General features: G+C 34.6%; 5 protein-coding genes across 5 annotated transcripts; 3 read left to right on the top strand and 2 right to left on the bottom strand.

Annotated features, from left to right (window-relative positions):
- Window positions 1-133: 133 nt before the first annotated feature.
- Window positions 134-523, bottom strand: LOC110020276. The gene has a single exon (XM_020718326.1). The coding sequence runs from the start codon at window positions 521-523 to the stop codon at window positions 134-136; it is 390 nt and encodes a 129-aa protein (XP_020573985.1).
- An 11,692-nt stretch (window positions 524-12,215) lies between these two features.
- On the top strand, window positions 12,216-14,055 carry LOC110018030 (AT-hook motif nuclear-localized protein 29-like). Its single transcript, XM_020715244.1, is given in 3 exon segments — window positions 12,216-12,516; window positions 12,633-13,559; window positions 13,562-14,055. Coding segments are annotated over 2 exon segments (885 nt in total). The 5' UTR covers window positions 12,216-12,516; window positions 12,633-12,877; the 3' UTR covers window positions 13,765-14,055.
- Window positions 14,056-26,646: 12,591 nt separating this feature from the next.
- LOC110039595 (thioredoxin reductase NTRB-like) lies at window positions 26,647-43,016 on the bottom strand. Its single transcript, XM_020744720.1, has 2 exons — window positions 41,990-43,016; window positions 26,647-26,966 (listed from the first exon to the last, which is right to left on the bottom strand). The coding sequence occupies exons 1-2, from the start codon at window positions 43,008-43,010 to the stop codon at window positions 26,893-26,895; spliced, it is 1,095 nt and encodes a 364-aa protein (XP_020600379.1). The 5' UTR covers window positions 43,011-43,016; the 3' UTR covers window positions 26,647-26,892.
- Window positions 43,017-54,111: 11,095 nt separating this feature from the next.
- On the top strand, window positions 54,112-55,305 carry LOC110038659. Its single transcript, XM_020743559.1, has 2 exons — window positions 54,112-55,150; window positions 55,290-55,305. Exon 1 carries the CDS (start codon window positions 54,150-54,152, stop codon window positions 55,134-55,136), a length of 987 nt encoding a protein of 328 aa, XP_020599218.1. The 5' UTR covers window positions 54,112-54,149; the 3' UTR covers window positions 55,137-55,150; window positions 55,290-55,305.
- LOC110038668 (2-oxoglutarate-dependent dioxygenase DAO-like) lies at window positions 55,161-70,419 on the top strand. Its single transcript, XM_020743566.1, has 4 exons — window positions 55,161-55,464; window positions 60,223-60,580; window positions 61,761-62,076; window positions 70,032-70,419. The coding sequence occupies exons 2-4, from the start codon at window positions 60,243-60,245 to the stop codon at window positions 70,293-70,295; spliced, it is 918 nt and encodes a 305-aa protein (XP_020599225.1). The 5' UTR covers window positions 55,161-55,464; window positions 60,223-60,242; the 3' UTR covers window positions 70,296-70,419.
- Window positions 70,420-70,784: the final 365 nt, after the last annotated feature.

Genomic DNA, 70,784 nt, shown 5'->3' with positions numbered 1-70,784 from the left:
AAAGTTAGCATATATGTGGCTGTTGTTGGTGATGGCGACGATGATCAAAGAGGAGGGCACTGGTGGCAGTGGATGGCAGTGGTGATGGCGGTGGAGATCGGTGGAGGAGGTCATAGAAGATGGTGGTCAATGATCAAAGGTGGTGGTAGGAGGTGAAAGTTATGGCGGTGGCTGCAGATGGTGATGGCGGTGATGATCGAAGAGGAGGCCATTGGTGGCAGTGGTTGGCAATGATGATGATGGCGGTGACCGTTGGAGGAGGCCATAGAAGACGGTGGTCAATGATCAAAGGTGGTGGTAGGAGGTGAAAGCTATGGCAGTGGTCGCTGATGGTGATGGTGGCGACGATCAACGAGGAGGTCACTGGTGGTAGTGGTTGGGTGATGGCGGCGGTGACTGATGGAGGCCATGGAAGACGGTGGTCAGTGATCAAAGGCGGTGGTAGGAGATAACAATGACAGTGGCCAGAGGCAGCGATTGCATGTAGCTGCAGGTAGAGGTCAGCAGAGGTGGAGCCCGACATGTTAGTCGATGGCTTCTTTCAGATGGTATGACATGGAATTGATCTAGTAGATAGCATGCGACCACGACAGTTAGGAATTTGGATAGTGGGCAACCATGTCCGCGATCCACTGTAAGCATGATCAAACAGCGAGAGAAGGAAGCGATCTGATGGACTGCAAACAACCACAACAACAATCCATAGGCCAAAACAGAATTAGATAGTTTTTAGGTTTCTTTTCTTTTTCTAGTCATTTTAGCCTATAAATAGGATAAAAAGAAAAAAAAAGTATTGAAGTTTTCCAGTTGCGCATCTGGGGGAAGGGGGGATTCTTTGTGGAGAAAATTTGGAGTTTCACCACCATGTATTCTGGAATTAATTCTTATTAGAGAGATGTTGGAGTTTCCCTGCACCTCACTCTAGAGGGAATTCTTCATGAATATAAATTAGAGTTTCCTTGCGGCACATTCTGGAAGGGATTCGTCGCGAAGAAAAATTAGAGTTTCCTCCTTGTGCATTTGGGAGGGCGTTCTTTGGGGAGAAAAGTTAAGAGTCTCCTCATCGAGCATTTAAGATGAGATTCTTCATTTAGAAAAAAAAAATTAGAGTCTCCATACTATTCATTCTGGGAGGAATTCATTTATGAAGAAAAATTGTAGTCTCCCCGTTGTGCATTCCTATGTGATTCCTTGTGGGAAAAAAATGGATTTTCTTTGCAACACATTCTTGAGCGGATTCTTCATGGTGAGAAGTTGGAGTTTCTTTGATATTCATTCTGAAAGGAATTCTTCATGAAAAAAATTAAAGCTTTCCCACAACATATTTTAGAGGAGATTCTTTGTGGAGAAAAGTTAGAGTCTCCCCCCCAATGCATTCTGGAGGGGATTCTTCATGAAGAAAAATTGAAAAGTTACCGTTGTTGTGCAATCTGGAGGAGATTTTTCACACTTCTAAGATACTAATATCTGAACAATCTCATCCCTCTGAAAATTAGAAGAAGTATCAAAGTTTTGAGTAGGTGATGTCCACACTATTTGAAGATGGGTTGACCCTTTCTTCAAGGGCATGGAGCACTGATTTTGCAAAGATCACACATATTTTTGGCAAGCAAAAGAATGATAACTTCTCAATTAAAACACATACACTTTGTAGGATTTTTAAGAAATGATGTTGGTTTTAAAGAAGAGAACATGAATTTGCAATCCTTTTGATGATGGGGAGGATGTTATGTAGATCGATGTATTTTCTCCTACTAACTTGTTGAAGCTTTTGCACTAGTGTGTTTTGATTTTTATAAATTTTTAATCACTTGATTTAATATTTGTACATTACGATAGTGTGTTTGTTCGTACATAATCCTTTTGCGTGATATTATGGTCTTACATTTGTCTGTACATCTCTAGATGCAGCAAAAAAAATGTCGCTCTTAAGGTTATTTGTGCATTTCTTCTGAACTGTGGTTGTCCCTTTTCTAAGATGTTTTCGTCCTACTTTTATGTTGTTGTTGCCAAAATTATGGAATGTTGTCGTCTAACTTCTGCTTGATCTTGCCCAACTTCTAGGCTATCATTGGGCCCCTTCTTGGGTGTTGTTGATGCTTTTGTCTCCTCATTAAGGGCACAACAACATCGAAGTCTTCTGAGATTTATATCTTATGAGATTTTTTTTGGCTTTCCAAATACGTAGAAGTCTGATATCAAAGTTAGCATATATTCATTATATAAAGAAAGATTATATACCTTTTGAGACTTATGCCTTTTGAGGTTTGTGCCTTTTGTGGCTTGAGCCTTATGAGACTATTGATGTACTTGTAGCTTATGAGGCTTACAGTCTTCTGAGATTTTTGACATACATTTCCTTTCTAAGGCTTGTAACATCATGAGATTTTTGTGTGGATATCTTGCCAACCACTTGCTCTCGTGAAGTATTTTTAATGAGGATGTTGTCCACTACAAGCTTCTCATCTATGTATGCCTCCTGGGCTCATCTTCCTGGAGATGGGTGGAGACCTTGTCTACCACCTGGCCTCAAGAGATTATTCTAGTGAGAAGTGTATCCATTACTAGTGTTCCATTGAGAGATGCCTCCTGGGCTTGTCTTCTAGTGGATTGGTAGAGACCTTGTCTATCACTACCATTAATGGGTCTTCATAGTGAGCAGTGTATCCATGATTAGCTTCCTATGGAGACTTGCATCTTAAGCTCATCTTTTAGAGTTATTGGTGGATACCTTGTCTTCCGCTAAGATTGTTTGACCTTACTAAGGCTGCTAGTGAAAGTGCTTCTACTTAAAAATTGTAGCCTTTAAAGGAAGAAATAATTGAGAATCAACCAAAATTTTTTTACCTTTACAAGGTTGTTAGTTAAAGCTTATTCTTGACTACCATAGCCTGTGAAGGAAGAGGTTGAATCAAGTCCCGTGGCATCGATTAAGCACATAATTTGGTTTTCAAAAATATTATGTGTTCCATGAGAGTGAGGCATAAGTTTAAATTGATTGTATTTTTTATTTAAAATATGATAACAACCATACTCAAGAATGATGTTTGACAACTTCCTAGTTGTTGCTTTTGAATAGTCATTCCCCAACGGGGACATTTTAGACACGAGTTGTAAAGTAGCCCATATTTGAATTCTCAAGGAGATCAACTTTCTGACCCAGTTCAAGAAGACCTCCTGTACGCTGAGGGGTGTTAAGAAATCACTCTTCGTGATGAAGGTTGCCCATCCATCTATAAGTGATTCTCAAAGACTTGACGTTTGAATGAGACGTAGGATGACAATCATGCCTGAAAGGTTAATGTGAACAATCTTTTGAGACTGCAGAGGAGGTTACCCCAACCTAGAAGTAGTTTTCATAGACCGGATGTCTGAATGGAAAGTGGAAAAACTACCCCATTATAGTCGTGCCATAGACATTGAAGTGCAGAACCTTTCAAAACTAAAGTGAAGCCCCCTCCTCCCCCCCACCCCCCCCCCCCCCCCCCCCCCCAACAGACACACACACATCAGATAATGCTTCAGAGGTACAAAGGAGGTTCCTTTGCTAGTTAGATGATATATACCATTAGGAAACAAAAAATATGCTTGGAATTGCGGGCTTGTAGATTGTGTTGAATGTGACTTTGTTTCCGCAGAGACTGTAGTTGGGAACTCCATGAGCTGTGGACCATGTAGGCTGTCATGGTGGGCTGTATGGAGAGAGCTTCAAGAGTTCGGAGAAAGTCACCATATCCTGAGTATGACAGTTGTAAGTAGTTATTGCAGGGTGCATTGTCATATCATCTTTAAGAGACATCCTTGCACCATATTAAGGGTGTACCGTTACACCGTGTTTGAGGTACATCGTTATACCGTTTTTAGGGTGCATTGTTATATTATATGTGGGGTGTGTGTTTCACCAACTTTGGGGCATTATTACACCATTTTCAGGGTACGTTGCTCCGTACGATGCTTCATTTAGGGGTGTAAGCGAGCCAAACAAGAGCGAGTCCGGGCTCAGCTCACGTTCGGCTTGTTAAACAACACCAGTGTTCATGTTCGACTCGTTTATTTTTCGAACACAAAAAGTTGTTCATGTATGACTCATTTTCTTCACGAGTCGAACACGAGTTGTTTGCGAATAAAGAATCATTTTGATATCTTTAGTCATAGGATGTTAAGAGTAGGGGGGAGATTTAAATCTTTTTCTTTATCTTAAAAATCCATTTAAATATAGTTTAATTTATTTTCCATTTTTAATTAATAATTTTAATTGATTATAAATCTTTATAGCCTTGTAGACAATTAAACTATTTGAAAAATATTATCCATCAATTATAATATATATATATATAATTTAATTATTTCGAGTCAAAACAAGCCGAACATGAACGAATAAATATTTATTCGTGTTCAACTCTTTATATATCGAGCGCAAAAAAATGATTTATGTTCGGCTCGTTTGCTCAACGAACAAATCGAACATGAGCTTATTAACTAGCCAAACATGAATTATTTGTGAATAACAAGTCATTATGACAGCCCTAGCTTCATTACTCTACAAGGTTGATCAGTACTCCACATTGTTCTATGTTACCCCACATCGTACACTGTTGTGTGAATCATGATTCTGTAGAGGGCTTCATTGGGATGTGCAGGGGAAGACGACGGTGGTCGGTAGTTGGAGAAATGGGTAACATTTGTGGGACCTTTGATGTGGAACATTGACTTCAACTCCTACTCCAAGTCCCAGACTTCCTCTCATTCAATTTCAAGCCAAACTCTTCATTCATAAATGGGATATACTCTATTTATAGAGTATGGGAGAGGTTTCTCTGCAAATAAGGACCATTCCATTCGACGACCCAAAGAGATTTCTTTGATGGGATAATATTTTGTGGAGATTTAAGTGCCTTCAAAATGTCAAAATTGGGTGATCTTATGTTTGTTAGATTCGTATCATCGAGACACTCGATTCAATTATAAGTTTGTCAGATTTGGAATCCTTTTGGCTTTCCAATTGGGCACTAAAAACTTTCAAAAATGACTTAATTGCTCGATTTGGGCTTGATTTGACTTGAATTGATCCAACTTTGGTGTCATTGTGTTCATCTCGTCACTCCGATTAGTTGCCTATAAATTAATCAAAAATAGGAGTTTTAATATTTCTTGCTAAAATTTTTTTTTCAGAGCCATGCTAATTATCAATTATTATTAAACAATGTAGACTATATATATATATATATATATAGTCTACATTGCAGTCACCATGTCGTTATTATGCCTACCCCGTTGGAACAATGATTGTTCGGGCTCCTCATTTACTATTTTATGCTCTCTCTTTTTTTGTTTGTTTGTTTATAATTAAAAAAATATAAAGTGGTTGCGCATGACACAATTTAGCGGCTAGATTCATTTTACATACTTTATTATGAATTTAAAAAATAGTTCCAACTAAAACTTTTTTAATATTTATATATGCTCACATTAAAATAAAAATAGCATATTTGATGCCTCTTTACTTGAATTCACTAATTTATGTTCCATCCATCTCGTGACCCCCTGCCATTGCTATTTCTTTAATCTGTGGCGCCGGATGTGTTAATTAATATAAACAAAATCCTAATTGCGGTAACGACGAAGATATTAATGAATGTAGACACATAAACCAAAATTGTGAATTATGAGAAATTATATTTTGGAAATCTGAGTAGAAAATTTTCAAAATATACGATCTAAAATGTACGTAGTATAAAAATAAGTTCTCTAGAACGTCCCTCAGATACATTACAAGACACGACAAGTTACATTGGATGGTTATATTAAACCACATCAATAGTTAATTCGATTGGATTCATAAAAAATTTGGGTCCACCTCAAGCTAAGATATATATATATTTATATATATATTTATATCCTGATATAAAAAATATAAATTTGATTAAAATTTATTATAAGATTAATGATATATATGAAAGTACATAAATAATTGGTTGTCATGGGCCATTACCTGGTCAAACGAGCCCTCTTAATCAACATGATATGAAATGGACTTCTCAGGGCAGCTGAGGCGAATTTTCCTTCAAAAGACACGACCCACACACTTCGCTTTTCAGATAATTCACGGAGATTATTTCACTGAACTAGCTCGAATAATTGACTTGTTGAGGCGACCCACCGACTAAATTTTCTTCGACGAGATGCTGAAGTATCGGTTGTCACATCTCAGTAAGCGAAGTTAACCGCTTATGTGAGTTCACTGAGTTCGCCTAGCTAAAATTCCTCAGAATTGACAAATTGACGAAGTAATGATCATCTTTAAAGGATCAATATATGTCTATGTGCATTTATGAGTCGTAGGACACCCACATTGCCATTTTTCTCTGGTACATTATGTGTAGACCTCGTACTGTACTGTGGTAAGTTCATCTCTCTATCTCTCTCTCTCTCTCTCTATTATGGGACGAGGTTCAGGAGGAAGTTATTTGCAGCCATGTAAATAGATGGACTATCCCATCTTCAAGAGGATCCTCCCCTCCTTAGTCATCACTTTTTCATCATCTCCTTCAACCTCTTACAGGAGTAAAGTAATCAGACTTGGGGAGCACATATCCATTTATTTCCCTCCTTCGCACCGTCCTTACACAAGTCTCCCACGATTGTGTGTGAGCAAGAATGATATGGGACCCTAAGTCCTAAAATAATTCAACATTCTAAAAGTTGCGGTGAGCGTTGAATTCATACTCAAACCTAGCTAGCAGACCTTGAGCACGTTGGTCAGTAAAGAAAAGTGATGGATTGCACCATGAAGTTTGTGATGCATCATATCAACTAACAAAAAGAATAAATGATGATGGTAATACAAGAGATAAGGCAAGAAACATCCAAGACTTGCTCCAAGACCATTGTCAGGATGTACACGAGATCGTCGGGATCAATGGCCCATAAACAGAAGCTACTAAGGACAAGGGTGAGAAGAGTTCAAAATTTGAAACTATAAGAAGAAGATTATGATGAGCAATTATACATTACAGAAGAAGAATCTCCTGACTCTCTTGAAGAAGAATCTTCTAACTCCTCAGAAGATGAGATAGAAGAAAAGAGGTGGAAGAAGAAGTAGAATTCATCAGAGAATGCTTTCCACTAGAGATCTTAGAAGCTAAAGCACCATGAAAGTTCATGATTCCATCTTTGGAGTCCTGCAGAGGAAGAACTAATCAAGTTGATTATGTAGCTTTATTTGAGTCAAATGTGTGATTGTTATCTACAAGTGATGCCTTGAGTGTCATTTATTTATTATGACTCTGAAAAAATTATCCATGTGATGGTTCAACAACATCACTACATGAGTTATTACTTCTTTTGATAAAGTTAAGTGGATGTTCGTAACCCATTTTGTTGAAGCCCATAAGTCGTAGAAGAACTCTCAGACGTTTCTAAAGATCAAACTGAAGCATTCAGAGATCCTTATAAATTTCATTATCAGATTTATGCAAGATGCTTGATGTAAGGGATCTTGAGCATGTAGTTGCTTATGCAGCGTTTCCTCAAGGCCTATGCGAGGGCTCATTAAGAGACACTCTTGATCTTCAAAATCATAAATATTCAGATGAACTTCTTGAGTTAGTCAACGTTATCATTTGAATAATATTTTCCTTACCGAGCTCCTACAAAACTCAAGGGCTGAAGGGAGGATTTAGAAGAAAACATCCCAGAGATCACAAGTAGTGAAGAGATCAATTTTCCCAAAGAGATTCCTGAAACCTCCTTAGAAGGAAAATTTTTCAGTCAAAGTCAGGATTCCTTGACTAGAAGATGATTGAGAGGAGGATGGAAAGAAAATAGGAACCACCCCAATTCATTATGTTAGAAATTACTCCACCTGACAATATCCTTAAAGCCCATTCAAAATAAAGATTTCTTCATAAAACCTAGCCAATGCTAGCGATAAGTCTCCTAAGTGATCCAAACACATATCGTGCAAATCATAGGATCATGGGTACAATACAAAGAAGTTATTGACATCTTAGGAGTCTGATTAAAGAGCTGGTCTGAGTAGTTGTTTGATACACCAAAATAATATGTTGTTTTAAGTATATATTTTATGCTTATTTTTTTGTGATATTACACTTTAAAAAAGGGTATTTTTATATTTTTGTTGCAGATATATCAATTTTAGGCATTTTGAGCAAAATTAGCAAAAATGACGAGATTTGGAGCCAAAATGGTGAATTTTTTAATTCTGACGCAATATGCGCCAGATTGGTGCATGATGCTCCATATTGGCATCAGATGCACCAAAACCCATAACAACGCGATGTCCAACAAACTGGCGCATGAAGCTTCAGATTGGAGCTAGAGGCGTCAGAAATGACTTTTTGCTGATTAATGCGGTTCAAGACAAATTTGCATGAATTTTCAAAGGGACACTTGTTCTAAACACCCATTGGAGTAATTCAATGCATCTAGACACTTTGAAAGGTTTCTTATGAAGGGATATGTCTCTTGGATCAATGAACATGTCATTTGAATTTAAAATAGTTGACTTTTGGATAGAATTTTGGAGGGAATTTTGAATTCTTTTTGGAGGGAGGCAGCCTTTGATAAAAGAGAGCGAAGTCTAGTGCTTGAGAGGGAGTTGGAGTGGCGTGAAGTGGCTTCAATGAGAGTTAGAGATAGAGAGAGAGAGAAAGTCAAGAGCTTGGAGATTTTCTTCAAGGATAGTAAGAGGAGAGGGAAGATAAGAGAATTTTTTTTTATTACACTTCTAAGAGAGAATTAAGAATACTTGTAAAGAGAGAAAGACTTAGAAAGACTTAGAGAGAACTTCTAGATTTGCTTAGGAAGGATTGTGAGATAAGTTGTGTCTTTTATTTCTTTTATTTTGTAAACTTGTTTTTATATATGAAATCTGTACTTTGTCGTATCCTTCTCATGAATTCTGAGTAGTCTTCTTTATCCTTCTCCCTACTTTGAGATATGGTTTTGTGAAGAATTGATTTTGTTTTATATGATTTTTAATGTCAATAATTTATGATAATTTGAAATCTGATTTTCATTTACTTTTCGATCTAGTCAATTGAATTGTTAAAATGTGTTGAGAAACATATGTTCTAAAAGAGTTATGATTTCTACAACAATGAAAAAATCACATTTGATTTCAGGGGAGATAATTTATCCATAGAGTTGGGTGCAAATAAATAGGGAAATATACTTTGTTGGATGCAAAATTGGAGATTTTAAGGTGATAGATTAAAATCCCCAATTTGATCCAGATGATTGAAAACTGATGTGAGATTATTAGCCCTCAAGTAAAGGAGTAGTGAGAGCTATGGAGTGGCAATCGGTATCCTCCCAGCCTAATCACGGAATTAGCGACCAAGTTTTATATTAGTCAATGTTTTTTTATGCACTCGAAAGAGGGTAAAGAATATGATTTCTCCTAGTTGGCACAAAATAATTTTTATAAATATTTTCAAATGATTTTTAATATTTGTACATTCCATATATTCATTGTAAAGGGGAATTATGTTTTCTTAAATTTGAACTTTTCTTCACAAAAACTTATTTTAATTTTCGTAAGTTTGCTTTTGAAAGTTTAGCATTTAGTTTAGTTAACTTTGTCTTTCAACTGTATTTTAATTAGCATTCACTTGTTACTTAATATTCAAACTTAGTACTTTACTTTTTGTAGTTTTAAAACTTATACTTTACATTATAATCTTAAGAACTTATTTATAGGCATTTCCAATTTCCCTGTGGGATTGATATCTAGGACTTCATTAGAGCCTTTTATTACTTGAGTAATATGTATGCTTGCGTTATTTTTAAAGGGGATTTGACAGTGAAGATTTTTAAAAGATAAAACTATTTTAACTGATGTTATTTTGTTGAGATTAATTTGCATATATGATATTATTTCTGTCGTGTGTATTTTGAAATATTGAAAAATATTTACAAAATTAACACACTAAATCCATCAGCATCAAGTTTTTGGCGCCATTGACAGAAAAGTAACGAAAAATATTAGTAAATTATTTTATAATTTATAGTATTTTTATTTTTAAAACTAAAAAAAACTAAAAAAGTGTTTGTAGTTTAGTTTGAATATTTTCTTATTTAAGTGTGTTTGCTTATATTAAATTACTTGTTGTGTTTGTTTATGCGTAAGTGTCAGATCTGAAAAATTTAGTACCTTACGATTTTAAGTTAGAAAGAACAATTAGAAAATTTTGAAGACAACAAAAAGATATAGACCATATTAGCAAAATAACTTGCAATTTAAGTAATAATGGAAATGAAAATGAACATTATCAGAGAACTTTAAGAGATTATGTTAATCCTACAATAGATGAAATTCATTTGAGTATACAAAACCCTGTTAGAGTTGTCAATTCATTTGAGTTTAAATCTGTTGTTATCTAAATGGTGCAAAACAACTAGTTTGGGGGAACACCAACTGAAGATCCTAATTTACACCTTGCTAGTTTTCTAAAATTGTGTGCTACTTTTTAAATATAGAGTGTCAAATGATGTCGTCAGACTTATACTTTTTTTCTTTTCACTAAGGGATAAAGCTAAGATGTGGTTCAACTCGTTAGCACTTGAATCTATCATAACTTGAGAAGATTTATCACAAAAAAAAGATTTATCACAAAATTAACACACTAAATCCTTCAAAAACTGCTAAACTTAGAAATGATATTACATATTTTTGTCAGTTTGAAGGGGAATCCATTTATCAAGCCTGAAAAAGATTTAAAGGTCTCATTATAAAGTGTTTACACCATGCGTTGTCAGATTGGTTAATAATTCAAATTTTTTATAATGGATTGGTTGGATATCTTAGATCTTAATTGGCGCTGTTGCTGGTGGATCGTTAATGTTAAAACCATTCGATGAAGCATATTTTTTAATTGAAGAGATGACTACTAATAATTTTCAATAGCCCTCTGAAAGGGTAAATCCAAAAAGAATAGTCAGTATTCATGATTCTGATGCAATTTCTATGTTAACTGCACAAATAGTTGTTATATCGAAGAAAATAGATCAATAGCCGGTATTCATTATAGTTATACAATATGTGTAATCATAGCTTTACTAAACTATTCAATTATAAAATAGTTTAGAATTTATGTATATAAATATTTTATGTATTATTAATATTAAGTTTAAATTTATATTATTATAACCAATATTAACTACACTAAAAAATTAATAACAAATATTAGCAGATTAATTATATCTATGACAATTTTGTCGTAAACAACATTATTGCACAGCGACAGAATAGACATTTATCCAGAAACAATAACAAATCAGCTTTCCAAAAGTACAAATCAAATAGATAACTAACTTATCAGAAACAATTTATCTAAATTAACTGTTTTACGAACGTATTATCAATAATATGTAGCTCTAAACAAACCATTAGTCCAACAACACATGCATAACAAAGCCAAATTCATGTAATATGAGTTATATGAAGTCAAAATTGCCTCGATATATTTTTCTAATATTTAAATAAAATCATATTCTATGTCTGTATCCTATCTTATCTTATCGAATGATGCTAATATACCGGCGTCGGAGTCCATGCGTGAACAAAAAGTACTCGTTTTTCGAAATGTCAGGCGGCCCTGTCATTGCTACGAAACCTGCTCTTTTTTTTTTTCCTTCCAGTGCAGAAGAATAGCTGCCATTGAAATTTGTACTTCTGCAAATTGTGCCCGAGTGATTGAAAAAAAAATTACATTTTTAAATATAAATATAAAAAAACTATATTAATTTTTTTTAGGGAACTAATTTATAATATCTTTATTTCATTTAAAATTTTATAAAAGGCAAAATGACATTCGTGCCCACCTTGTATATATATATATATATGTGTGTATGTATGTATATAAAGAATTAGCCAAAAAAATTAAGCAAAATTACGATCGCTATTGTTCCATTCTAAAATAGAATAATTCTTCGACATTTAGGAAGGGTTCAAATAAAATTAAATTAAAAAATAGTGGCTTGCGATTGATAAAATAAAATGGAGGTCGTCTTCAACCATTAAAAAAATCAATAAAATCAACGAACAAGCATTACTTATTTGTTGCCTTGTATGTTATTATTATTATCTAACGAACATAGCATAAAAATATAATATGATAGTCTATATAATTATCACAAAAGATAATATAAATGGACTTTAAAATTCACACATATAAATATAATTTTCGACCCTCTTTTTTTGTCACACCCACCATTTTATTCCCTTCATCGCCTTGCGCTGATCTCCTCCGATTAGCCTTGTCTCTTTCCTCACGCTCGATTGCTCTTTCATCACTTCATACACCTACTCTCTCTCTCTCTCTCTCTCTCTCTCTACTGTAAGGTCTCCTAAAAAGGTTACAAGAAGGTACCTAGAGGGGAAAGGAAGGTGACAGAGAGCTCGATCTGGTTGCAGCAAGATGAAGCATGGCCTGTTTCTTCTGTGAAAATTTAGATCTTTTTGACCCGCAGAAGGAAAAAAACCAAGACGAAGTAAAAAAACACTTCCTTTTTTCCTTCTATTTTGCTTCATTTCCTTTCATAAAAGAGCAATCTTGAAGATCACTCATTGATTTCATCTACTCATTTCTTTCTGTCTCTCTCTGCAGTAGCGGTTTCGCAGTAGCGAGAAGGAAAAAGATTGCCTGTTGAAGGAATCGAAGGAAGGAAGAGCGAATGATTCACCGTCCTACCAAGTAAATAAAGGAAGCATCTTTTCTTCTACTATCATCATTTCCTTTCATAAAAGAGCAATTTTGGAGATCACCCATTCATTTCATCCTCGTTCAACTCGCGACAACAAAAGAGGAAAAAAAATCTTCTTTTTTTTCTTCGCCGGAGAAGAAGAAGAAAGATGGCAACCAAATGGTGGGAGCGCGTTGATGTTCCGGGGATAACTGGGATTGAATCCACAGGTGGAACCAGTGGCCCCGGAGGCGCTCACCACCACCTTCTCCGTTCATCTCAGCCGCCACCTACTCTAGATCTACAAAAACTATCTCCAGAACAGAGTCCCAAACACGAAACACCCGCCGCTGCACCTCCCAGCGAAGATCAGCTTCCGTTGAGCACCGGAAGCACGAAGCGGCCACGCGGCCGGCCACCGGGGTCAAAGAACAAGGAAAAGCCGCCGATCATCGTCACACGCGACAGCCCGAACGCGCTGCGTTCTCACGTGCTAGAGATCGCTGGCGGGGCTGACGTGGCGGAGAGTTTAGCTGACTACGCTCGGCGGCGCGGAAGGGGAATCTGCGTTTTGAGCGGTGGTGGAGCGGTGGTCAACGTGGCTCTCCGGCAGCCGGGTGGGGCTCCGGCGGCGGTTTTAAGGGGAAGGTTTGAGATATTGTCGTTAACAGGGACAGTGTTACCTCCGCCTGCTCCACCGGGATCTGGGGGGCTGACCGTGTTTTTAGCCGGCGGGCAGGGGCAGGTAGTGGGAGGCAGTGTGGTGGGGCCCTTGATGGCGGTGGGACCGGTGGTTTTGATGGTGGCTTCGTTTTCTAATGCTGTGTATGAAAGGTTACCGTTAGAAGCAGAGGACGAGGCGGCGCCGCCGCCGCCTGCGGCGACATCGCCGTCGTCGGGGGGGACGAGCGGGGAAGGGCGTCGGGAGTGACGAGCGGTGAAGGTGGAGGAGGCGGAGGGGTTCCTTTTTATAATTTGGGGAGTTATCAGATTGGAGGAGGAGAGGGGTATATGTGGGGCGGAGAGGGAAGCGGTGGAGCAAGACCTCCATTTTGATTAATTTACTTTCTACTTTTCATTTCATCATCTTCTTCTTCTTCTTCTTCTTCTGGTTCTTCGTACAATCATATGTGATCTTCAAAGTAAGGTTCTGCTTCAAGATTAAAATGGTTTATTCGGATTAGAACATTTGTGGAACCGGAGAGGCCTAGCTTTTTGTTTCAAGTTTGTCGTAAATCCATTTTCGGCTATATATTATACTGATCATCTTATATAATTTTTGTCCTTTTTGCTTGGTGAAGATTACATGATTTGTGGATGTATTGATTGTTATGTCTTGTAATTCGATATAAATGTCTTCATACGAAGAAAAATATTGTATATTTTGAACTGTATTTAGTTTAGGATATTATAATATAAGTTCAGTTTTCTTCATATATTTTCTTTGCTTTTGAACAAAAGAAGGATTGTCTAAAATTAAGTGACATGATTCTGGTTATGGTTGAAGAAGGAAGAAGCTGATGAGTGCAGGTGCAGTCCATGCATGAAGAATGAAATGGTACGAGAGAGAATTCAAAGGTGAGAGTTCATGTTTATGATTATTCAAAATTCATTCATTGCTGGTAGTTTTATTATGATGGGCAGTTCTGATTAAGGCAAAGATGAGAGTTAAGATTGGTTTTGCTTTTTAATTGTTTGTTGTTTGTTGAGTTATATTTTTGTCTTCTTAATCTTTATGATTCAGTGCAGTAAATATTTTATAAAGTTAAATTTGTTGAGGTTGGTTATGATGATAAAATGCATCAATAAACCAAATAGGTGTCTTGGTTTTTTTTTCCAATTGATTTTCTATTAAGCTTGCATAAAAGTGCATGTGCCAATTAATGAGTGATCATATTATTTTTAAATTGATTTCTAAGCCATAATGTCTTTTTTTTTTCTTACCCAAAATAAATTTAAGAAAGATTCACATACATACCGCTTAATTCTTATGCATTTACTATTTAAACACCTTAAACTTAATTAATTAATTAATTATTAATTAATTTATTTATTTAATTATAGATATATTATATATATATATATATATATATGAATATTTGGGTGGTATAAATTTTAAAGTTTTTAGTTGTTGGATATGTAAACACATAAGTATTGGCTGCTATGAATGTTGACAGTCTTAGAACTTACTGCTTTTTTCATATATATATATATATATATATATATATATATATAATTTGCTTGAATTGAAGTACATAGAACCCAGAATGAAGTGCTTCATTTCTTACTTTTTGGCAGTAAACTCAAAAGAGCCTGTCTGCTGCTTTTGCCATACTAGAATTAAAACCCAGCACCAGTTTTTTTTTTTGGGAAGAATATTGACCCGGGGAATCTTTGCAAAAATCTATTCCAGACATATATTGCACTCATTCAATGTATGAAGTCTTATTTTTATTTTAATATTATTCGAATAATTTATGGGTATTCATTATATGACTTCAAATTTATAACATTGTGATGTGAGCAAAAAAAATGTCATCATTAATGGTACTAGTAAAGCTTTATAAACTTTTTATAGTACTATGGTATCTAATATGAAATTTATAACATTTTTATTTTATTATCATCAAGAGTACTATTAGGATTAGTTATGAGAAAGTTTTAAATAATATTAAAAAAAACAAATTTTTTATATTAAATTAAAAATATCATTAAAATTTGGGTGTTAGTCATGTAGAAAAATAGTAGGTATGATGTGTGATGACAATAATACATGATATCGAATGATTATGTTGCGATGAATAGAGCTTCTTTGTAAACTAGTGTAAGAAGGTTGTCACTAAGTGAGAGCTAACAGAAGGTGTTATTGAGAGCAAGATGCATATTTAGGCTTTAGTTTGATAAAGGTAGAAGGCAGACAACTTCACGCTTGTTTTCTTATGTGATGAGGCAAGAATAATATTCTCACTCATGGGGTTAAAGAACTCATTCATCAATGACTTGGAAAAAAATGTTTTTTTTTTTTTTCGTGTCGTGATGATAGTGGCGGAATCAGCGGAATCATTCTATTTGATGAAAGTTCAATGAATGATTCGAGTGATTATTGTTGAGACATTTATTATTTTTGGCTATATATAGTGAAAAATGAGGGATGTGGGGTTTTTATGAAGGGATGAGATTTCCCTAAAGTGGAATTTTAGGCTAATGAACTTTTGATTCAAAGTTGTGCTTGATGAGGGCGAGTTCAAGTGAGATCGCATTGTTGGAAGAGTCGTCCGTGAGTCTCATAAAGGAAAAAGAATTTCTCATACTATGATTTTTCTATGCAAAGCAAATGGTCCTTTTGAGATTGTCCTGAGGTCCCTTCATAAGCATATTGATTTGGTTATTGAGATGAGATAATCAATAACTAGATCAAGAAGAATCTGGTTTATCTATTTTTAAGAATTTAAATATGGTGTTCTACTGTAATTATAATAAGCATTCTGCTTGTTTGTCATATTTGATGTAAGTTAGTAATAATGATGCAATAGGTCAGCGGTTGTTTCATACAAATGATGGTAGTTAATGTGCACAATAAAAACATTGAACTTAAAAAATAATATTTATATTTTAATTCCTAGTGAGGTTTAATGCATGCTTGCATAAAAAGAAATTTGTTTCACACAAAATTAAAAGTGGGATAAACAATGAAGTTTCTAAACATATCAAATAATCTCCAATTAAAATTACAAATGTTAGTATTTTCATATGATAAAAAAAAGATTAGAATACAATGTAATAATATTGACTATTGAATATTCTTATGAGGAGTTGACAATGATGAAAAAGATGTGTTAGTTAATGATGCAACCAAAGTGCAACAATTAGCATAGAGCTTGGAATGTTGATAGACAGTGAGTGGTTGGGAAATGAAAAGCCTTAACAAACGAGCAAAGTCGGTGAAGTGATGATGGTTGGCTTTATAAGTTGGTTGTTTGTTAAAAACGATCTAATATCACCAATTGCTCGAAAATAAGTCTTTCATAGGGTTTGCAAAATGTCAAGATGATTTGATATTCATATATTTCCTATTAAAATGCTTGTGAAGTGCTGGCTAGCATTTTATGTAGCATTGAATGCAGATTCAAACTTATTGAGATTCCAGAAGAGGAGGGAAAATTTGGATCAATATTTAAATTTGCTTGAATTTATGTGTTTTTTAATCTCGTTGGGTTCATCTTATCAAAACTCATGGTTTCAATTAGTCCATTATTGAATATTTTAAAAAACTTCTTAAATTAATTTCAATGACTTTGAATTCAATTTTGAGTTTTTTTTTTCAAAAATAAAAAGTGAATATTTATATTTAATTGAATTAGCCTTACCACTCATATCAATAATGTATATGGAAAAAGTGCCAACATGAATCTCAAGGAGATTTGACACATAAATAGGGCAAGACATGCTAAAGGAGGGCGCACCGATAAAAGACTCGGAAACCCAATTGTCAAATCAAAAGCTAGATCAAGATTAACCAAGGCAATCAGGCTGCTCAAACATGAGCGATTCGACCAGAAAAGAAGTTTAGGGGAATGCAAATCATTCGCCACGATAAAACCAACCAAAGGAAAAAAAACTAACCCGTTGGGACCTACAATTCTATCGAAGGAATCCAATATCTTCCCTGAACATATGAAGAATCAGTGAGACGAGTCTCAGCCTTTCATCAAGACCACTTCATCTATGAGTGACAACCTATTGGATTACAATAATTTACCATCTGCCCAATAACACAGCTCTGCTCTGTCAATGGGAGCTCTTTATCTGGGATCGAGGATTGGTAACAAAATTTGAACAACAGATCGGCTCAACTTAGTCGACCATGTGAATCTCATTGACCCCTTGTCAGTAAAAGATTAACCAACCGATAGCTTCAAGCTTAGCAGACCGACAGTCTTTCCTGTACCATGTCTACCAGCGAGCATCTCTAGCTTAGTCGGCTGGCAGCACAAATCAAGGGTTTGCCAGCCTAGCCAGGTGATCCTTAGAGCTTACAGTCTTTGGGCCCACATATGTAAAATACCCATACTACCCCTGTTGAATCCAAAAAATATCATTCGGGTCACATCCAAGGGATAGAGCATTGGTCAAATGAGAGAACTGAGGGAAAACAGAAAGGAAGAGTGAGAGAGAATAAGAGTAAACAATAAATAGTACTAATTTTCTTTGAATAGATTTTGTAATCCTTTCTGAAGAAATGATGTCCCTATTTATAAGTTATAAGGAATACCTAGTAAATTGCATGTCTGCCCTCATTTAATCTGAACATTACATGTGATTTATGAGTAATTACATATTTATGTGGATGTAGCCGGTTATAATATCTTTTAACCACGACAATCGCTGTTGGATTCATTTCATGTTTGTAATAATTACTGGCACTATTTCATATTTGTAACTATTCGACTTGGTCGCTTCGTCATCACTCCGTTGGCAGGAAATCCTTCGATTAGATTCCACGAGGGAACCATTCGGAGAGATCCTTTATCCTTAGGAATGGTTTATTCCATCAGGAAGATGGGCATTAAATTAATCTGATGTGCAGCCTTACTTCATACGAGATATCTTCATAGAAAGTCGAAAGGGAGTATTGTTGAGCGGCCGTTGATTTGTCGTAGGCTCAAGTATGGAGGAGTACCTTCACTCGGGTTTACTCTCATTCCATCGGCCCATAATCCAATCGATCGAAATGATGCTTGATGACTCAATCTTTCAACAGTGATGATGCATTCTTTTGATATCTTCTTTACATAATTCATTAGATCTTCTCAAGATTTGTGTCCTCAAATTTTCGACATACAACGCCGTATAGTACTCACTAAAACGATGGAATAAATATAACTTCAAATATCATACCTCCTTCAATTATAAATAGGAGATCATTCTATGAATAAACAATTACACATCTCTAAAATTAATGTTCATGCATTTCTCCTTCTCTCTCTCATGTCTTATACTCTATTTCTTGAGTGTGATTGACAGACAAAGCAGAATTCAACAAACAATAATCAAAATACTATTATAAAAATATAACAACAAAAAGAATACTTCGAGATAAGGAAAAGATGTTTTAAATTACTTCAATGAAAAAAGAATTTGTGACAATACTAAAACGGTGCTGGGTTTTGCGTCCAGCTCTATAAAATTCTTATTTGCAGTCATGCTAAAAATAATATGGGGCGATATAATAATCCTTAACCATCTTTTCTTTAAAATATATAAATATAAGGTTTGTCAGCTCCAACAATGTCGACAAAGCCACTGCGGGGTGCGCAGCAGCAGCCAAAACTTTTAAACAATTTCCATATTTACATCATAAACTAAATTTTATATCAATTTATGCTCTTTAAAATATTATGTAAAATTAAAAGCTGGGACCCCACTACATAGAATAAGCTTTGTTCCTTTTTTTCCTTTAATAAAGGTTATTAGCAAAGCCTTTGTGACCCCTAGCTATTAAAATTCATCCCTTATCCTCATCATCCCTACTTACTTTCTCCATTTATAAGTATTTTTTTTTTATTGTAAAAAAATTTAAATAAAAAATCAATAATTGCATGGCCTCTGCGTAGAATAGATATTATAATATTTTCTATAAAAAAATTATAATCATTTTGTCCCTTAATATTTATTATTAATAGTAATTCATGTAAGAAATAGTTAATTATCATTTGCCCATTAGAGATTTAATTAACTATTGTTTACTAGGGGTGTAAGTCAAGCCAACATGTGAGTTGGCCCGAGCTGAGCTTGACCTCAGCTTGCTTAGGCTTGTGAAATAAGCTCGATGAGCTAACAAGCCAAGCACTTGACTTATTAGCTCGTAAGCCAGCTCGTTTAAAAAAATATTAATATAAATTATACTCAAAATATGTTAAATTAAAAAAACTAACTAAAGTCTTAAAAATAGTTAAATAATAATACTTAGGTCTTATATTAAGAGATTTTTTATTATTTATCTACCACTTCTCATTCTATTTATAATTTTTTTATAACACTACCTTAAATTAATATTTTTTTCTCTCTTTTTATGATAAGAAAGTTGGACTCGTGGACTTGAGCTCGAGCTCTAACTTGAACTCCATAAAATTAATCAAGCCTAAGCTCAAATAAAAGTTGGCTTGAGCTCTACTAAACTCGTTTACACCCCTATTGTATAGCCTTCTAAAACTAAACAAAAATATCAAATTATTTCTATATAATTAAGTTTTTTTTTTCATCAACATCTAATTAAATAATTAATGTTTAAAAAACTTTAATTATTTAGATTTCATTTTTTTTTATATTTAATTAATTCTATGTTAAATTTATGATTAAATCTATTTAAAATGTCCTATCAAACACATCCTAAACCTTATTCTTAAATCATTTTGCTTGTTTGTATGTACAAACACAATAAATAGTTAGAGTCAGTAGAGCTGCTTTATTGCTGAAAACAGCCAATCTATCCAAATCACTTTTAATCATTGAGCTCTACGAATCTAAATAAGGATTTGTGAAATAATACAAGCACTAAATTTTTTGTGATATTGAAAAAGTTTCCCAAAATGAACTAAAAATAATGCGCTCATACACCTTTGGCAGAGCACATTGTGACTGCGACTTAGGGCCCGTTTGAGGCAACTTATTTGTGCGGTGACATTTTGAAAACAAACCTGGCCTGTTTGGGTAGCTTATGCGTTTTGAAAACGCTGAAAACGATTTCACACCGCACCTATCTGTGACAGCTTTCTGGCAGCAGTCTGACTTTTCCAAAAAAAAATAAAAATTTGTAATAGTCACCACACCTAACTTATCAGCAGATTATTTTTAATCAACTTATTAGCAAATTATTCAATAAGCTGCAGCTACCCCAAACAGACCCTTAGCCCGTGTCATCATGTACGATTTGATTCAATTTTTATTTGTTTTAGAGTTCTTTTGATAATGTTTTACATTCCAATGAGTTTCATTATAAAATTAAAATCGGTCAAATAATATGATGGTTGAATAAATCATCCTACCAAATGCTTGTTCGAAGCATATTGGAAATTTGGTTATTTTGGAAATTATCATTTTCGAAACAGCAGTGTGTTTATGGTTGCAAGGCCAAAGACGTGGAGATCTCGTGTTCTGCAATATCTGTGGCAACTTGTGAAGATAAGGATCGATGGACCAAATAAGGGCTAAGGATTTAGCCGCTGTTCTCTACAATGCAAATGAGCGGTGCCTTGTCCTCAAACGGAGCCTTAGTCCAAACTTTATAGCTTTCGACGCTGCCATTTTTGGGTTTCTATATGAAAAAAAAAAAAAATGATAATTAAAATTATCATCCTATTATTAATATATTTTGTGCTCTAATCTTAGATTGTTATATATATATAATTCTTCGTACACATTAACCAATCAAATTCATATCAACTTCATCATTTGTTTTTTTTTTAATTATTATTATAAAATAATAAAAACTTTCATTTCTCGATGGTCATTCATATAATTAAATAATCTTATCTGATCTCTAGACGAAATCCTTCCACAAATCACCATTTAATAAATTTTATGGGCTTTTACATACACATCACACAATTCTTTTGTATTTACATATTTGACATCTAAAATCTCATATTTACATACTTAGCACTCAAAACATCAAATTAAAGTATAATAAGGAATTTTCATGTTCAAAAGTTAGTTTGACCCTGCACATAGAAAGTTGTATACAATTCATAAATACAAGAATATAGGCATCTCAAAGAGGAAAGCTTCAAAGTTCAGAAGTTCAATCAAAAAATTAATTGGATGATTGAAAAAATATTATAAATTATTTTAACTTAATTTAAATGATGTAATAATAGCAATAATAATATTTTATATATTTAATAAATAATATTGAATATTTTGAAGATGACATTAAATACAAATTTTGGGATATATATTAATCTGAATATATATATATATATATATATATAATTTTTTTTTAGAATAGCTAGTTCATACAATATTTGGACTGATTCAACCACTGATTCTATGAAAGAGATATTTTAAAACGAGTTTAAATAGGATGTTTTGATAATAAATAAATAAATAAATATGTATATAGAGAGAGAGAATAGTTGTCATTCATAATTAGAGAGAGAAAATGATTGGATACCAATAAGATTCTCTCCTTGCTTCCTTCTCTTTATTATTATTATTATTATTATTATTATTATTATTATTATAAATTAATATTTATTATGTGTAATAAATATGTAATATTTACTAAAAATTTGATACTCCTTTTCCTACCAAAGACTTTATATATATGTGTGTGTGTGTGTGTTTGTGGGTGTGGGTGTGTTTGTGGTGTAAAGAGAGAGAGTAGTTGTCATTCATAATTAGAGAGAAAATGATTGGATCTCAATAAGATTCTGTCCTTACACAATTCTCTTTATTATTATTATAAATTGATATTTATTATGTGTAATAACTATGTAATATTTACTAGAAATTTGAAACTCATTTTCCCACACACACACACACACACGTACACACACACACACACACGTACATACATATTGATTCTACCAAGTCAATATGTATAAACTCTTTTTCCTACCAAGTCAATAAGAATCTCTCCTCACTCCCTTACCTTTATTACTATTATTATTATTATAAATTGATATTTACTAGAAATTTAAAAGTCCTTTTCCTACCAATGACTTGGAGCAAGAGTAGTATAGATATTAGTACCAACATTTTGAAAAAAACCTATTTTATTTTGAAACATGGCCTCCAATTAGTCCTTGAAAGCAGAGATATAATTGGCGGAAGCCATGCTATTATTGTTGTTTAGGAAGCGAGATATGGGGTTGGTAGGAGTCAAATCATCCTCACTAAGATGAATCAAAAAATTTAAATTCGAGGCAATTACATTCATACCATACAATTCTTATGAATTTTTATGTAACACTAAAATTTTATATTTAAATACATGATGATTAAATCCTTAAAAAATATAGTACCAATGCAAAAATTTAAGATGTTAAAAGTGTGGTAAATATAAATATGAAAGGGGCATTTACATATACACTGCCCAATTCTTATGTATTTATAAATGTAACACCTAAACTTTGCTTTCAATATTTATAGTGTTCGAATCTTTCATATCACATTAAATATACCACCATTTTAATATGCAGAAAGTAAAATACACCTTTCAAGCTTAGATAAGGTGGTATGTAAAATATTTTGGTGTAAGATATGTAAATACAAAGAAATGGAGTGTTATGCATGCAAATCAACCTTAGTAGAATAAATCAGGGGCTGCATAGTTTGAGATCTTATTCATGATAAAGTTGATAATAATAAGAGAGAGAGAGAGAGAGAGTGCGTGTAAAGCATCATCAAGAATTTTTTACAATCGGGCAAGAATTTTTATGCATTTTGAGCAAAAATCATTCAAATTCAAATTTAAGATCATTCAGTGCTCGATTTCAATAAGTTTATAGCCAAATTGAGGGTTTCGACAAAACAAACCAAATAACGCTGAAAGTGATCCAATCTGAGTTCGAATAAGCCCAGTAAAACACTTGGAATACTATCAAATATTTTAGGGCATCAATTTGAAGGCTAAATAATATCAAAATTTGGTCTACTTATAATCAAATCGAGAGTCCAGATGGGAGTAATCCAGCGATCTCAAGAATTACAAGACAAAACAAACCAAATAACGCTTTCCCTATTTTCTTGGAACCGCAGAATTACAAAACGTTAAAGAGGCCCAAAATTATTGCTGGTTGCTACACTAATTATAAATTTATAACCCTAATAAAATTAATTAATAGGATTTAAAGAGTGTGGGGCATTCAAACGAAAGATTCTAAAAGTGACCGCATATCATTATTATAATAACACTAATATAATAAGGCTAAAAAGGCAGACACCTACATTATTTCTAAGCTAATGATGATATTGGTGATAATTCATAATCAGAGCCTCAAATGTTTTTTATATGTTAATCTTCGCACGCCCTAAGTATACGCACTAACTTCATTTAGAGGTGTAACTAAGCAAAGCCGACTCGTAAGTTAGTCCAGACACGACTTGATAAGTGATTTTTGAGTTGAGCACGATGAGTTAGCAACACAAGCTCAAATCTGTCTCGACTAAACTCAATAACTCGTGTCGGCTCATTTAAAAAATATATATTTATATTAAAAGAATACTTAAATATATTAAATTTTAAAATTTTATCTCTAAATTATTAAAAAATATTTAAAAATAATATTTTATACTGTATATTCATTTTTTTTATTATTTATCATTATAGGTATTCATCTTAACTGTCATTTTATTATAATACTAATTAAAATTAAACTCATAAATTTAAGGTTGAATTTGAGCTTGCCATCAAACTCGGTTGATAAATAACATTTTAACAGCCACTAACTTCATTGAATTTGAGCTTGTCATCTTGTATTTATATCTGTGGGATAAATAGTTTTTACTCTTCCTAAAATTTTTCTGTGTAACATTTATTTGTCTCTTACATTTTTGTTTGTCTTAGAAAATTATTTTACGCTAAATTTTAATATTTATTTATTATTGAGAATTTTCCAGTATGATACGATATATATATCATATTGATGCGTGCTAGAAAATTCGCGGCGGTAGAGTAACGGATTATCGTCTTAGCGTTGTACGAGAACTCAACACATACACAGATGAAAGAGAAACAACAGTGACGATTCCAAAAGTTTTTACGTGGAAAACCCGTAAAGGGAAAAACCACGGGGTCTGGCCCAGTTGTGAAAATTTTTTATTAATTGATGATTACAGAAATCTCTTGTCTCACAGACAAGAAAGGGTAGCTATATTTTTCAAGTTATAACGCCGACTAACAGCATATGGTTGGTGGTGATCGATGGTGGTTAGCGAGAGTCATTGACGGTCGGTGGTGGTTGATGACGGTAGGCGGTGGTCGACAACTGTTGACGATAGTCGACGGTGGTTGGAGATGGTTGATCGCTTTCGGCAGATGTTGACGACACAACGGTTGTCGATAGCGGTTGACAACGATCGGCGGTGGTCGACGATGGTTAGCGATGATGCTGAGCTGCAGCTCCTCCTCAAGATCTAAGACTCTCTCTATGCTTAAGATCCCCATCATGAGAGGAGCAGGGCTCTATTTATAGAGTTTTGGGTGCAATTAATGCAAGAATATGAATCATTTTCATCGAACGGTCTGAATAGCTTCCCTCAGTAAGATGTTGTTTAATAGACATTTGGATGTCTTAATGATGTTAGAATTGAGTACTATTGGACTCATTAGATTCATCTCATCAAGACGCTCGACTTGACTATAAACTTGTCAAATTTAGCATCCGTTTGACATTCCAAATGTGTCTATAATTCTTCGAAGAGTGGTTTAATGACTTGATTTGGGTTTGATCTGACTCGAATTGGGCTAACTTTGATATTATTAGATGTCATCGAGCCGGACAGTTTGACTATAAGTTTGCTGAAATCGGTGCTATGGATGGCTATTAATTCAAGTTTGAATGTTTTTAATCAAAATATTATCTTGAGATCTGTGTCATGCCTAGAGATTCATGTCGGATGATAAAAATTTTGTTGGTGACGTATTATATTTATATATATATATATATATATATATATATAGCTTTCCCAATTGTCTTGGAACCGCAGAATTACAGAACTTTTAATAGGCCCACAATTATTGCTGGTTGCTACACTAATTATAATTTTAAAACTCTAATAAAATGAATAGGATTCATGGAATGTCAAACATTCAAACGAAAGATTCCTAAAACTGACCGCACATCATTATTATAATAACACTAATATAATAAGGCTAAAAAGGCAAACACCTACATTATTTCCATGCTAATGATGTTATTGGTGATAATTCAAAATCACCATCTCAAATGTCTTTTTATATGTTAATCTTTACACGCCCTAAATATAATCTCTAAGCAAGATAGCAACACAACCTCAAATCAGTCTCGACTAAACTCATTAACTCGTGTCGGCTCATTTTTTTTTAAAAAATACTTTTAATATATTAAAATTTAAAATTTTATCTTTAAATTATTAAAAAAATTTACGATAATATTTTATTTTGTATATTAAATAGTTTTTTTAGCATTTGTCATTATAATTATTCATCTTAATTATCATTTTATTATAATATTAATTTAAATTAAACTCAAATTTAAGCTTGAGATCAAACTTAACACCCCCTAACTTCATTGCATTAACATTGAGAGAGTAATGAACAATAAATGGCGATGCTTAGAATTCTGTAACAAACCATCAACATCGCTTGATTTTGTTGGGGCCAGCATTTAATCTCCCCTGCACAAGTATAGAAATAATACTCTGAGACCTGACTGCTTAAACCCTGCTACCCTTGAAGCATTTGCTACATTTCTCTAATGATCACATTATATATTCTTGCTTGTGGCTACAATATTATACAAATAAATATATTCTTTCACAATTAAATAACATAAATAAATACTAACAATTTAATTCACTGAAATAAAAAATTAAAAAAAAAATGCATTAAATTTAGATACATGTTACTATTAAATTACAATTTTATTAATATTAAATATACAATTAAATAAATTTTAATTAAACCTATTTTATTAAAATAATATATTATATATGCATAGACAATTTAACAAATTACTTATTAAATGACAACCACAAACTACTGTCTTCATAAACATTAATAAACGAGTTTAAGAAAAATGTTCAAATTTATTTATTTACTAATTTGAACAAACAAGAACAAATATAACCGAGCAAAGTTCAAATTATTCATCAAATGCATCGCATAACAACACATTCAAATTATTCAGAACTAAAATGTAAGACTTTGGTAAAATAACAACCCATTCAGATCATTTAGCAAATATAAAAAGTCACTTGGTCTTCCATTGAATAGATAAATCAGAATACACTATCAAATACATGATATCAATTGGCTAAAAATTATTTTCGGATGATTTTAACAACACTTTATCATAGCTAATCCTAAAATACATTGGAACGGAGTTTATTTTTGTTAAGGTTCCATTGCTGCTTATCTGATTGACTGAACAGACTCTCTGAGTCATCTGCGGTGACAACCGCCACATGCAAATATGATACCTATCCATCAGCCTTTCCCTCTTGTGCGCCAACCTCCTGCAGGTAATGTTCAGCATCCAAAGCAGCCATACAGCCTGCAATATTTTTCATGGTATAATGTACAAATTTTTTTAAAAAAAAAATTTTAGGCCATAATAAACATGTTAATTAAGATGAAGAAAATATTATATGAGATGGGCATAAATATTGTAGTGTGCTTATGAAAGGAAGCTCATCAGATAGCAGCAACAACAGCAAGTCTTTATCCCACTAAGTGGGGTCGGCTATATGAATCCTTTTTTGGCCCATTGTGTCCTATTGAGGGTCATATTTTCATTTAATTCTAACATATTAAGAACATTTTTTATATAATATGCCCGAGTCTTTAAGGTCTACCTCTATCTTTCTTAACATAAGTGAAATCTAAAATATTTATTCTCCTAACAGGATCATCAGATGGTCGGCGTTTATTATGACCAAATCATCTAAAGACGACTCTCTCTAATCTTGTCCACCACTAGAGCTACACCAACCCTATCATGGATATATTCATTTCGCATTTTCTCTCTAAGTGTCAAGCCACTCATCCACCTAAGCATGCTCATCTCAACAACATTCAACTTTGTTTCATGCTTCTCTTTTAAAGGACAATATTCTGTGGCATAGAGCATTGCAGGTCTCAATACCATCTTATAAAATTTTCCTTTCAATCTAAGCGGTACTTTTCTATCACAAAATAGGCCAGATGCATTCCTCCACTTCAACCAACCAACTTGAATTTTACTAATAACATCTCCATCTATATCACTGTCACTTTGAACAATAGATCTGAGATACCTAAAACAATCAAATCTTCTAATGATTTGATCACCCATAGTTACAACTCTGCCACTAGAGCTGCTACTAAAAAAATAACATTCCATGTATTCAGTTTTAGATCAACTCACACAAAGGCCTTAACACTCCAATGTAGACCTCCATAATTCAAGTTTTTCCTGAACTTTTTCTCTAGACTTATCCTCAAGAAGGATATCATCAGTGAAAAACATACACTAAGGTACACCCTTCTTTAAATGTTTCTGTAAATGTCCAGTAAGACCAACCATAACTAAAGCAAAGAGATTTGGGCTTAGTATATTATAAAGATCACTAAAAATTAAATTTTTAATGTCACAAATTATTTTCTTAGACTTCTTACAAACCACCTTATATTTTTTCCAGTTCTCTAAGCTTTTACGTTCAAACTATTTTTTATAACATAATTTCTTATATTCTATCTTCTCCAATTACATTTTTTATAACTCGTTTAATAGTATTTGTTCATTTATCCCACATAAAATTTGCTTCTTCATGAAAATCTCAAATATTTAAATCTTGAAATTTACTCATAAAATAATTTTATTTGTCTTTTAAGTGCCCTCATCTAATTTTATGATAATATTTTCTTATATTTATTATCTTACAACTCTTCATCTTAAAATCTAGAACTAATAATCGGTGTTGAGTGTTTAAACTTTCACTTAGAATTACCTTACAATATTTACACTCTAGAGGATCTCTTTTCTCACGAGAAAATAATAAATTTGTGTTTTATTAAATCCATTCTTATAAGAAATAATATGTTTATCATTTTTCTTAAATAAAGTATTAATAATAACAAAATCATAAGCTAAAATAAAATTTAATATAGTACCACTTTCTTTATTAATCACTTCAAAATCATAACCACCATGAATATTTTTAAAATCTTCTGTCACTCTACCAACATGCTCATTTAAATCTCCTCCGATAAAAATTCTATCTTCAAGATGTATAATTTATATTAAATCTTCTATGTAATTCCAAAGTTTTTCTTTTAAACATATATGTAAACCTACTTAAGAAACATAAGCAATTATAACATTAAAATTTTAATATCAATAATAATCATTATGACTATAATTTTATCTCCAATTCTATTAATTTTGTCAACATTATCTTTCAAACTCTTATCTATAATTATACCTATAACATTTCTAGTGACTCCTACCAAAATACGAAAGTTTAAAACCTAAGCAATCAATCTCCTTGGCCTTTTCTCCAACTCAATTAGTTTCTTGAACACATAGGATGTTTATCTTCCTATGAACCATAATATCAACAAATTTCATTAATTTACCTGTGAGAGTACCTATATTCATAAATATTATCCTAATATTAGTTTCATGGAGTAACTTCTTTACTCGCATCCATTTATAATGTGGGAACTCTTACTTATTTGGCTCTACAGCCGGGCGTCGGTGTAACGGCCCTTGCACACTTCACATTTCAGGACATATAATGCGTCGCTTCCAGGAGATGCCCTAACATTTACACAAAGATTTAAATGATTCATGTCATGATTTTTCGACAAATTTTACGCTGGTTGTCGACTACCTAACGCAATTTCCCATCTGAGGATCAAGACCCGACAATGACAGTGTTGAACCTCATCAGACATCAAACATCTAATCCAAAATAATTCAAAAAGAATAATTGGAAAGATTCAAAACATTATCATAAATCAGTGTCAAAATTAAGGCTTAGCTAATCTTTCTAAACTGCATGGGGACAGGTTTAGGTCGACCGACAGCGGGTTTAGAATTTTGGTATTAGAGAAAAAAAAATATCTGGGGAATACTTAGTAATATAAACATAACATAACTATTATGAAATTTTATTTTATCCTAAAATCCCCCCCAAAAAAAAAAGTCAAATAGACTAAAAATCTAAAAACTTTAAATTAAACAAAATTAAATCACTTCATTCAACATTCAAAAAGTTAATCACAATTTCACAAAACTTTAACCAAGAATCTATCAAATTAAGAATTATAAATTGTAGCTTGTAAGTTTTTGACACATCAAATGCTTTCTAATAACAGAATCCAAATCAACAATTTGGCGTATAAATATCAGTAGAATTGCACAAAAACTCATCCTCCCTTTGTAACACAACTTATTTATGATAATTCTCATAGCCATTACAATAATACTTAATTAGAAAGCCCACAATACTTTTCAACATTGAATTGTTTTTTTGCAAAACATGGATAATTCTTCCATATACTCCTTAATTCGATTATTCATAACTTGCAACCACGAATCAATTAAAGCTATAAAGGCCTCCACATAAACACAGTGATATGATATCTTGGTGTGAGACAAAGCTCTACCTCCAATATAATGAGCACTCGTATAAGAAATATCTATCTCATATTTTCTCTTTTTGATAATTAAAAAAAAATCCATCTTTCCTTAAGTACTAAAGAATTGACTTTGTCAGTCCATACAAGACGTTGCAATAGAAATATTATTAACAAAGCAACAGGTCATCAGTTATGTCTATAATTTCCTTTATAAGATAGAAGATCAAAATGAACTCAAATTGCATGAGCACATCATATGCTCCATCAAGTTTACCATGTTGAGCAAAAGAATTTTCATCAATAATGATATTATATAGAACTGAAAAAGAAAAAAGGAATCAAACTCAGAATAAATTTAGAGTGAACTCCATGAAATGTCCCTAGCAATTTAAAGTGAACAAATTTGACTTTTTCTCTCATCAAGACGTTGAGACAGTTAAGCTAGGCATGATAAAATGGGGCATTTACTTACCATCAAATTCCTATGTATTTACATATCTAACAGGTAAACATTAATTTTTACATTTATACCACATTAAAAATTACAACTATTTTAACTTTTAAAAAGTGAAATACACCTTTTCAATCAAAGAAAATGCGGCATGCATGTAAAAATTGACGTTTGGGTCTTAGATACGTAAATACAAAAGAATTAAGTGGTAAGTAGTAAATATTTAATAACTTCCTTGTGCATGGTTTTCTTTCATAACTTTCTTTCATGACCTAAATCATTAAACAATGAACACATTTTAACCTTTGCAATCCTAAAAATGTAATATGAAAGATAATAAACCCCTTTAGACTTGGAAAATACTCTTGGATTTGTACCAAAAAGAAAGAAATTAACAACAATTTGTATCAACAATATTTGCCCAATATGGAGGAATAAGTTGGTACAACCCTTTCTTGTTATAAGCAAACTTCATCTTGTTAGTTCACTGAACATTTCCACATTGATTTCTAGCAAAGACTATATTTATCATAGTAGCTAATCGGTTTAACACATTTGATGATTAGTCAGATATATTGATTGAGACGGATATTTCTCAAATTATTTTCCAGTATCATGTTTGACATTATATAATCATGTGGTCAGATATATATGATCATGTGGTCACACTCTAACATGTATTAAATCCTTCATATGCGATACTAGGAAAGTACCCTTGAAATATGCAAGGGGCTAACGTGAAAGATAAGTTTTTAGGGTAATTGAAGACTCATTTCTTTCTTGTAGACAAATATGAAAGTTTGCCTATGAGAGCTTATTGGCTTGTCTTGAGAACTTTTTTTATGCCACGCCCCCTTTTTAAACTTTTAGGATTTCTTTATATATCATGTATTTGTTTTTTAAAATATATTTTTCACTAAAAAAATATAACTTATGTCCCCTCCAAATTTAAATAGTTAATTTGTGTCCACGTTAAGAAAAATTTATGGCCCCGTCGCTAAATGAATCAACCTATTTTATGGGGATTTTTTTTGTTTTATAAAATAAAATAAAATGATAAAAAAGATGTACTTGTTTACTTAACTTTTATTTTTTATAACTTTTAAAAATAAATTACTCAGTTAAAAAAATACTAAAATAATATCAAGTGTTCTTGATATTTTTAAAAGATAATTCGGCATTATCATGAACTTCACGGGTCTTACTTTAGAGCTTCTAGAGGGCTTCGATCGATTGAGATTTCTTCAAAGGATACGCCCTATGTTGATTCCCATAGTTCCTAGCCCCCCAAATCAAACAACCATTTTCCCAGTCATCATCACCTAAGGTGATAACAAAAAGTAGGGAGATAGTGTCAGTCATGACATGGCGTAAAGGAAAAGAGAATAACGGATGAATCATACTATGAAGAAGTTGGTCAAACTCATGGGGTTCGGGTTCTAGTAAATAGAAGCAATGATTTGGTATATAGACAAAGCAACAAAGAAGAAAAGGTTGACCACGAACAAATTGTTCTTAAGGCAGAATTATTTAACTTCTTCGCCCAAATGATATAGCATAAATCTCCATGCAAGTTTTGACGATAATACCACACATGTGGCCTCTAAAGTCTAAAATAAAAAATCATCAACCACTGTTCCTATCTAAGTTGAAAGTTACATCAAGAATATAACTGGCATATTTAGAAGAAAATGGTATTCAAAGCATTCAATATCATCATTTTCATAAGCCTTGTGCCAACAATATGAGGCGACTTTTATGAATCCTTTAGTTTGTTCCGAAAGAATGATACAATTTCTATCCAAGTAATGAGGTTACCTCAAAAAAAATTAAATAAATAAATAGAATTTATGAAGTTACCACAAGCCTACTCTCTTTTCCTTCATGATCCTTTTACATTAATTTTATATACCTACCAAATGGTTGGTTTTTCTATATTTCATTCTACAATTCCAACTAAACAAAGTTTACTTTCAAATCATCTTAATTCTAATAATTGCTACTCCAACCATCTCAAAAATATAATCACTACACAATTTATCCTCAATTTTCCTACACCATCTTGAAGATTATCATTTTCGCCACTCTAGCTAGCCATAAACAACCTTTTTACATGCCAAAATTCAAATACATATATGATAATCAGTCGATTTATTATTTTATAAAATTAATCATTTTAGGATTTTATTACATTTTCTTATCATGTAACACTTCTAATACAATTCTTCATTTTAAAAGTTCATCCTTAAACCTACAACATCAAATATCAATTTATCTTCTATTAAAACTAAATAAAAAGGGTTATTAATATCACGAACATTAAAATTGTATATCAGGTTCTCGGTTTTTTTTCTTTAAAGCACTCATTTTCAGAGAATATTACTTGATAAATGTAAATATAACACCCACTAAAATTGCATATGATATCTAAATCATCGATCTTCTGAACACTTGCTTTATTGTTCAATTTTTTCATTTATTTCAACAGACGTCCCACCAATTAAACCAATCATTTATCAGAAATTTCCACCAAAGCAACTAATTGGTCTCCCTAACAAATATAGAAACTAATACTGAATATTGCTCCTTAATTTGTAATTAGAAATTAATTGACAACTACAAAACTAATGAATATTCCATAATACATCAATTTAATAATTTCAACCAACCTTTGATATGCACATTTTCTATTTAATGAACATCAAATTATATCTACGAGTGTCAGACCATATGTCACAGTGATACCAATAAAAACCCATATCAAGATCCTTACTCCATTATTTAAACTCCTTATTAATTTCCTAAGCACAAAAATCATTTATAAACTAGATCTTTCCGATATAAAATATGATGTTCAAGTGGACAAATTTTTTTAGCTTATCTTCCATTAATCTCTCATAACTCCATTATAAGACTTATATGTTTAGAATCTCTATAATAACCATAATATTAACATTTATTTAGTTGTTGAATCATCTGTCTCATCATTACCTCATCCCAATTATGTAATCTCAAATTTATAACTTCACTTCCCTTGGGCTTATGATGAGTGTTGCATTAGGTGTAAAGCATATTCTTCACAAATCTTTTGAACAACTTCTATCCATTAACGTTAGGTCTACTAATTATTCTTTATAATCCATTAACACTGGCTTATACCCTTCAAATTCGTGCATTTTTTTACCTTCCATTATGCATCTCAAGTCCATATAAATTCAACTACCTTAGGTGTTACTCTATTAGTCATCACAATATCATCATTTATCAATTTATGAATCATGATTTTAACGCACATTTCTCTGAACATTTTCATTGATGTCACTCTCAATTTAACCATCAGTAAACTTTTAGCTACTCAACACTCATATACATACAATATAGCCCACCAAATCAATTTTTTTTAAATTCACTTTTTGTGCAATATTCCAGCAACATTTTTCTAATTTAACAAATTGAACTTTAATTCTGAAAGCGTCATAATTTATATGTGCATTTTTTGAAACAAACATTTTCAATCTATTAGATATTATTTCATATTCTAATAAATTGATAATAATTTATATAACACTCATTAAAATTAAAAATTATAAAGTTAATTTTAATTCTAATAATTCTAAAGTCTAATCATCAAAATAACTTTTTCAATTACTCCAACTTTTCACCAATTTCAACATGTATACCAATTATAATTGTCATATGTGATATGAAGACACCAAAGAACCACACTTTGGATATCATTTGCAAGCACCTCCAAAACTATAAAAGGATACAAACTAATTATTGATTCTTCAAATATTTTATTATATTTACAAATTTTTGGGTCACTCACAACTTGCTCCTAAAATTAATTAATGCTCAAGCATACATATGTTTGATAATTTCAAAATATATTGAATGCATTTTTATTCCTTAAAGCACATTATATCATTTATCAACACAGCACTCAATCATATGCCTACACAAGATTAAAAGTGTCATATGAAATTCATTTACATTCTCTATCTTTCAAAAATTGTTTTAACACCAAAATAGCTTCCAAAAAAAATTCTTCCGAACATTAAATCAAAGCAACACCTATATTTCATAGCTCTCTTTCCCATAACTTCATCATATAAATCCCACTTTAGATATATTGAATACACTAAAACTTCCATAATCTTAAATATTTCATTACTTTTTAAATATTGGTACCAAAACACTTCTCAAATTACATAGCAACCTCTTACTCTTTAAAATTCATAGAAAAAGTTTGTTAACTAAACTATTAGATTATCATCCATATCTTCATACGTAAATAGCTATTTAATTGGACTTAGGGTTTTACCTTTATGCCACTTCTTCATAGCTAACTCCACTTCATTTTTTTTATAGTCCGTACAAGATGGTAATCATCCGATCAGGACATTCGTTCTACATCAGCATAAAGTTGACCACTATTTTTATATTTTATAAATTGAAGCATTAGAAAATAGTTTGATTCCATATTTTTTGTTGAGTTTATATGTTTCCGGATAATGTTTTTAAATTTTATTTAGGGATGTTTTGGTTGTAATTGTCATTATGGGTCTTTTTTCGATTTAAAAAATACCAAGATTGAATAGAAACAATACCAAATTAAAGTTTTACAAAGCTCCCTCCTTATGGCTTATTAGTAGAGAATAGAATCAAAATCAAATAAAGGTTCCCACACACATAACATTCTCCATCTCACCTATTTTCTCCCCTATCTATCTTCAAACCCCCAACTCTCTCTCAATCTATTGCCCTTGTATTTCTTCTCATCCTCATTCTCTAACTTACATTTTGCCTCCTCCAAATCATTGTGATATTCTTCATCCTTCAAACAGCTACAACTTCCTTATTCCCAAAGCTTTCTGAAAGATATTGACATCATTAACAGTTCAAACTGCTTACATCTTGATATCTCACCCATTAGCCTTTTCTCCTGCCTCTTCTCGAAAAAAACACGAAAGGACCAGTTGTTATAAAGCCTCATTTCACAATTCACCATAGATATATACAAAATTTAATCCTCTCACTAAATCAATTTTAGTATCAAATGAGCCCTAATCTTACAAAATTAGTTTCTACTAAAAGTTTTCCTCCTTTGCATATATCTCTGCTATGATTCTTGGATTGTGTTTCTCTGCTGGATTACCGTCTTGGCACCTCCAGGTTGAAAGCCCTGCTGAAAACGGACACTAGGAAAACTGACGTTGAAAACTCCCAAAATAGTCCATAGCCATCCCTTCAACGAAACTAAAAATCCAACCACCAACCTCAACCTGTTTTCAACCATGATATTAAGTGATAATTGTTAATATAATACCCCTTTAATTTGAATATGATATGTCAAACTCATTGATCTTCTAAACACCTTCTATATTCTAATTATTCATTTATTTCAACAAATTTCTTACTAATTAAAGGGATCACTGGTGAAAACTTTGCAATAAAGCAATTTAGTGATGTCTTTAAAAGCAATTCCGCAACTAATACAAAAAGTAGGACTTAACGTTGATCCTTGATCCTGCCGTAATTAGAAACGAATTGATAACTACAAAACTAATGAATATTACATTATACATCTATTCAATAATTTCAAAAAACCTTCGATACACATATTTTCTTCTTAATGAACACTAAATTAATTTTTCAATTACTTGACCATATGTCATTATAATACCAATAAATACCCATATAAGGATCTTTAGTCAATTACTTATACTTTCTATTGTGGTCTTAACATAAAAACTGTTTATATAGTGAATCTTCCTAATATATGATGTAATGATTCTTCAAAGTTGACAAACTTTTTTTTGTTTATCTTCCATTAGTCTATCATAACTCCATTATATAGCTCATAAGTTTATCTCCCATTAATCTCTCATACTTATCCCAACTATTAGAGCTCAACTTACAAAATTTTATTTTCCTTTGGTTTATGATGGGTGTTGCATTAGGAGAAAAGCATATTCTTCACAAATCCTTCTAAGCATCTTCTATCCATTAACCTTAGGTCTACCATTTTTTTTCTTTCTAATCCTGAAACACTAGCTCATGTACCCTTTTAATTGATGCATTTCTATCCATTAACCATAATCTAATTCATGCTTATATTGGAATGACCGTTTATGAAAAACACCTTAGGTGTATCAATTTTTTCTTTATAATCTGTTATATAAAGCACATTCAACTATAATAGGTGTTATTCTTAAACGATCATTTCAATATAACCATTTATTAAGTTATCACTACAAGTATCAGCACATATTTATCCTAATATTTTTTATTTATGTCACTCTCAATTTAACGTCAATAGCTTTTCACTACTCAAATACATACAACATTAGCAGCCTAATTGTAATTTAATAAATTTTATCTTAAAATCTCCATGACAATGTTATTGCATAATACTCTTCAGGCATTTATTTATTTAACTCTAAAAATAACCTATTTAAATCTGCATTTTCTATGTAATATATTTTAAATCAATCATAAATAAATTTTCTTCTAATAATATTAACTGATAATAGTCTATATCACAACCATTAAAATTAAATGTTATATACTCAATATTTATTTTACAAATTCTAAGCTCAATTTTGTAAATATTTTTTCAAATGTTCTAATTTTTCACCAATTTCAACATATATACTGCTAATTACAAATACGCTATATGTGATAAACAAACACCAAAGAGCCATACTTTGGATATCATTTGCAACCATCTCTATAACTACTACAAAAAGGCAAAAAATAAATTTTGATTCTTCAAATAAATTACTTTAATTGAAAAACTCTTTGATCATCTCACAACTACTAATACTAATCAATACATAAATATGCATATCTTAAATAAATGCAAAATATCTAGTCTTTCCAATAGAAATAAAAAAACTCAAAAACCACCCGGGCGCTGAAAAAGTATGGGTCATCCCAATCTAGTCAGTAAGGTGCTGACCATTGCTGACCATTACCCGTAGTAATCAAAGTATCATCCACAAGACTCATGAGCTCTAGTAGATCTCCATTATTTTTCTTCCTCCTGGAAGTGTAAACTTGTCATTCCTCCTCCGAAGAATCAGTCAGATGGGGCAAATCTGAAGCAAAAGGAACACCAAAAGTAGTACCCACAATAGGTTCTAGAATATGTGAAGCATGAGTTGCCTCTACACCGAATACTTCTTGAAGAAGAGGAGCTGCGAGACTCTCCTGATTATCAGTCTGAACATTATCATTTATAGGTCCATCAATATTATTTTCTATGAAGTTTGTAGGTGTCAGCATCGCATCACTCGCAGTAACAATAACAGCAGTGTCATGGGAGGGGTCCTCAGGGATAGCAAACACCTCCTGTCTGGAAGTATTCTCCTCAAGTGGAACTAAAATGTCCACAGCAGTGGGGTTAGAGCCCTCCTTATTCACTTGAACCTTAGATTTCAAAATAAGATGAAACTTGTGGCATTTAGAAAGGATATGACCAAACATCTTACAGTGAGTACAATATGGGAGTTTGTGTTCCATGGCAATTTGTTGTTTGTTGTCAATAACCATTATGGGTTGTGCGCAGCCAGACTTCAGTAACATCAGGTAAAGTAATATATTTTTCCACAAGTATTCTGGTCACCAAGGGTCTGGTTAGGTTGAAAGTAGGATATATATATATATATCCTCTCCCACATACTATCCCTCATACTTAACATGCACATAACTTTCTCCATTCCGCATGTCCCACACAACCTCAATCTCTCTCTCAGTATCTTGTCATTATATATCTTCTCATCCTCATTCTCTAGCATACACTAGCTTCCTCCAAATCATCCTAATGTTACTTCATCCTCTTAAGCAACTACAGCTTCTTTATTCCCAAAGCTTTATAAAAGACCTTGCCATTATTTATTATTCAAATAGATTTCATCTCAAGGTGTTGTCCCATTAGCCTTTTCGTCCTATTTCCTAAAACAGTCACAAAAGAATCATATGTTGAATTCCTCTCTCTAGTCATTCCACACTACATCATAAAAATATATATAATTTAATTTTCCTACCACAACAGTTTTGGTGCCAAAATTAGCTATAATGTTTCAAAATTAGCTTCTTCTAAAAGCTTTTCTCCATTATAACTATGCTATGATTCTAGGATTATGCCTCTGTTGAAAACAACAGATAGAAAAATATTTGTTGATCAGCCCCCAAAATATTCCCTATTCATCACTTCAATGGAGCTCAAAATCCACATTCTTACTCCTACGTCTTCTTGAATAAGTGCTCCTAAGCACAATTACTATTTACCCTATTATTACAAGCTTACCAAGCAACCAACTTGAACATTAATGATTTATCTTTTGCCTAAAACCTCAATACTTATAAAATGGCTAGCCTAATTGCAATTTTCTAAAATTTTACTTATTAAGTTCAAAAAATCTTCTCTTGTCAGATATTACTCTGTCGCACTTTCATTTGCAAATAGCCTTGTTATACCTTTAGAAGAAACAATTCTCATTCATAGCCCTATTTTCTACATAATAAATCTAAGTTGCCTAAAACCTAATGTAATTATGTTTACATAGATCCTCAAATAAGAATTGACTAATCATGTTAGTTTAACTTCCATATATCATATACTTACTCTTTGTTCCAATAAATCCAATTCACATATCTTCTAAAATTACTTTCATTCACTCTACTTTCTCACTTTGTTCGAAGATATATTCAATATCATACTATGACATACAAAAGATAAACTAAGAAAAACTCATCTTAGCACGTCTTGTATAATTTATGCAAACAATTTCATAATTAATACAAAAATATATCTTACTAGTACCATTTTGTTAAACTCAGCAAGTGTAAAAAACTCTTAGATTTCAAAAGAGGTGTCTAGTTTAATAATTGTTATGTCATCATAAATGAAAAGTTCAACATATCTTTGGAAAATGCTCTCCATAATGTTTATTAATTCCATTTTATTGATAAAAAATAGTGTCTTCTATGGATCATTAAAAATCCATGAAGATCTTTCAACATTACCTCTACTTTTCGAATGATAACTTCAGAAAGAACATCTTTATATTTAACCTTTCAACCACAAAGTGTCCATTATGATAACAGTTAAAGTTTGCTTGGTACAGCTTTTTGCATGCTTTGTGTTTCAGACCACCACCATAGCTCTATTTGGAGAATTGTTTTCTAGAAATTTTTGTGGTGGGAAGCAATTTTTTTCAACCTAACCTGGTAAAGTGCAGTAGCTGTAAGAAAACTGATATCTGCTTTTTTAGAAAAAATATATATTTATAATTCCCACCGTAATTTTTCCAAAAATTATTTTCACCACCACAGCTTTACAACCACTTTTTAAAAAACTAAACAAACCCTAACATCTTCTTATACTACCTCTCTTTGCTCCATTTTTGTCGCATAAATTTATTTCCAATCATTATTTTTTTGTTCTTCTTAAATATTGGTATCAAACTATTTCTCTCCAATCATTTAGCATCCTTTTAATCTCCAACATTACATTGAATAATTAATGTCACAATGGTATCCTAGCATTTCTGATTTTTCTTTAAATCTCAATAGCTTTATCATCTAAACCGAAGCTTTAACTTTATGTATTTTCATCATAACTATCGAACTTGAGATTTTAGGATTAGTATACAACATGGCCTTAATTGGTAATATTCATTGTTGCTATTGTTTAGTGATGCACAAAATAAAACCATTGCAACTCTCACAAAGTTTGAAAAGAGACTCTTAAAAGTAAATCACCGTGCCATCAGACCAATTAAGAGTTGTACATACAATGCATGGCTTTTTATACTATATTTCCGGTATCAATTGAAAATAATCCATCTTCTAAAGAAGCAAAGCAACTAAGAAATAATAAAAATGAAGCCTTAATAATTCTACTAAATTAGATTTTCTTAAAATTATTTTAGTTAAAACATTTAAATTTCTCAAATAACATTGTTGTCTTTCTTAGTATCTTCATTTATCAAAAAAAAGGGTTTTATTAAATCTTATTGCACCATACCTAATTTGAATCCCCATAAATATTTCCTGCTTCCATGAATATTTCATACATTTATTTTTGCATTCAGAGGTTGGTATTCAACTATGTAAACCACTAAATGTTATAATTTGGTCATGCATTGTCACTTATGCAACTCTTCAAACAATTTTGTAAGTATTGCATATATTAATAGCAGCTAGAGACATTCTGCAAACTATTGTAAATGATCAACAACAACAACAACAACAACAAAACCTTAATCCCACCACGTGGGGTCGGCTACATGAATCCTTTTTCTCCATTGCATCGTATTTAGTGTCACATTTTCATTTAGTTCTAGTAAATTAAGGTCATTTTTAATACAATAAGCCCAAGTCTTCCTAGGTTTACCTCTGTCTTTCTTAACACAAGTCGAATCTAAAACATCTACTCTCCTAATCGGATCATCAGATGGTCGACATCTAATGTGACCAAACCATCTAAGACGACTTTCTTTAATTTTGTCCGTCACAGGAGCTACACTATCACGAATATATTCATTTCGCATTTTGTCTCTAAGTGTAAACCCACTCATCCACCTAATCATTCTCATCTCGGCAACACTTAACTTATTATTATGTTTCTCTTGTAAAGACCAACATTCAACGCCATAGAGCATCACAGGTCTCACCACCGTCTTATAAAATTTTCCTTTCAGTCTAAGCGGTACTTTTCTATCATACAAAAGACCCGAAGCATTCCTCCACTTCAACCAACCCTTCAACCAAACCAACCAACTTGAATTCTACTAATAACATCCCCATTTATATCACCATCACTTTGAACAACAGACCCAAGATATCTAAAACATTCACACCTTTTAATAATTTGATCACCCAAAGTCACACTTCTGTCACTAGAGCTCTTACTACTAAAATTACATTCCATGCATTCAGTTTTAGTTCTACTTAAACGAAGGCCTTTAGACTCCAATGTAGACCTCCATAATTCAAGTTTTTCCTAGACATTTTCTCTCGTTTTATCCATGAGAAGGATATCGTCAGCAAAAAGCATACACCACGGTACATCCTCCTATAGGTGTCCAGTAAGGTCATCCATAACTAAAGCAAATAAGATATGGGCTTAAAGTCGATCCCTGATGTAAACCAATGATGTAATCCCAACAGAAATAGGAAAATATTTGGTCAATCCTCCTTCAATTTGAACACAAGTAACAGTTCTAGTATCCAACAGAAAGAGGAAACTATTGTAAATGATCACCCAGCGAAAAATGTTACAACAAAAGACTTCAGTCAAAAAATAAAAACCCAACAGATGTTTCAATATGTTAAGAGCGCACTTACGAAACCCTACAGAACAAAATGTAGAACAAACTAAAGCGAATTCACCACTGCGCCACAAAAGAACAAGTTATAGTCCTTCGATTAAAGGCTTAACAGACAACGAACACATCTACACATAACTTCAAAAATGCTTAGCCGCTTACCTGATCCAGCAGCAGTAATAGCCTGCCGATACTTTTTATCCTGCACATCTCCAGCCGCAAAAACTCCTTTCACGCTCGTTCGAGTTGTTCCAGGCTTTGTGACCACATAACCATCTGAATCTAGCTCCAGTTGTCCCCCAAGAAACTTGGTTGCTGGCTCATGCCCAATTGCAAAGAACAGCCCCGAAACCGCCAGATTTGTCATCTCCCCTGTAACCAAATTCTTCAACTTTACTCCACCAAGCGGCCCTCCTTCCTTCTCACCATAAGCCTCCACAACCTCTGAATTCCACACCACCTCGATTTTATCATTACTCAAGGCCCTCGCTTGCATGATCTTGGATGCCCTAAACGCATCCCTTCGATGCACAATGAAAACCCTAGACCCATACTTGGTAAGGAAATTCGCCTCCTCCATGGCGGAGTCCCCACCGCCGACCACCACGATGGGCCGGTTACGGAAAATAGGAGCCGCGCCATCGCAAACAGCGCAAGCCGAGATCCCGCGATTCCAGAACTGATCGGCACCGGGGAAATGAAGGCGGCGTGCTACGGCACCGGTGGCGACGACGACAGCATCAGCATCCACCGCTGAGGAGGAAGAGAGGACTCGGAAAGGGTGGGAGGAGAAATCAACGGATTCCACCGTTTCTGATAAGATCTCCGTGCCGAAACGGATAGATTGTGCGCGGCACCGATCCATGAGCTCGTAGCCGAGGATACCTTCAGGGAAGCCGGGGAAATTCTCGACGTCGGTTGTGGTTGTTAGTTGACCGCCGGCTGCAATGTCGTTGGCCATCCAGCCTTCGAAGAGGATGGGTTTGAGCTCAGCGCGAGCAGCGTAAATGGCGGCCGTGTGGGCGGCGGGACCGCTGCCGATGATGCAGAGACGGGTGCGGAGGGTTTTTAGGGGCGTATTCATGGCGGGAGAGGAGACGGCCGGAGGCGGAGCAGTGGCGGCGGTGGCTGAAAGAGAGCGGCTTTTTCTGAGGAGGGAGATCAGCTTTGTATACAAGCACATGGATTGAATGCGTTTTTCTTTTATTTCATTCAAATAAATAATGGTATTTACCACTTAATTTAGGTATCTTAATTAATACATATTCCTAATCTAAATATTCAGCTAAAAGAAAAGAATCCTATGCAAATATAATATTTTCTTCTTTGCATCATTGCAAAGAAAGAAACTCTTTATTTTGTCTGATTTCATTTATTTCTGATTGATATCCCCTCAAATTGATGTTGACTGATTAAGAAGTATCAATTTGTCGACAAGAAACTGATGACGCTGTCGAGAAAGAGTCTTAGTAAATATATCAGTCGTTTGAAGATCAGAAGTGATATGAGGAAGAGATATAACACCATTCTCATAGGCTTCTCGAATAGAATGACAATTCACTTCAATATGTTTTGTGCGCTCGTGAAAGGCTGGATTAGCAGCAATCTAGATAACTCTAGCATTATTTGCATGAAGAGAAGTGGACTCAAGCTGAGGAAAACCAAGTTCAGCGAGCACATCCCGAAGCCAAATGATCTCGGAACAAGCAGAGGACATAGCGTAATATTCTGATTCAGTAGATGACTTAGACACTCGATCTTGTTTCTTGCTCTTCCAAGAGATTAAAGAGTTTTCGAGAAGCATGCATCATCCAATAATAGATCGATGTGTATCAGAACAATCAATCCAATCAACATCACTATAGGTTGTTAAGTTGATAGGAGACTCCCCAGAAAAGAACAAACTACGATAAGAACTACCTTTTAAATACTGAACAATACTTCGACTGCAACTAAAGCAATGAAGTATCAGCAAAACGACCATCTTGAAGATCAACCAAAGCAATGAGTCTCTTCGTGTTGTTGTGTTGATGAAGAAAAATACCAGCGGGAGAATAGTCAACCTCGATTCCTAAGAAATAAGTTAATAATCCCAAATCTTTCATATGAAAAGAACCCTGAAGACATTTCTGTAGCCAAGACATCAATTGATTGTCAGATCCTATGATGACAATATCATCAACATAGATTAATAACAAACAATTCCCTAGTCAGTCTTGCAAAGAAATAATGATGAATCATACTGACTTTGAATAAAAGAGAAGCTAAAAAAATGACTTTGAATAAAAGAGAAGCTAAAAAGGGTATTGCGAAACTTTTCAAGTCAAACCCGTGGAGCCTATTTCAAACTGTATGGGGATCGTTTGAGCTTACAAACATCATGTGAAGGTGTAGAAAATAAGCCTGGAGGAGGATTCATATAGACATCTTTGAGATCCCCGTGTAAGAATGCATTCTTAACATTCATTTGCTTTAAGAACCAGCCTTTAGATGTAACAATAGATAACATCAGCCGGACAGTTGTCATCTTAGCCACAGGTGCAAATGTTTCTTCATAATCAATCTTGTATTCATGTCGATGCCGAGAGCTACCAATCTTGTCTTATATTTGTCAAGAGAGTCATAAGATTGGATTTTAAGAGAATAAACTCATTTACAACCAATGGGTTTAACACATGTAGAACATGAAACAATATCCCAAGTGTGATTGTCTTGAAGTGCCTGAAGTTCCTCTTGTATGGCTTTGACCCAACAAGTATGTTTAGCACCCTGAAAGTAAGAGGTAGGAACAACAATATTAATTAAAAGTGCAGAATAGTCATATATATCTGGAGGATGGATACGCTGGGTTGATCGTTGAATACTTATTGGAGTAATTTCAGGATTAGGGTCAGTGAGGATTGAAGGTGAAGGGGGCATGTGTCGTGTGTAGTCAATGTCTGACTTGAACCGTTTATCAGCTGAAGAATCATCAAATTGTGGAAGAATAATTGTATCTGGTGTCAACACATGATGCTGAAAGTAATATTCATGCTCAAAGAAAATCACATTTTGAGAAATTTGAGAAATATGTCATCGTTGAGAAATATGTCATCGATTATTAATCGAATCATAACACACAAAACATTTATGATTAGGATCGTACCCCAAAAAGGCACATCGTACTGACTGAGCTATCAACTTATGACGTTCATGAGTAGGTAGATAAACAAAGCAAACACATCTGAAAGTATTTAGCATATGATAATTAAGATGTTCATAAAAAATTTGATAGTAGGGAGACTCATACTTTAATTGTTGAGATGGTAAACGATTAATGAGATAAACTACAGTAGATAAAGTTTCAGTCCAAAATTTAGCTGGAACAGAAGATTCTATCAGTAATGTACGCATAATATCCAATAGATGTTGATTTTCTCATTCAGCAACTCCATTTTGTTGCGGTGTATAGGGACATGAACGTTGTGAAACAATATCTTTGTTATGGAGAAATGCTTGAAACGCATGAGACATATATTCGCCACCATTGTTAGATCGTAAGGTTTTAATGCAAGTGTAGAATTGAGTTTCAAAATATGCTAAAAATATTTCAAATACAGTAAATACTTCTACTTTGGAATGCAAAAGATATATCAAAATAAATCGACTGTAATCATCAATAAATGTCACAAATTATCTATATTGAGCATGTGAAATAACTTGTGTAATTCCCCAGACGTCACTATGAATAATGTCAAAACATTTATTGGCACGACTGCTTGAAATATGAAAATGTAATGTCTTACTTTTCCAAGTTTACAAACAGAACAGTCAACTACTATACTCTTATTTATAGAATCAAAAACACCACTATTAAGTAAATGCTTCAACATTATATCATTTGGATGACTTAGTCTTTTATGACATATGTCTGCCTTATTCTCAACAACTGAAGAAGCTAATGACATATTCTGAGGAACAATAAATTGTAATGGAAATAGTCTGCCGACTTTAGGCCCCTTCGTTATCACCTTTCCTGACACGTGATCTTGCACAATACAACCATCATGAGAAAAATGTACGTCACAATTATTATATTATTATCCACAATTCCACAATTTTACCAACAAAGAGTAAGTTAGTAGATAATTTAGGAGAAACCAAGACATGTCTGAAGGAGGACTTAATATCACCAATTGTCGTAGTTGGAATATTCTTTTCATCAGCAACCTGAATATATTGAGCACCAGTATCCGACCTTTGGTTATGCAATAAATAAGTTGTGCCAGTCATATGATTTGTGGCGTAAGAATCAACAAGCCAAGGAGAAGGAACATAAGTAATAATTTTACATTTCCCTTGAAGAACTAGAACAGAAAAAAAGTGAGAATCATTTGTTAAACCATATATGGTGTGACAGGTGATTGATTATTGTTAGCAATTGTGGTTGTCGAGCTAGAATTATGAGTGTTGGATACCGTGGTATGAAGTGCTTGTGGTTTATAGTTTTGGGGTCGTGTATCCATAAGAATATTTCTCTTTTGCTTGTAATAATTACATACCTTATTTTCACAACTCCGTGCAATATGACCAAATTTCTTGTAGTTGTAGCACTGCACTGGTCCTTTCCCTTTGGTCTTAGCAGCACATGTCATATTAATTATTTCTGATGATCCACTTGTTGTACCGATAACAGATTGTGTCACCAATCTTTGTTATTCACGCAGTAATTGCCCAAAACAAACATCCAAACAAGGAACCAGATCTCTACTCAGCAACCCAGCTCGAGCAGTTTCAAATTCAGGTATGAGTTTCATTAAAAATTGATCACGACGACTTTCTTCATGAATAACTCAAAGACTAGCTAAGTTCTCCTTTGACACCTTAGCATAGATAATGTCAGTATATTTGTTCCATAAATTTAGAAAGACAGAATAATATTGTTCAATTAAAAGATTACCCTGACTATAATTACTTATGTCAAGTTCCAATTGAAAGTGTTTCGCAAAATTATCTTATTTGTAAACGCGCTTAAAGTATTCCCACGTTTCTTTAGCTGTGTCAAAGGATCATAAATTGTTCACCATATGCACCTCAATAGATCCCAAAATCAGGAAACAATTCGAGCATCATTTGCTTCTCATTGACCAAGATCTTTTGTCTCAGTAGGTGCAAGAGAAGATCCATCAATATGACCACAAAGCTCCTTCCCTTTTAAGAACATTCTGAGCTAAAATTCCCATGCGACATAATTCTTTCCCGTAAATCTGATAGTTAAGATTTCAGAAGACATTTAGAAGGCATTCTAAATAGAATTGTCGTTGAAAGAAAACAACCAGAAATCAAAGAAAGCCAATATATCAAAAAAAATCCCAATCGTTGATCTAAATCAACCTAAGAGATTCAAAAAAAAATTGTGCACTAGGAGAGGAGTCGGAAGCTAAAGCTGAAGCCCAAGATCGTTGAGTGCAACGATCTAGGAAGTATATCGGTGCTGAAATACGCCAACTATATCAAAGTCAAAGCTATTGTCAATAGTATTGGAGCAGAAGCAGACAAAGTGAACCAAGTGGACGAGAACAAAGGTGGTCGAGGTAGATGAAGCGGACGAACAGATGAGCAACGAGCAGTAGTCGAGTAGTCGAGGGACAGGCGAACGACTCGAGCTCTCCAGGCGAACAACTCGAGATCAAGTGTTAGTCAAACAAATCAAGTGACGAGCGTCAGTCAAATAGATTGAGCGGCGAGCGACAGTTCGGGCAGTTGAACAGATGAGCGATCGATCGACACAAAGGAAGCAATTAGGGCATACGATGGTTTAGGCCAACAGGACGAGCTGTCCTGGCGAAGCAGACGCTACGAAGCAAACGACTCCAAAGATTAAGATCCTAAATATTAAACGTGGCTCGATACCATATCAATATTTTGAGCAAATAGGCTGAATGTCTTTTCCTTTGCTTTCATTCCAAAAAATAATAGTCTGTACAATATATTTTAGGTACATAATATTTCATATAATCTATTTTAGGTAAATTAATACATATTTCTAATATAAATATTCAGCTAAAAGGAAAGAATCCCGTGCAAATATAATATTTCATTCTTTGCAGCATTGCGAAGAAGGAAACTCTTTATTTTGCCTGATTTCATTTATTCCTGATTGATTAAAAACTGGGGTTTTGGGCCCAGAAAGCCCTGTTTCTGGCTGAAAATGAAACACTAGTGCTTATGTTGACGATGTTTTAGGTCGCGTTTAACTTTTGTCCAGTTCACTCAAATGCATCTCGTGTGGTTCACTCAAATAAAATGGAAGGTCGAAATTTCTTCACAGAAATAACATTATTTCACTATTTTGAATCGGATATGGCTTGATCCAGTTCGGAGAATGTCACATTTCCGAAGGACGAAGCTCCTTTAAACAAAGCTTGAAGCTCGTTTGAGCACACCTTTATCTTTTGTTTCGTTCACCAAAATGTGTTGTGCGTTGCTCACTCAAACAAAGTGAAAGAGCGTCTCTCAAGCGTTCGCCGAAGTTCGTTCACATAAACGACAATATTTTGCCATTTTGATTCGTGCATCCTTCGCTTCAGTTCCGCGAACGTCACGTTTAAAGCGAAGCTTCTTCAAATAAAGCCTAATATCAACTTTGATGAAAATCAATTATAGAAGAAATGTTATTTTTATCCATTCAAGAAAAAAACACTCAATTTTGAATCATAGAATAAATTTAAGTAATATTTTAACATTTAAACACATGATTTTCTAATTTAGCTAAATATTTTAACATTTAAACACATGATTTTCTAATTTAGCTAAAATAGTATGGCTTATTTTTTAATTATTTTTTGTTTTAAATTTATAAAAAGATATAATATTAACCCAATAAGTGGTCATATATTACAATGAATATATTAGAATTTAAAATAGAGAGTAAGATGTTATCATATATTTAAGATAAAAAAAATACTTATGTAGGAGTGAAAAGAAATATAGAAAAGGAAATTTGAGGATTGACAGCTCTTCTTTTTTATCACTAATACATAAAATGCACAAAATGAAGCGGGCTAAGAATGTATGGAGGTGTTTGGTTTGGATTTAAGCAATGGTTGGAGAAGGGGTTGGGTTTGGGTTATACCATGAGTGTTGGCAAAGAAACTAATATGGTCAAGATTTCAAGAATGGCATATTTTTTTTCTTTGTGCTTCTTTGTGGTTTTATTGTAGTGTAACATGCAAGAATGGTTTGATCGAGACATTATAAGGATTTGAGCAAGATTTAGTAAATCATTAAATCATTGGTCATGAAATGATTTTGGTCGCTCATAACTCAATCTTCGTGATGTTTGAAGTCAATTAAATTTATTTTTCATTTAAAGTTGAAACTAAATTGCCATGAAGGCAAACTCTACTTGTTCATGAATTTAATCAATTTAACTTATCTTAGAGAACTCTTAAATGGGCATTACATGGTCATCTTTTTATGATCAACACTGTTTAATTAAAATTTCTCTCTAAAGAAAATATTGTTTTGTTAAATGCACTCTATCTCTCCAAGAGTCTAACGAGCTCTTCTATTAGTTTAAGTCATATATAATCCTTGAATCCATTTTTTGTCCTCTCATCCTCAAGCTTGATCCTTGCACTTCACGAAGAAAATTTATAATTTAGCACAAATCTCATTTTTTTTAATAATAAATGTTCCTATTCAAATTAATAATTATCCAAAACTCCAAATTTGTTGTACCCATAGTCAAATCAAGCGTCTCGACAAAAGAAATCTAACAAGCCCAAGATCGTTCAATTCTAAGGTTATTAAGACATTTAAATTATAAAAAAAAAAGTACATATAATCAATGGAGATCAATGAGAGCCCTCCGACCAGGTGTTTACGAGAGTTATTCGTCGGATGACTAAAATATCTCTCCCTTAGACCCCTCTCTTCACCTGAGGGGATAAGGAGTCAAATTCTAAAATTGTTAAGGACTAAAGTCTCGATAAAAACATCCAACCCTCCATTCTCACCGACCACTGTCAATCACTGTCTGTCGTTTGTCGTCGGCCACCGTCAGCCGTCTCATGCTGACAGTCGTTAGCAAACTCTACTTTGTAATAACGTAATCCTGAACACGGTGTAACGAAATATCCTAAATATAGAGTTACAAAGTTTTATTAATATAGAATAACGAAGTACCATAAATATGATGCATCTATGTATCCTAAATACAAAGTATCTTGAAAAAAAAGTAATGAAGTGCCTTGAATACGGTGTTACAGAGTATCCAAAATACATAATAACAAATAGTGATGTATTAAAAAACTGATAATAACTTACAACGACGAATACTTCCAATCTTCACGCTCAAAACACGGTGATTTCCATCATACTTCTGAATTGTTATGTATATTATGTACAAACAAGTGTCATACTTGGTATAGTGTTTAAACATTTCTTTCCTAATTGTGGGATAAGGGTGTATCTTTGTAATTACATATTTTTAGTGGAATATTTTGTTTCCACTTGGCCCTGTGATTTTTTCTTTTTATAGGATTTTTTTCATATAAGAAACTGGTGTCTTCCCATGTTGATTTCCTTTCATGTGTGTGTGTATTGGACTTTTGTGCTTACTAGGAACTTAAACTATTACTCTGCAATAGCAAATATTTTGACAAATAATAGTTTGGCACTATTTGGGAGAAATGAAGTCTCATTTAAAGATGTATACACTTCTTCGATGGCTAACAAGTGCAATGCACAAGTTACTTATTCTAATACCCATCATTTAAGAGGGCAGTCTTGAAATATGAGATGCCAAGTCTCTGCTTCATTTTTGAATAACACGCATCACCCTACTAATGAAAATGTCTCATTTTTGCCTCTCGAGGTTCACACGTGGAGAATGAAGGAATCCCACATTGAGATTTTGCAACTTTTGCATAAATCTCAAAAACTAATAGTACCACAAGAGGTGAGGTTCATCTACCCCAAGGTCAACCATGAAATTAGAGATCCCTATTTAGAGGATGCTCCATCGACAATCCCTCCATTTATGGAAGTTATTCCTCAACCGGGTTAGGAAGTTGATTTCTTAAATATTTTTAATTGCAAGCATCCAGCTCGTGCTCCAGACCAAAATACAATCCTCCAACACTCCTAGAGAACGTAGCTCAACCACATCATATAATTCACGATGAGCCACGATGTATGGTTCAAAAAGAATTCTTTTTAAAAGACAAAAAATGTTTTCTTACTGATACTTCTCAAGAGTCTTCGTCTTTGGCTGATATGGTCTTTCATTACTCCATTTCAGTAGGATTGAAGCTTCTAAGAATTGACTCTTGTAATGGGACATCTAATCACTAAAAACTTATTGATCATTGTAAAACTGGTAGGCACATAAACGAGTTGTTGATGCACTCATCTGTCATGTTTTTCATATTATACTTAAATTCAAGGGTGTATTTTGTTCTATTCACTCCCACAAGGAAATACTCGTAGTTTTGATGAACATGTCAGACTCTTTATGGAGCAATTTATACCATATCTAAAATTTATCAAAGACTCTTCTTATCTTTCTAGAATTCATTAAAATTAAATAGAGTCACTTAGATAATATTTCAAAGATTATCTATTGAGGCTCATCAAACTCTAGGAGTAGACCAAAGTTATTAAGGGAGTTTTTCCTGGGAGGGTTACATCATGAGCCCTTCCACTCATCATTAATACGATAGACAATTTGCTCATACACTAACCTCGTCAATCACATTGAAGCTCAAATTATCGTTGATGAAGCTATTCACATACATCAAAGACAATTTGAATAATCTTCTGGGAAATACAAGCACACTTTTTAATAAATTGCATAAAACTCCCATGGAAGAAAGCAAACAAAATCAACATATTAAAAATACTATCAAACTAAGACATGCAATAATACTCAATTGAACACATCTAGAAGTAATATGTTAATAGAGATTAAAAATTTTAAATATTTGAAGTGGTCAAAGCTACTAAAAAATCTAAATAATGAAGTGCAATCTCAATATTTTCTAATCTCAAAATTATCATTTTCACCAATAAATGAGGCAATCAATTAAAAGGAGAAATTGATCATTTTCAATATCAATGTCACTTGGTTCAATACTTACAAGAATGAGATAAGAAAGATCTGAAGAAAATTACTGGAATTATTAATTGAAGAGCACAACTCACTTGTGACAGTTATCATAATATGAAATTTTCTTGCTTTATTTCTTAAAAGAATCCTTTCGTTATTTTTATTATTGGCGTAAAAAGTTATTGTTCATTTAACTTTTTGTCAACAAATTTTTTTTATTATCAGTGAATTTTTATAAATTATATCATCTATTGAAACACACATAGAGGGCAAGTTGTAGACATAGTCTCCGCTTATAGCACAGGGAGATATGTCAATGAGTTAGTCTTGATGAAAAGTTAATAGTGGATATATTCTTCACTAGAAAGATATTTTGAGGGCAAGTGGTAGAAATAATTTTCACATATACCCCTAGAAGATATGTCCATGAGGTAGTCTCAATGGGAAGCTAAGTGATAGACACAATCTTCGCTTATACCCTTATAGACACATCTATCAAGTAGTCTCAATAGAAAGCTAGTAGTGGATATATTTCTAACTAAAAAAAATTCTCTAGGGCAAGTGATAGACACAGTTATTTCTTATACCACTGGAAGACACACCCATGAGATAATATTGATAAAAACTAGTAGTGAATACATTCCTAACTAGAAAGACCCCTTGAGGTTAAGGGGCAGACAAGATCTCTACTATTCTATTAAAAAACATGCCATGAGGAAGCTTTAATGTGAAGCTAGTAGTGGGGATAGGGCTCTCACTAGAAAAACTTCATGAGAGCAAGTGATTGATAGGATATTTACTTAAAAAATCTTAGAAGGTTATACATTTCAAAAAGGTTTTGCTTACAGGATTCACGGGGAAAACAAAAAAACTCCTAAATTATGGGGTTTCCTCGTGGAATACCAACAATCCTAACCTAGCTTCTCTAACATCCAAACCCAGGGACCCTAATGAAAGGAAGAACGAAAGTTTGAGGAGTTTCATTGCCGCAGTGGTTGATTGAAGTCTGACGTTTGTTCCAGAAGAATCTCTCCTAGTGGTAGGAGAGATGACAAAGTTCCAGAGAGGTTCGCTTTGATCTTTCTCCAAAGAACGGCGCTGCTCTCCTTTAGAAAGAGAGTTCAACTAGATTTCTAGTCGAGTTTCTTTTCCCAAGTTAGGATGAAGCTCTTCTTTGATGTGGGAGAGAAGAAACATTATTTCTTTGTTAGCTAAGCTCCTCATTAAGAAGATCTCCTCACCCACTCAAAGAATGGTGGAGGAAGAAGAAGAAGATATTTTGGTGAAGGATGGAGAAAGAGAGGAAGAAGAAGAAGAAAAAGGATGGGAGAAAGAAGCTCTCACTCTCACCTTTCTCTCAAGCTCTTCATCTCAAGGAAGCTATTAAGTTTTCTTTAGAAAGAAGAAGAAGAAGAAGGTAGGAGCTCCAAGCTTTCTCTCCAGGAAGAAGATGATCAACCCTCCTTCCAAAAATGTTGAATGTGGGTTCTTTAGAGCAGATAGGGAAGAAAAACCATCTCCTTCCAATTTCCCCTCCCTTTTTGCCTAAAGTGGCATTCCACCTTTTCTAAGAAGCTTCCAAAAGAGGCCAAAATGGGTTGCATCCATCAACTTTTCTTTCCCCTCGGCAAATCTCCACATAAACCAAAAAATCTGCTCTTTTCGGCCGCCTAGGAAGATGAGTCCGGTGAGATAATTAAAAAAAAATTGGAGTAGAAAAATGATTTGGTGCCTAGGCACGAGGCCTGACGTCTTAACACTAGGTCCCTAGCGCTGGGGTGTCAAGGCTTGGCACCAGGTTTCTATAGGCTTTATTTTGAGCTGTTTCAGAACAGCTTTTGGCGCCTAAGCGCCTGGAATTGCGTTGGGGCGCCAGTGACGCATGGGCATTGGGCTTCTAGCATTAGGTATTCATCGACTTGGTTTCGGGACCATTATTTGGTTATTTTGGGCACCTTGGCGTCGAGCCTATCGCCTAGGAGCGAATACTTGGTGTCAGGTGTCGGGTGTTGGGTGTCGGTCATTTTTTTTTTAAGAAAATGATTTTTGGATCTAATTTGATATATAAGTAATTTTGATTTTAAAAAATAATAGTTTTTAATATATATAAATAATATAATTAACAAACTCAATAATTTCTTAAATTTAAGTCATTATTCTCTGTCTCCTAATGTTAACCGTGAAAAAATATTGTGTGCGTAAATATATATCATCCCGCTCGCTGTGTGGATGCAATATACGGTGGTTAACCGTGCACACCGGCTGCGCACCATTTGTCCCGCCGCCACGCTACCATCAATGTCTGCAAAGTTCTCATCGCCGCCCATCACCTTCGCCATCTCTATCGCTGTCGAAAACCCTCTATCCGACCGCCGCATCGCCTTCACTACCCCTCCAGTTTATGCCAAGAGGCTAGCCGGCCTTCTCCATCTCCGCGCCTGCACACCGGTCCCCATCCCCACCGTCGCCGTTGAACCCACTCCGCGCACTATCGCATTCCTACGCCCATTTTTCTCAAACAAAGCCCTAGATCGCTTCTCTTCCCTCCTCTTCACTTCCCGTACAGGCATCACCGCCGTCTCCCTTACCCTCGCCGATGATTCAACGCCCTTAGCTGATTCGGGCGAACCCTTCATTGTTGCAGCCCTCGGTCGCGACGTTGATTTCCTGCACGAGATTGGACTAATTCACAAACTCTGCCGAAATCCTCATCGGATTCAGGTGCTGACTCCCGAGGTCGCTTCGCCATCGGGCCTCGTGGAGGCTATTGGGGAGGGGTTTGGCCGTAGGGCTCTTTGCCCGGTTCCTGATGTGATTGATTTGGAGGAGCCATCGGTTGTGCCGGAATTTTTGAAAGGGTTGGTGGCCGGCGGCTGGGCTCCGGTTAGGGTTTCTGCTTACGAAACAAGGTGGGCGGGATTAGGTTGCGTGGAGGATTTGGTGCGGGGTAAGCAAGGGGATTTGGATGCCATTGTGTTTACGAGCACGGCTGAGGTGGAGGGATTGGTGAAATCGTTGGAGGTGTTGGGGTGGAGGTGGAACGAGTTGAGGAAGAGGTGGCCGGAGATGGTGGTGGCGGCGCATGGGCCGGTAACTGCAAAGGGAGCGGAGAGGTTTGGGGTAGTTGTTGACGTGGTTAGCTCCAGTTTTAGTAGCTTTGATGGAGTTCTTGACGCTCTTGCGCTGAGGTGGGCGGGTTCAAGCTCAGGGGAATGATGTTTGATGATTGGGTGAGTTTACACTTTTGTATAACTAGAGTGTGTTTCGGAGAGCTTATTTGCAGCGGTGGCGTTCTGAAAATGCCACCGTCATTTTGGAAATCTTATTTATGTAGCTTTTTGTAAAACTCCGTTCCCATTTTACTATAAGTGGTACCCACGATCCGCGTTTCATATTGTGGAAAGATGACTAATGCCCCTCCTCGCTCCTCAGTCCTAATTTCGCAAGTGGCGAATCAAACTCATCTCCCTCTCCGATCCAGCACATCACAACACTCTGTCGCTTGATCCGCGTCTCCCTTCATCTTCGGCAATCGTTCTCACAGGTAACCCTTGTTTTTTTTTTCTCCTCGCTCCTCTGCCGCTCATTTGCTCCTCTGGTACTCTTTTTCATCTGCTGCCTTACACTGCATCTCCTCTGATCCTTTGTGTTTTATTATTATTATTATTTTTTGTTGTGGACGTTGGCTTTGGTTAACTCGTTTCAGTCTTCTGCACTATGCTAAGCTGCGCCTCTGCTCCTTTACGTTTATTATTATTATTTTTTGGCTGTGGAAGGATTTGGGTGAAACTGGATTTTGGAATGTGTCTGGAAATTTGATGTTTATTTATGGTATTGCATTCTCTTGATCTTGATCTTGTGGTTTATTTGATGATGCTAGCACCCTGTAAACAGTAAAATTGAGTTCTAAATGGCTCATTCTGTACATGTTTAGGAGATGTGTTGATATATTAGTTCTTATTTCTATTCGTCTCTTTTTACTAATGCTATTGCTTTGCTTTTCTTGATGGAACTGATAGATCTGGGTGAACAGTCTTATGATCGTTTCTGGAACATTTTGTATTTTTTTGTCTCCAATCCGCATCAGTGCTCGTTATTTTTAATAAGATTATGATCCCAACACAAGTTTTGCTGTAAGCAACACAATCATGCGTAGGACAACTTTCATATGTTTTTTTGTTGGATGCTTGCAGGATAATTTCTAAGAGCTCATTGTATATAGGAAAGTATAGTCAAAGCTACTTAAATATATTGATTGCTTTCATTATTTGAGAGTCAACATTTTCTTTCTATCATCTACATTATTGATAAGCTTATTTTCAAGTCATCTAAATTTTAGATAAGTTCTTTTTTGTAGTTAATTGATGAATGATTTAATTGATCATCTCTTCTATGAAATCACTTGATGAATTGACTAGTTGCTAGATTACAATTTAAATGAATTTTAAGCGAGCATGATTGAACTTTATGGTTGAATGATGGTAGATTTGTGAGATTTGCTTATTCTTCTGTTTATCTTTATATTTGTTATTTTTCCACTTGATGCTTTATTTTAATATCAATGCTATTGCACTATTTGATCCATATGTTTTATTAGTTGCATTATGAATAAAAATAAAGAAGGGGCTACATCAACAATGTGAGACAAGGATGTGACAAACATTTTCTGCAATCTCTGTATTAAGGAGATTGAACTTGGAAATAGACATTATCAATTCTTCATGCTGGGCGAGGTATTTTGAACTTCGCTTGAGGCTTTGCTTCTACAATCTCTCTGTAGTATATATTTGTCAATGGTGGTCTTTGCCTGTCACTTATATGGGTGGAGGGGTGGGCTCTTTGTCACTATAACAATTAGAGGCGGAACCATTAATTATTTTTGGGCGCACAAATTTATTATTTAAGAAAAAAATAATTTTATCAAAAATAAAAAGTTGCATATATATATATATATATATATATTTGTGTGTGCGCCTGCAACCGTGGCCTGTTGGAAGGCGGCTTTAGATATCACAGTTTTTTTTTAAAATACAAAAATATTTCGGGTAGTACGCAAACAATAATAACAGGACGACAATAGAATGAAGGTATTTTAACTCTTTAGATTATTTGCATACATATCGCTCAATTGCTATGTATTTACATATCTAACACCTAAATTTCAATTATTATATACATAACATCTTATGTTTGCATGAAAATATAAATTTCACTTCTGAAAGTTAAAATGGTGAATTTGGATGTGATATGAATGATTTGGATAGTCCACTTGTAATGATCAAACTTTAGGTGTTATATGTAAATACATAATAATTGAGTGGTATATATATGAAGGTCAACCTAAAATTTAATGAGAAGAGTGGTTTCGTGGCCTACACACATTTGGAATTTTTAAATTACCATCTTGTTTCACATCTCAAAACTATTCAGTGATATTACTATTTAAATTCAAAGAAGGTAGCAGTCATGGTTGGTCCTCCTAAGCAATTTATGAGCAATTTGCTTCCATAGAAATGGTTCTTTTATATGAATGAATAATTTTTGCAATAAAAAAAATTAATTTTTAATTTTATTTGCATTATTTGGATTTATTAAGGTTTTAAAAGATAGCATTTATATAACTTCATCAACTCAATTAATATAATGTTTGGCTTGATTCATTTGCAACCTTCGCTAGAGGAAATGGCCGCAAAGTGATAAAGTGAGGGGGCAAAAATCAAATTACCTCATTGTTATTAATAAAATTTCAGAATCTCCTTGCCCCACTAAACACTATGTAGGTCCCCCATTACTACAATAATAGGTTTGGCCATTATAGAAGTCATCACCGACACCTAATAGTTGTCTTTGAATTACTCAATTTAAGGAGTCTTTTGATGTCACCACCTCTTGGAACACTAAGATCCGTGCTAATGGCTCCTTGAATCATTCTTTTCCTCCATGTCTGCAAGTTGTTTGTGGGTAACAACATCCTAGATTTTCTTACTTACAGGTCTAATTTCTTCGTTTTGATTCTTGACATCGATCTACACTCATCACATCATCTGCTATGTCGTAGCCAATTTTGTCTGTGAGAATTAGAACACTACTTACCGGACTTATGAGATTTTTACAGAACAGAAAATAAATAAGATATCAGAGAAGGAGAAGAAGACATGGAGAGGAAGAGAGAAGCTCTAAGAATTTTATCACCAGGCACCAACACGAATTACTTAGTTTAAAAATAGTCTTTTGACCCCCTATTTTTAAATTTTGTGCTATATAAACTGCTGCATGTTGACTTCGCAGAGTAAACAAAAGGAAACACTTGATAATGTTACTTGTAGACATGTGGATTGTGGAGACTATGGAGCTGGGTGATTGGAAGGAGATGCCTATTTGAAAGATGATAGAAGCTTGTTGGTGGGTGATGCGAGAGAATACTTTTGTCAACTCGTGGATAGGGGGAAACTGAGCAAGTAATCATTCGATCTGGGCAAGTGATCTGGCCTTCAAGTCTTTCTGATATACGCTGCTTTTTTTATGTCGTTAGGAGTGACTGTCATATAACTAGTTCTTCATCAGTGATTTAAATTTGGAGGTATTGCTGGGAAATAGACAAAATTTATACAAAAATATTTAAAACAAGTAAAAAAGAAAAAGAAAATCACAAATTTGAAGACTGAAGAACGGCTTGACAGGATGATATGACCGATCGTACGTAGTTGTTGACGGCTGTTTGAGATGAAAATTGGCTAAAATGCCACTAGTTCGAGCGATTGGAAGAACGTGCTAGAGTATATTTCACAGGGCGGTTATCAGCTCTCAGGCTGATCGACAAGAATCACCCTTCTGGATCAAAGGCCGACGGAGTCAAGGTTTAGTAGACAGACGACAAACTTCCAACCGGTCGAATCAGTTCTCTGGAAAGTCAATGTGAGGGGAGTGATTTGTAATATTGTAAAACTGAGACCTATTCATATAAATAGGGAGTTCATGTCCTGAATAGCAGTTACAGTCTCTTTTACCATTCTCTATTGTGCTCTCTCCCTTTTTCTCATCCTTTTCTGTAGAACATTCTTTGACTTGGTTGTGTTTCAAGGACATTTTTAAATTCAACATTATCATAATTTAATTGTGAAGAAATTATAATCAATTTTTTTTCTTATATAGATAATGCTCTCTTTATTAAAAGAAAAATTGGACAATAAAAAATATAAGGAATTTCTTAAATGCCTTCATATAATAATTATAAATAGAAATATTTACATACATAACCCTCCATTCTTATGTATATAAATCTAACCCTTAAAATTTAAATTTTTACATACATGTCATTGGCCTATTCATAAAAAAAATATGTCGCTCTTAAGAGTAGTAGTGATAATTCTTTTGTGCTATGAACATTTTTAGGTGATATAAATATAAAATTACCGTTTGGGTGTTAGATATACAAATAAGTACAAAATCTGATGGTATTTTTATTTTGAAGTCAAATATTACAAAAAAAGATAAAATAAAGTACTTAATAGGATTGGCATCTGCCCTCAGTTTTAAAATGCTTGACGTAAGCAAGACGTAAGCCAGCAGTCATAAAAAAAGCTACTCTGCTCCAAAACGACAATATTTTCCATATTCATCACTCCTCCTTCCCCTGAATATGTCCGCTCTATTATGAGAAAAAAATATTACATCAGTACTACGCACGTAGAGTAACGTGCGTATCTAATAAAATCATGCCACGATACCCGCACGACGCAAAAAAAAAACGGCGCAGTGACACGGAGAATATTCTCCCCCGTGTTATTCATGTGTTATTGTGTGTTATTCATGTGTTATTCATGTGTTATTGTGTTATTATAACACCAGAAATATTCTCAGGATACAATAACACATGAATAACACACAATAACACTTGAATAACACGGGAAATATTCCCGACAGAGAAAAAAACGACGCAGTAACACGGAGGAATATTTTCTCCCGTGTTATTCTTTTGTTATTGTGTGTTATTCCTGTGTTATTCCTGTGTTATTGACGTGTTATTCTCGTGTTTCTCTTCTGGTTTACATCATGAGTTAAGACAATGATATTCCCGTGTTATTTTCGTGTTATTCTTGTCTTACTCAAGTGTTATTATCTGTGTTATTCACGTGTTATTAACGTATTATTACTGTGTTATTCACGTGATAGGAAATATTCTCCGTATTACTGCGCCGTTTTTCTTAATCCGCCGCGCAAAATATCGTGACGTGTTTTGATTGACTACGCACTTAAAAAGAAAGTGCCTTATAATATTTCTTGAACTATCTCGCCAAAACAGAGCAACCCAAGAAATCGTTCATGTTGGCGACTACGATTTCGCTGCCGGTGATCGACCTCACCGACTTCCCGTCTGAGCTGAACAAACTGGCGGCGGCAAGCACCACGCTGGGCTGCTTCCGGGTCGTCAACCATGGCATACCGGCGGCGATTCTAGCCGAAATGAAGGCCGTCGTTCGATCCCTCTTCGACATTTCGGCCGATGCTAAGCTTCTTAACGCTGATGTAATCCCCGGCAGCGGATACATGTCTCCCTCTCCGAAGAACCCTTTCTATGAATCGTTCGGTCTCTACGATGCAGCCTCCTCTTCTGATGTCCACGCTTTCTGCTCCCTCTTGGAGGCTTCGCCTTTTCATCGGTGAGCTTCGCTTTTCTCTTTTACACTTTGCTTCTAAAATCACGTTTTTCACTAATCTGTTTCTTCCTCTGTGTGAAAACTGTCTTTTTTTTTTTGTTTCTGATTTGGTTCGTGATTTGTATTTCTGTTGCGTAAAATTATTTGAAGAAATGTTTGTTTTGTGAATTTGTACGGTGTTGGATTTATTGTTTTATGTCGTTATCGTACAACTGCGAGTAACATTTGGTGATGTTGATGTTCATATGGGAGTTTAGAATCGTCCCACGTTGTGTTATAAAACAAACGTTTTGAAGTTTTTTTTTAGCTGATGTTTCGCCATCCACTATCTACATTTGGCTGCACTTGTAGGTATGAAGCTGATGGTTTGAGTGTTGGTCGGGGCTGATTCCTAAAAAAGAAAATTGTAGAAGTGGAACTTGTTAAGATATACATGAGAGTGAGTATGTTGAAAATACTTTTGTATTGAAAGTAAAATGGTTGTTAACTTCTTAATATATTAATAGTATTCTGTACACATTGGTTAAGTTTTTTAGTTTTTTAGTTAATGTATTTGGTTTTGCGGCTTCTTTGTGTCTTGGCTTCTTCTGCCATGGTCAAGGTACAAGGTTGCATAATTACATGCAGTATCCAGGTTGTTGAAGTGTACTCTTGATGACATTGAAGAACTTTTGTTTGAGAGATGGTGAGAGTTCTTGCTGAGAGTCTCATGAACTTGGAAATTGCCCCACATTCAATATGAAAAAAAAAAGAGTGGGTTTTTTAAATACTAGTCGTGAACTATCATTAGCTTAAGTTTATGAGTTGTTGGGTGTCAATTTTTAGGTAAATTGGGTGCCATAAGTTCCCTAGTGTTCACCCCTCCAAAAGTTAATTCATTTTGCTCCTTTTTATGGCCAGCTTAGGTCATTTTATTGCCTCTCCATGTTCAATTAGCAATTTAGCTGTGCTTTACTTTGGTTTAGTAGACTCTGATTATAGTCCTTCAGAAAAGGCACGAATAGTTCTTTTCTAGTTATTGTGAATTTGATTAGTTCATAGTTCAGACTGTTTCTACTAATACAGTTTGTTCTTATTAATTCGAGTTTAGTTTTCTAACATCTCATTATTTTAGAGGTACATGTTTTTTGATCGCTTCAACTTTTTTATTGTGGAATCTCTCTATTTTTGACGGACATTGCAGAGAAACAATAAGTTCATATGCTTTAAAACTCCATGCCTTGATTGTGGAAATAGCATCTAAAGTGGCAGAGAGTTTGGGTTTGGCGGGCTACTCGTTTCAGGACTGGCCTTGTCAGTTAAGGCTAAACAAGTATAACTTCACCAATGAAACAGTTGGCTTTCCTGGTGTTCAGATCCACACAGACTCTGGCTTCCTCACTGTTCTCCAAGAAGATGAGTCTGTTGGTGGGCTTGAGATCATGGATCGTACCGGAAATTTTGTGGCTGTTGATCCTGAACCTGGTACTTTTCTTGTTAATCTTGGTGATATTGGGAAGGTAAACTTGTCATTTATACTTTATTTTCATAAATTATTAGAAAAACTATATGGCCAATAAACCGTCAAACAAAACGGGATCCTTGGGCTGGATTTGATCTCAAGATAGGGAAGGAGTAGCAGAAAACTGAAAATATTGTTTTTCTTCTTACTATTGTTCGTAGGAGCATATGCCATTTGCTCTTTGAAGTAGATAATCCGTGTAAATTTCAGTAGTTTTTGTAGAGAGAATGCTTTGCAAATCAGTGCTTATTTTATGATGATTCTCTTAGTCACCAACGATAAATGGTTTAGCGGAGCATCGCTTATGTTGTTTTATTGTAAAATTCAACAAACATAAGCATTAGTATTTCCTGGAAAAAAATGATAGATTTGAACTTAACTGCATGATTATGTTGATATGTTTTCATTATTAGTGAGTGAACCAAATGAGGGATCAAACTTAGCCCATATACTTTGATGGTTAAACTTTATTTTTTAACACAATAATTTAAGCCTATGGGTTGTGAAATTATTACATGTGAAGTACCTACATAGCTCAATGTGCAAACTATACGAGTACATAAAGAGTTTGTATATATTTGTTGAATTCAGATCTGTCCGGTATAGAGAGAGAGAGGAAGACTTCCCCCTACGGGGGAAAAATGGGGTGTTCCCGAGCTCTCCGACATATTTTATTCTGTTGAAAATCAAGGTTACAAACGGTGGGAACCCAAAGATCCTTCCTATTTATAGAAGATAGAGGGGAGGGGGGGGGGGGGAAAAAAGTATATAAAATTAATTACATATTCAGCCTCACCTTAAAGAAAAGAGCAAAGGGTATTCTAATTACTTGATCCTGGACGGTCAGATTGCCTTGAGATTAGTGCAGATCATTTTTGAGTATACATATTAAGTTCCCTAATTTTCTTACTACTAGATAACGACAATTTCAATAATGATAAGAAAATTTATAAATCAAATAAATCTTGAACATAATATGTTAATGATACTCCATGTTAGGTGTTTTTCGTGCTTGATTTTGGTATCTTTGTCGTAATTTGCCGAGTTTATCATTCTGGAGTTTTTCCTGTCAGGGGGAAGTTGTCTGTTTCGGGCGGTCGGAGGAAAAGTCAGTCGTTTGAGGAAAGTCGGCCGTCAGAGGAAAAATTCTTAGAGTTGCTCGCCCCGGAGGGGAGCCTTGGAGATTCTCGCCATGAAAGGGAATTTTAGAGTTGCTCCTCTTAGAGGGGAGTCTTAGATATGCTTGCCCGGAAGGGAGCCTTAGAGTTGCTCTCCCCGGAGGGGAATCTTAGGGATGCTTGCCCAAGAGGAGAGTCTTGGAGTTGCTCGTCCCGAAGGAGAGTCTTAGAGTTCTGAACCCCTCGCGAAGTTTGTCGTTGTCGGGTATTTCTTAATCGATTGGACGCTCTGTGTCGTTGTCGGTTGTTTTTTGTGCTTTTGACCGATCATACACTCTTGATGTCATTGTCAGTTGTTTCTCGTGCTTCTGGCCAATTGATGCTCTTGGCGTCGTTGTCTGTTTTACTACTCCAGTTTGAGTTCCCCACGTGTCAAGTGGTCATCGGCATGCATGAACTCTTAAATTTCACCAAGTCTTGACCCTGAACTTTTCACATATTATTTGTATCAAGAAGTAAGATTTGAGGAAAATAACATATATGCACCGGAAAAAATAACCATATATGTAGGGCTAAAGGCATCTATGAATATAGTTTTAAGTTTTTTAGAGAAAAATTTCATTTGACAATTTCATGCAAATTTAGTTGCAAAACCAAAGGATGCTATCCATATGAATATGCAAGGATTGAATGGTATTTAAATCTAGTTTGCTGGGAAAACGGATGGTGTAATAAAAATATAAATATACAAGAATTGGGTGATATGTATGAAAAAATATAAGGAAAAGAGTTGACGGTTAGTTATGTATATAATTTTTTCCTTCCTCCATGGTTCCGTGCGGTTGGAATGGAGTGGTTGGCCGGAGTGAGGTGGTCGATCGGTCGTTTGATGTGACGAGATGGCAAGAAGTTGCTGCAAATATAAAAATATAAGAATTGGGGGTTATGTATGTAAATCTTCCCTGTTTTATATTAACTTTTGCTTGGCTGTTGGGACAAATAAAGCCGTAAATTTGATAGCTCTGGATTTCAGTCTTCCTCCACTATGCTCGCACCAAAATCGCCGGAGGTAGTCTGACGACATTCATCATTAAGTCCAAAGAGGTCTTTAGCTGATACGGTTGCAACACTTCCGACTTTCCTCTCCTCGTCTGTTGTGGCGGCCAGAGTAGCATCCTCCTTCCGCTTCCCGATCAGCTGCACTAGATTCCGACGTATCTCTTTGTCTAGCTTCCACGAGCTCGTATTCTTCTTCTTTGGCAAAAATCTGCATTCGGGGGTAAGAACCATGTTGCGGGCTTCGGAGATAAAAGCCATTTGTGTTGCTTAGAGGCGAAAAATCGCACCGCCATCCTCGAAGCTCTGATCAAAAGCTCTGCTGGTGATGGTTGTTGCAGAGGATGTTCTCGGTGTTATAATCTGATCGACGAAGGCGGTGGGAATTTGAGATTTCTTCCTCTTGTCGCGTTCTTTCCGCAATTCATCTGCGAACCGTTAGAGCTTTTCTGCATAGGTTTCTCGTGAAAGTCACTTACCCTGAAAGAGAACAGATTCTACATTTCTGTGGCTTAATATTGCCTCTGCTGTTTCCATGATCTTCGTTGCATCTCGATTTGTGCCATTTGTGGTTTTTAAGCCCAGACCATGAAGCTGAAGACAGACATAGTTTGAGTTGTCTTTACTGTTTTGAGAGAAGGCCATCGCCACCACTTGATGGACAATATCAACCATCCTACTCCCGAAAATCCGTAAAATCCCAACGGTTGAGTGCGATGATCGGACGGTGAGTTCAGATTCTAAGCCGACGATCGATGTGTGTTATATATGAATAAAATAGGATAGAAGAACCATCTTTGATGAAACGAAAAACAGAACGAGAAAATTCACACCAGAAAACAGCAACACAGCGAAACACATTGATTTACGTGGTTCGACAAATTGTCTACGTCCACAGAGTTACAGAGAATTTTATTAATTGAGGAATTTATACCAGTCGATCACGACAATTACAGGAGAAAATCTCTCACTTTCTCACTCTCTTCTTCTCTCTCTACACCGAGCTACCGAAGAAACTCTACACCGAGAAACACTGAAGAAGATAAAATTACAAGAGAAATAAACTCAATTTCTCTTCTGTCATAAGCCACCAAGAAGAAAACAGGGGAGAATAAACTTCTTCTTTCTTCTTTCTTATGCCAGAAGGAACTACTATTTGCACTTCTCTTCTTCTATTTCAAGGAAGCCTGAAGAAGAACACAAAAAATCGTGACTTAGAAACTGCACGAGTCGTGCGATGCCTTTTATCGCGAACAGGAAGGGAGACGTCGCGACTATTCGCGACAGAGGAGCAGTTTGCGAACGGGAGCGGGAGCTTGCGCTACAGAGCGGGAGACTCTTCGCCAAGCTGAGGGAGGCGTGACGATCGGGTGATGCGAGGGCTTCACTTCGCGATACAAGGGCCGGGGGCAGGAGCGGTTCGAGGGTTTAATCGGGCTACAATTAACAATCTCCCACTTGGAGACCGATACACAAGTTACAACATCTCATTTCTTGAACCGATATCCTTTACTGGCGGCGTCGATTTTATATTCAAATATGAATTCTCCACCTCTGCAACTCAAAGCCTTTGTCTTCACACCAGAAGATCAATTGAAGCTGTACACAACTTCAGTTTCTCAAGAATAATACACTTAGTCAACATATCAGCAGGGTCAACATAGCTTTGCACTTCTAAGCTATTTTCTGGATTACTCTTGTCTCTGCTTACAACTTACACTGCATTGGCAATATCTTGCCTCTGCTGAAAGCCTCTTCCAACAAGTCTAGCATTGTACCTCTTACTGACATCAAACTTAGTCTTTACCTGATACACTCATTTTTTGTGTAATGTCTTCTTCTCTGGTGGAAGTTCTGTCAGCTCCCACTTGCTCGAACTTTCATCTTGCAAGATTTTCTCATAGCTCTGTTGTTCTCCACCATTTGTCTGTGAAACAATAGGGATGGGTGCCCCGGACCCACTCTCCTCTTCACTTCCATCATCAACGGAACCATGAACTGTCAACAATAGTGCATCTTATACTTATTCAGATACCACATTTGTGCTATTATTTACCATATTTTTGAGGTTCCTGCAGTTCCTCTTTATGTGACCAATCTTGTCACAATTTCAGCAGGTTGTCTGCTGACCAGACTTTGATTTTGATCTTCCTCTATTTGAGTTCTTGTTATGTCATCTCCCTATGTCATCTCCCTCTGAAATCACCTCTGAAATCAACCTTCAGTGTCGAACTTGAACCTGAGATCTCGTCAGAATCTTTCCTGCGCACCTCTTCAACCAAAATCAAATTCAACCAAAATCAAATCACGAATCAAATCACGAATATCATTACATTTCAGTTTAAATTTACTTGCCTAACTGCCAACTGCCATTCTCATGGCTTCCCAACTACTTGGCAACGATGTCAGCAATATCAGCGCACGTATCTCATCATCAAAATTAATTTCAACAGACGATAATTGATTTGTGATAGTATTGAAACCATTCAGATATTGAACAACAGAAACAACTTCCGTCATCTTCAAATTGAATAACTTTTTCATCAAGTACGTCTTTTTATTCACCGATAGCTTTTCATACATACCTGCATCCTTTCTTTGACAACATTGTGTGCAACGGACATCGATAGGGTCAATCGAATAACCCCCAGAACTTGTCGATCCAACAAATTTCATTCAGCACCATCCATCCTTTTAGATCTTTTCTCCAATAACGGAAAATAAAGTTTATTCCCATAAAGGTAATACTCTATCTGCATCATCTAATAACCAAAATCTGTGTCATCAAACTTCTCGATCTCTGCAACCTTCACTTAATCTGCAGTCATCATTCTTCTTCAGATCCAAACAAAGTTCTGATATCAGTTGTTGTGTTATATATGAATAAAATAAGATAGAAGAACGATCTTTAATGAAGCTAAAAATAGAACGAGAAAAATCACACTAGAAAACAGTAACACAGCGAAACACACAGATTTACATGGTTCGACAAATTGTCTATCTCCACAGAGTTGCGGAGCATTTTACTACTTGAATAATTTATAACAGTCAATTACAACGACAATTATAGGAGAAAATCTCTCACTTTCCCACTCTCTTCTTCTCTCTCTGTTTTTCTCTCTCTGTTTTTCTCTCCCTACACCGAGATACACCGAATAAACTCTACATTGAGATACACCGAAAAAGATAAACTTACAAGAGAAATAAACTCAATTTTTCTTCAGTCATAAACCACCAAGAAGTAGTCAAGAGAGAACAATCTTCTTCTTCTTTCTTCTTCTTTCTATCGCAAGGAACTACTGCTTGCACTTATCTTCCCAAGGAAGCCTGAAGAAGAACACAAAAAATCGTAACTTAGAAATTGTAGGAGCCGTTCAATGCCTTTTATCCCGAACAGGAAAGGAGAAGCCGCGACCATTCGCAACAAAGGAACGGTTTGTGAACGGGAGCTTGCGCGACAGAGCGAGAGACGCCACTCTTCGCCAAGCTGAGGGAGGCGCGACGATCGGGCGAAAATAAGGGGCAAGGGCGAGAGCGGTTAATCGGGCTTTAGTTAACAATCGACAGTACGTGGAGATCCTCGGTACGAGCGGAGAAGGGGAATTCCGACTTGTTGTGAAACACATGCGTGATGGCTGTCACTGTGGGGTTTGCCATTGTAACCCCACCGTCGATGGCAGCGATTCTCATCCGGCCGTCGATGGACTCCACCTCCATAGCCTTCATGACGACGCAAGTAGCAGCACAGAGCTATCTGATTCGAAAATCGTACGCATCAATTTCCACGATGTCCGCTCTCGAGAAGAGGAACGGGGCTTCAATGGAGAAGTCGAAGCGGGGGACAACTAATGGCTTCACTGTGTTCCGCGGTGCTGCTTCCCCAAATATTCTTCGAAATGCTTCGTCCATCAACTTTTGGAGCATCACACGAAAAGCCCGTTCCGCATGTTAGGGCTTCCTCCATAGGGACAAGACGACGATCGTCAACTCCAAAAGTGATGAGCATGGTGAAAATGACACTTCTAGTCCCTTGCCGGACGAGATGGCGGGTGAGACGGGAGCGTCGTTGGGGTTTCAATAGAGGATTCGTTGAGGAAGGGATCATCCTAGCCAAAGAGAAACTTAGACTTCAGTGTTCTAAGGATCTCGTAGCTGAGCGACGTTGAAGCATAGATCACTAATCGCCGACGTCGAAGCCATTTCTTCCGACAAAGAATGAATAAGAACGAGGAGAGAGTACGAATAGAGTGAGGTGAGCTTGTGAAATGTCATCGGTCGAACGGCAGGTGGTGCTTGGTGCCTTGAATCTTGCACCCGATAGCGGGAAAAACAAGCTGACGGGCTTCTTGTGAGAGGTCGGCCGGTGAGATGGTCGGTAATTGATTGAAAAAATGGTCGTCTGGTAGAGATGACCATCGCGAATAAAGGTTGTCCAGTAGACCATCACAAAAAACGATCAGCTGACAAAGATTAGGTGTTGGGATTATAATTTGTTACCGTGCAAGTTCCCCTTGCGTTTTCTTGATATGAGGGTCCCTTTGAATAGTCTTTGCTTGGCGTTGCTCGTTTTCTTGTTAATGACACGCTCAACGCTCACCGCACTTCTTAGGATGTTGAATCCAGATTTATCCAGTTGACTGTATCTAATAAATAAAGTGTGGAATCGAGGGAAGAAGAAATTGGGAGGGAGGGGGGAGAGAGAGAGAGAGAGAGAGAGAGAGAGAGAGGGGGGGGAGACCTCCGGTGGGGGAAAATGGGGTGCCCCGGGCTCTTCGACTCATTTTATTGTTAAATTTTTAGTTATGGCCCACGTTGCCCTCAAACCCACTAACGTGGGTCATTTTAATAATAAATGATAATTAATTAATTAAATTATCTTAAAACTTTTTGATAAGTAATCCTTTAATCGATTGTAGTTACTAATGTGTGTTATTTATTTTAATTAATTAATTAAATTATCTTAAATTTTTTTTGATATGTAACCCTTTATGGATAGTGATTACTAATATGTGTTATTTATTTTAATTTATTAAGTAAATTATCTTAAACCTTTTTTTATAAGTAACCCCTTATAGATGGTAGTTAATAGCATTTCTTTTAGTTTAATAATAAATGTCAATTAATAATCAAAATTATCATAAATCTTATTGGTTAGTAATCTCATGATGGATGATGATTAAATAACGCATAATTCGGAAAAGAGTTCTCTCTCTTCCTAACAAACACAGTATATTTCTCTCAATTAGAAAGTATAGAAAATTTCAGGGGATTAAAGAGAGAAACTACATCTCCTCAGATTTAATTCTACAATCATGAATACACGTATGTTTTTCTCTTATTAATGAATATGTAAAAATCACGAATTCGAAGATCTTGATCTTATATGCATAAAGCGTTGGGGTCATAAAGTTGGATAAAAAATGAAAAGTTCTAACATTTATTCCATTGAAAACCAAAGTTAGAAGTGGTGGAAGCTCAAAGGTCCCTTTTACATTATGAAGCTCTCCTATTTATAGAAGATAGGAGGGATAAAAAAAGTATATAAAATTACATATTTAGCTTTACCTTAAACAAAAGAGCAAAGGGTATTCTAGTCCATTTATCTTGGACTGTCATATTGCATTGAGTTCCGTGCAAACCATTTTTAAGTATACAATATTTTATATATAATATTTTTCTTATGAGTGAGAGTCATCCATTTGTATATCTATGCCAACCTTTTTTTTTTCAACCATTCTACATGAGATTAGATCTACATTTCATAGTTTGCTATATGTAGGTGTGGAGCAATGGAAGACTTCATAATGTAAAGCATAGGGTGGAATGCAAGGAAGCACGACCGCGGGTCTCTATTGCGCTGTTCATGCTCGCACCAAAAGACGACAGGGTCGAGCCTCAACAAGAACTCATCGATTCCGACCACCCACGACTCTATCAGACCTTCTCCTTCGAGGAGTATCGAAAACTCAGGCTCAACACCGAGGCAAGAGCTGGTGAAGCTCTCTCCCTTCTTGCCTTTGATCAAAGGACTGTTAGGGGTTGATAAAGTACTTATATATGTATATATTCTGGATGATGAGTGTAAAGAGAGCTCATCTACTCTCAGGTATTATATCTAAATTGTTGTTGGCTACTTATGTGTTTGGAACCAAATATTATGTTGTATTTCTTTGTTATTTCTACCTTTATTTGCCATTCAAAGAGTGAATTGTTTGGGTAAGATTTTGTAGAGTATTGAGTTAGAAAATATGAATGTCCAGATTGGAATTTAGCAAATAAAAAAATGTCTAAAAGAAAAATATAAATAATTATTTATGCAATTTATTCTCCTTGTAGGTTTAATATTATTATTAGTCAATATATTATTATCTAATTTTAATATTGTCTTTCTGTAAGCTATAATTTGTAGAATACCTGGTAGCTTGTGTAATAATTAATTTATGTTCATCTTTCTATCTAGTACTTCACAAAAAATTGTTAAGGAAAATTTTATGTGAAAGGTTAAAGGATCCTCTAAAGCCTCATCACAACT

The sequence above is a fragment of the Phalaenopsis equestris genome, unplaced genomic scaffold (assembly GCF_001263595.1).
Source record: "Phalaenopsis equestris unplaced genomic scaffold, ASM126359v1 Scaffold000002, whole genome shotgun sequence".
NCBI classification, from domain to species: Eukaryota; Viridiplantae; Streptophyta; class Magnoliopsida; order Asparagales; family Orchidaceae; genus Phalaenopsis; species Phalaenopsis equestris.
This window is presented reverse-complemented; position numbering and strand designations above follow the sequence as displayed.

What these genes read in the sequence shown, in the direction of transcription:
- LOC110039595 (XM_020744720.1), bottom strand. Translation starts at nt 43,010, where the DNA reads ATGTGCTTGTATACAAAGCTGATCTCCCTCCTCAGAAAAAGCCGCTCT. An exon ending in TATTACTGCTGCTGGATCAG is followed by an intron (nt 26,967 to 41,989) that starts GTAAGCGGCTAA and finishes AAAATATTGCAG; the next exon opens with GCTGTATGGCTGCTTTGGAT.
- LOC110020276 (XM_020718326.1), bottom strand. Translation starts at nt 523, where the DNA reads ATGTCGGGCTCCACCTCTGCTGACCTCTACCTGCAGCTACATGCAATC.
- LOC110038668 (XM_020743566.1), top strand. Translation starts at nt 60,243, where the DNA reads ATGTTGGCGACTACGATTTCGCTGCCGGTGATCGACCTCACCGACTTC. An exon ending in GAGGCTTCGCCTTTTCATCG is followed by an intron (nt 60,581 to 61,760) that starts GTGAGCTTCGCT and finishes CGGACATTGCAG; the next exon opens with AGAAACAATAAGTTCATATG. An exon ending in ATCTTGGTGATATTGGGAAG is followed by an intron (nt 62,077 to 70,031) that starts GTAAACTTGTCA and finishes TGCTATATGTAG; the next exon opens with GTGTGGAGCAATGGAAGACT.
- LOC110038659 (XM_020743559.1), top strand. Translation starts at nt 54,150, where the DNA reads ATGCAATATACGGTGGTTAACCGTGCACACCGGCTGCGCACCATTTGT.